General features: G+C 31.1%; 3 protein-coding genes across 7 annotated transcripts; 2 read left to right on the forward strand and 1 right to left on the reverse strand.

Moving 5' to 3' along the window:
- The first annotated feature begins 2,291 nt into the window (after positions 1-2,291).
- Positions 2,292-35,551, forward strand: LOC143247760 (medium-chain acyl-CoA ligase ACSF2, mitochondrial-like). 5 transcript variants are annotated; one of them, XM_076496199.1, is made up of 18 exons: positions 2,292-2,448; positions 4,589-4,772; positions 5,577-5,705; positions 5,985-6,038; positions 9,634-9,752; positions 10,164-10,211; positions 10,455-10,572; positions 10,817-10,912; positions 11,860-12,008; positions 12,333-12,416; positions 13,950-14,041; positions 15,707-15,783; positions 18,162-18,269; positions 18,528-18,676; positions 19,311-19,452; positions 30,031-30,141; positions 31,369-31,501; positions 34,873-35,551. In XM_076496199.1, the coding sequence occupies exons 1-17, from the start codon at positions 2,345-2,347 to the stop codon at positions 31,492-31,494; spliced, it is 1,890 nt and encodes a 629-aa protein (XP_076352314.1). In that variant the 5' UTR covers positions 2,292-2,344; the 3' UTR covers positions 31,495-31,501; positions 34,873-35,551. The 5 variants fall into 5 exon arrangements, with proteins under 5 accessions (XP_076352314.1, XP_076352313.1, XP_076352315.1 ...); XM_076496198.1 differs by lacking the exon at positions 34,873-35,551 and having other exon boundaries at positions 31,369-31,618; XM_076496200.1 differs by lacking the exon at positions 34,873-35,551 and having other exon boundaries at positions 12,336-12,416; positions 31,369-31,618.
- A 21,254-nt stretch (positions 35,552-56,805) lies between these two features.
- Positions 56,806-60,428, forward strand: LOC143247761 (putative acyl-CoA synthetase YngI). Its single transcript, XM_076496203.1, has 2 exons — positions 56,806-57,021; positions 57,710-60,428. The coding sequence occupies exons 1-2, from the start codon at positions 56,893-56,895 to the stop codon at positions 57,779-57,781; spliced, it is 201 nt and encodes a 66-aa protein (XP_076352318.1). The 5' UTR covers positions 56,806-56,892; the 3' UTR covers positions 57,782-60,428.
- Positions 60,429-62,143: 1,715 nt separating this feature from the next.
- LOC143247768 (medium-chain acyl-CoA ligase ACSF2, mitochondrial-like) lies at positions 62,144-71,240 on the reverse strand. The gene is made up of 6 exons (XM_076496221.1): positions 71,171-71,240; positions 69,262-69,338; positions 66,543-66,650; positions 66,128-66,276; positions 64,653-64,763; positions 62,144-62,249 (listed from the first exon to the last, which is right to left on the reverse strand). The coding sequence occupies exons 1-5, from the start codon at positions 71,232-71,234 to the stop codon at positions 64,712-64,714; spliced, it is 450 nt and encodes a 149-aa protein (XP_076352336.1). The 5' UTR covers positions 71,235-71,240; the 3' UTR covers positions 62,144-62,249; positions 64,653-64,711.
- Between the last annotated feature and the right edge of the window lie 849 nt (positions 71,241-72,089).

The raw sequence follows: 72,089 nt of genomic DNA on the forward strand, positions 1-72,089 counted from the left end.
ATGGTTTCTTTATGCTGATCTGTAAGTATCCCACCCAATCCAAAGATCTTTCCTCGTGGCGTCCCATATTACTCTTGAATGTGTTTGCAAAGATTGTTTTCAAGGTCCTGTGTGCCCATGTTATGCTGATCTTACTCTTGGAACTCAAACGTGTGGCGTACAGGGTAGAAGTATCCAACAAAACTCTGTGTTCTAAGTGTCCTGTTCCATTACATCATGGACATGAACATCACTGAAATTTCTGTGTCACTTGATCAGAGAATGACTTTTGATCAAGTCCAACACAGATGTTTTTGGTATGTCTGGAGAGGTTTGGTTTTACTCTAGTTTTGCTCAAACTTTCTATACGTCTTTTTTGAGCTTGCTCTTAGTAAATGGATACTTGATGGCCTCCTTTACCATCTGTCAAGGTGTTCGTCAAGGATGTCCTTTATCTCTTTATATATTGGTGATAGATTGGCTGCTTTCTTATCTCTGTCACTTAGCCTTCATTTGCTGGGTAGAGTGTCCATCAAGTATGTTAATCATGTGAGCCTATTTCTAGAAACTAAACATCCTTGGGTTCAGCGACTATAAATAAGTACTCTCAGGCCAGTGCAGCCTGGCTCAACTATGCTAAGCCTAGCGCTCAGTGGTTGGGCAAGTGGGCCTCATCTGCAGACACTCCATTTGGTTTGGCATGGACTTCCTCTCTAGTCAAATGTTTTGGGATTCGCTTCCTTGCCAGTTTTAAGGCTGCCTGGGAGAGGTAATGCAACGCGTCAGTTGAACAGTTCAAGATTCATTTTTAAACTTAATATTTGGTGTATATATGTTTGGTTTTTTCAGTTTCCATTTTGTAACTTTCATGTTCATTTACATAGCTGTATATATTGTATATGTAATTGTTTGCATAGCTATATATATTGTATATGTCATTGTTTACATAGCTGTATATATTGTATGTGTAATTGTTTACATAGCTGTATATATTGCATATGTAATTGTTTTTATCATTCCATATCGTTGTTGTACATTTCTGTATATACATAGTTTTGTTTCTTGTACTGTTATCGTGTATAATAAATTGGGGCAGGAATTCTAACTTCAAGTTTTATCTTACTTACTCCCCCCCCCCACTGGTAGTACCTTATTTTTTTATATTTTTATGTTTTTCTTTTTTCTTATTCTAAAGTGGAAGAACAGTCATCTTCACACAACTGTTTACAGACAGTGAAGGGTTATATAGATGTGGGACGTTGTGGGCTTGAGCACCCACATCTCGCTCTCCTAATTTTCTTCTGCGACACTAGCGAATTGGAGGTTAAGACTGATAGACGGTGTATCCCCACCGCAATGTGGGTCCTATTTCCTCAATCACCTCCAAAATCTAGGACACATTTTATAATCCCACGTTGTAGCTTATAATCTAGGATTTCCCCGCTTCTTTAATGTGTAATGTATTTTAAAAAAAAATGTTAATGTGTTTTTGTTTATGGCTTGAATATTTTATGGTTATAATATACATACATATTTAACTTTTATTTCTGTTCCATCTGTAATACAGTGAATTAAATCATGTGGACACACCCACAAACCCTTAAAAACAAGTGTATTGTGTCACAACCAAAACAAGTCAAGCAAATAATAAGTTGTACAGGGAAATCTATTTAAAAATACGTGAATATGCCTTGTGTTTCATGAGATGATTATGAACTCGCATAATACGCAATGTTATAAGATGACGTCACAATTAATTTTTAATATTATTTTGCCACATACCGGATGTCTAATAGACTAGTTCATTGAAACGAATTATACATTAGTATGAAACCAGTTCATTGTTTCTCTTCAACTTTATCATAATTTTTTTTTTAATTTTGGTAAATTTGAACACACGAAGGAAGAAATAACTGGAAGAAAAAGATTATGCATTGTAAATAAAGAACATATAAACAGAGATTTATTTAGGTACTCTCACCTGGACATCAGAACTTACTTTAACACCATCTAGCAACAATATATGTAATTATGAATGATCACGAAGTTCCAGCTACGTGACCAGATTATTAAAATAATCGAATTGAAGTTGTTATAATGTATGTGAACTACAACCACCGTAACGTACACGTTCATTTGGAAAACAAACAGTTTATTTTCAAGTGAAGATTACTCTTGTATTTAGTTTACGAAACAAGAAACCAGGTAGGCATGTGTCTTACATTACAATATTCATCGCGTAGTTGAACAGAAACAAATATACAGAAAGAGGCTAGTTTTACGAAGACAACAACGCCCAATGGGATTACGGCAGCTTACGTCATCAGATACGTCACATACGGAACTATAAAGTGACGAAACTTCCATGTTGTTTGCCATTATTTTACGGTTCAAAATGTTTACGTTGCGATATATGACTAAAACTATCATTTCTTCGTTCTCTGGAGCTATAAGGACTCCACTGTACAGGTACGTACGCTGGTCTTGTGTTGTGTAAACATGAATTATTTATATACGTATTAAGGTTACTGATATTATGTTTATATAAATATTGACATTGTGAAGTGTTTGTTTGTTTTTTTTATAGAAATTAACACTTTTAGTGTGCATTATGTTTAGGTAAATATTAATATTTTGACTGTATGTTCTGTTTATATAATTTATCCCGGACGAGTCTTCAATTTATTATATTACGTACTCTACGTATTACTGTTTCAAATAACCAGGAACATGAATTTGAATTTAGAATTTAATTAACACTAATATGTACGAAATTTACGATATTTGTCAGCAAGATTGACACACGCAACAATTTTCTTTTTTAACACAAATATATTTTAATATACAAACAAAAAACAATACAATTTATAATAACGGTTATTACTAATAGTTATTGCAAATGATGGTTGACTATATAGCTTAATATAATTAGGCTAATGAGATAGATAGGTTGAATAGATAGTTTAATATAATTAGGTTAATTAGATAGATAGGTTGAATAGATAGTCTAATATAATTAGGTTAATTAGATGGATAGGTTGAATAGATAGTCTAATATAATTAGGCTAATTAGATGGATAGGTTGAATAGATAGTCTAATATAATTAGGCTAATTAGATGGATAGGTTGAATAGATAGTCTTATATAATTAGGTTAATTAGATAGATAGGTTGAATAGATAGTCTGATATAATTAGGTTAATTAGATGGATAGGTTGAATAGATAGTCTTATATAATTAGGTTAATTAGATAGATAGGTTGAATAGATAGTCTGATATAATTAGGTTAATTAGATGGATAGGTTGAATAGATAGTCTAATATAGTAGGCCAATTAGATGGATAGGTTGAATAGATAGTCTTATATAATTAGGTTAATTAGATAGATAGGTTGAATAGATAGTCTGATATAATTAGGTTAATTAGATAGATAGGTTGAATAGATAGTCTAATATAATTAGGTTAATTAGATGGATAGGTTGAATAGATAGTCTAATATAATTAGGCTAATTAGATGGATAGGTTGAATAGATAGTCTTATATAATTAGGTTAATTAGATAGATAGGTTGAATAGATAGTCTAATATAATTAGGCTAGTTAAATAGATAGGTTGAATAGATAGTCTAATATAATTAGGTTAATTAGATAGTTTAAGATAGTTTAGTTAATTAACTGTTTTCTACCGATGATTATATTTAATATCCTCGTAGAAATTCTAACGTTTGAAATAATTCACTGAAGTTGAATAGTTTGTAATGTTAGAAATTGATAAATGTTTCCAGTCAAATTCTGTAGTTTTCCGATTAATAAGAATTATAACAAAGGCTGTGTTCATATGGATAGTAGTATTCATGTGTAATATTATGATTTTATAATTTTGGTACCATTTATACTGTAAATGTACATCATTACTATATAGATAATGCTTATTAAAATCCAACACTCTGAATTTCACCTAGTGGTCAGTGTGTGCACTGTCCAATATATGATCTACTTAAAGATGCTTTAAGTTGCGAATTTGTTGTGAAGGTGACCTTAATCCTTTTGTTGGGTTCAAAGTTCTTGTGGTGGCGGGGGGTTTGAAGGTTATATAGAGGTTTTTAACCAGTTTACATAGAAGTCGACATTGAGGTTAAAAATTCCAACCGTTAAGAATTTACTTAATAAATATATTACCAGAAACCTTTCTGTGAAATATACTACCACCAACATATCTGTGAAGTGTACGGACTTAGCGCGTGAATATACTACCACCAACATATCTGTGAAGTGTACGGACTTAGCGCGTGAATATACTACCACAAGTATAGTTTTGCTACGGACGTACTATAGACATATGACACCGTAAAGGTAAATTCGGTGGTCATTTTATTTCACCATTGGTAGATATTAAAAACACTTGTTCGCATGTCCAGGTCATGATAGGTTTTAGTTCAGAAGTGTTTACAAGACAGACTATACTCTGATCGTGTCAAACAATATACTTGTCACCATTGCAACGCTACCGAGCTTTAGTTTGTTTACAGCATACCATGTGAATAATTCTTAAAAAATGTTATCTTTTAACGTAATGTTAATATTAAGATCATAATTATCTCTGTTGTTTACAGGCTTTTAGCGACCAATCCAGAAAAGTTTAAAATTAGCTATAACTTTGGTCACGGAGACAGCGTTCTTATCGGATCCACTATTGGTCAAGCTTTAAACAAAGTATCTGACAAAATTGGTAACCAATTAGCTTTTGTTTTCTGTCATCAGGATATCCGTCGCACTTTTCTGGAGATTAATCAAGAAGTAAGTTATTTGGTGACGTATTTATAGAATATTATAAGCCTAACATCCAATTCTATCATACTAAATGTGTTGTTAACGTATTTATAGAATATTATAAGCCTAACATCCAATTCTATCATACTAAATGTGTTGTTAACGTATTTACAGAATATTATAAGCCTAACATCCAACTCTATCATACTAAATTGGTTGTTAATGTATTTACATAATATTGTAATCCTAACATCCAACTCTATGTCATTTTAAATGTGTTGTTAATGTACTTACATTGTATTATAAGCCTAACATCCAATTCTGTCATTCTAAATTTGTTGCTAATGTATATATAGAATATTATAAGCCAAATATCAACCTCTGTCATTCTAAAGGTGTTGTTAATGTATTTACAGAATATTATAAGTCTAACATCTCATTACATGACTTGTAATAAATGTAAATGTGTTGGTCATGTATTTCCGTACTGTACAAAACCTGATATAGGGACTATACTTTTAAATATAATGATTCATCTATAGTTAGATATACTGTAATGTAAATGACATTCTCCATATCTTATTGCAGAACCAAATCTGAAATGTTTGGATAATCCACATACTTTTGGATATCTTGTATATTTTGGTAATCTTTCCTGTCGTATATTTTGATAAAGCAGATAGCTTCATATGTTTGGATAATCTGTATAAGTCTATATAAATTCAGAAGTTTCTTGAAGGTAACATTTATTTAAATAACATTTTCTACATCTGTAAATTCCTAAGACAACTATTCTCGTAATTTGGTAATGTTCCATTGTTTGCACCACAGACAGATCAGCTAGCAGCAAGTTTCTTAGAGCTTGGACTGAGACCTGGAGAACGTCTGGCAATTTGGAGCACCAACTGTTATGAGTGGGTTCTAACTCAGCTGGCTGCAGCTAAAGCTGGACTGGTACTAGTAAGGATATTTGATATTATCTTTAACTAAAGTAATATTTTGAAACATCTCTATCTTCACAAACATGAGATATATGAATTTAAATTTACATCTGAATATAGAGTAAATAAGAGATTATTTTGTAACGTGTACTAATATATGTTAACATATACTCATGGATTTGTTAACATAAACTTACTTTTGTATGTTGTGTGCTTTAATATTAACATCAACATTCGTTATCTCACTACTGATTAATTTTTGTAACATAACTTTTGTGTGTTATGTTTTCTGTTCCAGGTCAATATCAACCCTGCCTTCATGCCTTCTGAACTAGAATACTGCTTTAACTTGGTAAGGTATTACAGTTCGTTTCTTTGGTATAAAACTAGAATATTATTACAGCTGTAGTTAGTAACAATGTTGAATAAAAAAACGGTGATATGTGATAAAATGGCCAAAGAAGATGACATACCATAAAGTTAGGTGATAACTGATCTTTATATAGTAAAACCTCTCTAAGCCGAAAACTGCATAGGGCGGAAACCTAACATAGGGACAGAAATATCAAAATTATCTTTCATATTTCTCCTATAAAAGGCCTTCTATATATAAGGTGGAAAATTATCAATAGGCAAGTGGTTAAAATTCTTAACTTCTATGAAGTGCGCAGTTGAAGGAGGACTGTTTAGTCTTCGAGCGCCCCTGGTGGTTAATATATTAATCTTATTCCTAAACAAATTCCAGAATTGTGTGTGTGGAACCTGCGTAACAGAAAACTATCTTTCATCTATCAACAAGTAGAACATGAGTCAAGGCGGAAAAATGTTTTTGGTTAAATATTAATTTCTTATTTAATTAATAATTTCTTCAAATATTAATAAATTATTGTTTAATTAATAATTTGTTTAAATTATATTCTCGCACATTTTGTTAAGTAAGTATTGGTTAAATATATTCTTTTTTCTACCGTAATTATTTTTACAGCTAAATTAGATTCATGATTCGTAGAAATACATTAATGTCTTAAAGTTCTACTCTTTAAATAATTTCTCTCTTCCCTAATTTTAAAATTTAGGGAAATTTACCTTGGGTAATAGATAAAAGTGAAAATCTGTGCTGTTTCAAAAATGTAAGGAAGAGTCAACTTTGTGTGGAATGGAAAGTGAATAATAAAGTGTGGATGACAAGTGTTATATCAGAGTAATTTTTGAACAAATTAAACATTAGAATGGAACAAGAAAATAGGAATATTCTACTTTTCCTAGATAATACAACTTGTCACCCAAAAGTTCAACATTCAAATGTTCGTTTAGTCTTTTTACCTCCATGTATAACATTAGTTCTGAAGCCACTAGGTAATGGAATTATACAGTGTATATAATTAAAATACAGAAAACTGATGCTTCAGCATATTGCAAACATGGACAACTGTAAGAGAGCATCTCAAGTAATCATGAAAACTGACGTGTTAGATGTAATTGCATTTTGAAGTCATTCAATCAAATGCGTAAAAGATGAATACGTAATAAAGTGCTTTCAAAATTGTGGATTTATTCTTGATAATGGCGGAGATTGTGGAGAAGTTGTTTGTTATGACGCTTTTAGTGAAATCCAAACTCTGATTGATGTAGATGATTCTGTGAATGTGGAAAGTTTTGTGAACGTTGAAAGGAATGTTTTAACAGAAACTGATTTAAAATCTGTAGTAGAATCTCAAGATGGTAACAGTATGAGAGATTCAAAAATGAACAAAATGGAAAAGATAGTGAGGAAATAGAAATTCATACTTCATCGCCAGTGTTAAGTTGTATTAATTCTATCAAATTGTATGTAAAAATGAAGTGGAAAATGAACTTCATGAAAAGGCCGTAGAATTAATGTTCTATTTTAACCGCATGAGAAAGTCCATTAAAAAAAAAACGAAACAGTTCAAATTGGTTTGTTTGTTTTTCAATTTCGCACAAAGCTAACTGTGCTAACTGTCTCTAATTTAGCAGTGTAAGACTAGAGGGAAGGCAGACTAGTCATCACCACCCACCGCCAACTCTTGGGCTACTCTTTTACCAAAGAATAGTGGGATTGACCGTCACATTATAACGCCCTCACGACTGAAAGGGCGAGCATGTTTGGCGCGACCGGGATGCGAACCCACGACCCTCAGATTACGAGTCGCACGCCTTAACACGTTTGGCCATGCCAGGCCGTTGAAATTGGACATTTTCTTCAAATAAATTTGATTAATATTTTGTGAACTTGTATATATATTTTGAATGTCTGATTTTGTTCTTATTCTAATAAATATAACATAAACAGTATAATAATTTTATTCACAAACGTCTTACTTCCCTTGAGTCAAGGAAGTGTAACGTTCCGCTCAAACATTACATATACCGTATATAACATATTTGAAAATGTCTACAGACGTTTCTATAATTTCTGATTATAAATTGATGTTCTGTCAGTAAGCCAGTGTTTCAATTGTTTTATATACAGTAGTGTACAAAATGTTAGGATAAAGTCAAAAATTAGATTTCAGGCTACTTTCATAGAACAAAAGAAGATAAATCACAGGTGAAACATCAATGTTTTATTTATCTTCATATTTAGTACAACAGTGGAAATGTTTGAGTTCAACAAACAGTTAATAGTTTGTATGTCCACCTTTTACTTTAATAACTGCAGACAGACATTGTTGTAACATCTAATTAAAGTGTCCTTTGATATTTTACTACAAATGTCTCTAATACATTCCCATAAAGTTTCTTTGGAAGTAACTTTTGATTTTTTAAGTTTTTGATTTATCAAGTTCCTAATATGGGTTGTGACTGGGACTCTGTGGGGGCAATTGTTTGACTTGAATGACTCCAGCAGCTTCTTTCTTAGCTAAGAGATTTCTACACAGGTTGGATATACGACATTATCTTCTAGGTAGTATAATTCTTTACCAATAATACGCAAACCACTGTGTATACCATGATGGGTCAGTATCTGATGGTCCATTATTTCATCTATTTTCAAATATCTTCTGTTACCTCAACAGAAAAAACACACTGAAACCATTACACTGCCTCCCCCATGCTTCATGGTAGGTGATCTACTGACAATTATCCACGCTTTGTTGGGCTGTGGCATGACAACAAAATTTCATATATGGTTTAAACGCTGTTTTTGTCAAGGTTTTTTAGTGGAGTGCCATTAAATTGGTTTCTTCTAGCATATACTGGTACCATATGCTAGCTTCTTTCTATATTGTTAAGACACCACATTGGGTACCATGACAATTATTTCAGACCCTAAATTTAATCAGTATGTTCATTCAAGCAGAACCCTTATGACATACCCTTGATACAAGTATATGGTAATTATAAATAATGATAAATGTTCTCACCTTGACTCATTCAGTTGTCAACATAAATCAGTGAATCATTACAATAGTTTTTAAATTTACATTCTGTAATAGTATAGAACAATTAACTCCATTAACTGGAGAGAATGACAAAACATTCTCTTGTCCTAACACTTTAGAACAGTACAGTACATATATACATGTCCCATTCTGTGAGCAAGATAATATTTTCACTGTTTTATGTATATATATACTTTCTTTACAACTGAAATAGTAAATAGAAACATTCGATATTCTTTATGATAATTTACTAAGATGAAGGACCTTTCATATATAAAATCAACACCTAAAATACAGTTAAAAGATGAACAAACTGTTCTACCTTTCTAGACCTCTTGTAAAGTACTGATTGATATGATTGACTTAAAGAAAAGAACTTAGGATATATTTGTGTGTTTATATATATATACACTTTGTTTACCAATAAAATACTATATATTAACTTTCTACATTGTTTACAACATTTTACTAAATTAAAGTACGTTTTATGTATAAAATCGAATCACTTGAAGAGATGAACAAACTGTTCTACCTTTCTAGACCTCTTGTAAAGCACTTATTGCAGGAGAATCTTTCAGAAAACAAGATTACTTCCAACAGTTGTGTTCTGTTGTACCAGAGATTATATCATCCAAACCAGGCCAGATTAAAAGTAGCAGGTAAGGTAAAGACATTATAGATTATAATGTTGAAACCAGGCCACATTAAATATAACAGGTAAGTAACAGTAAAATATAGATTATAATGTTAAATCATGCCACATTAAATGTAACAGGTAACTAATAATATAATATAAATTATAATGTTAAACCAGGTCATATTAAATGTAACAGGTAACTGGTAGTCCACATCACTTGTTAAAATATTGTTATAAACAATTTATATTGTTTGAACACATCTCTGTCATACAAACATTGTCTTATTTATTTTGTAGATATTTTTAAATACTGATTATTGGTATATCATGGACTTACATATTATATGAAGTTAGTAATATATTTTATAGTTACTGACATAATAACCATCATATAATATACTGATGTCTATATTCACTGTTTATTCTGCTTCAGATGTCCAGATTTACACACAGTTGTCATGTTGACAAAGAAGGACTTTCCGTAAGTAACCAAATAAGTTGACCACATCATAACTGATTTTAGGATATTCTATACTTCTGTCAGGATGTGAAAATATTTACTTTAAGAGAAAAAAAATGAAATGTTAGAATGAAGATATAAATAACGGTACATAAAATAGATAACAAAACCATATGTCTTTCTTACCGTATTTGTATTTATCTTAATATTACACTTGACAAAATAGTATTCTATTACTAAGTATTAAATTTATTATCAATTTAGCGGAGTTTACAAGTTTGACGATATTCTAAGTGCCGCAGGAAACGAGAAATTGCGACAAGTGAAGGAGCTGGACTCCAAGATTCAGTTTGACGATCCAGTTAACATTCAGTTTACATCGGTAGGAGTTATTGATGGCCATAAAAGATAAGACATCTTTATCAAAAGATAGTGACATCTGTATTTAAATATGTCATGTTGAACCTAATTCAAAGACAATTTTTCATATTATACACCTTTAGAATGGCAAAAAATATATATTAAACTTATCATATTGGCTATTGCAAGAAAGACTTTAAAATAATAAAAAAACAGTTTTGTCTGTTGTCTATGCCTTCAAATTGACGAACATGTGTTCTTTTCAGGGAACAACGGGAAAACCCAAACCAGCAACACTTTCTCATTTTAATGTCATCAACAATGCCGTAGTCTTTACCAACATACTTATAATACCAGGAGTGGTAAGTATTGTTATACCAGAAGTGGTAAGTTTTGTTATACAGGAGTGGTAAGTATTGGTATACCAGTATACTTATAATCCCAGGAGTGGTAAGTATTGTTTTTAAGTACATCTTCACAACCATCTTGTAATACCAGTAGTGGTGAGTATTGTTGTAAACTACACCTTTACAACCATCCTGTTATACCAGGAGTGGTAAGTATTGTTGTAAACTACACCTTCACAACCATCCTGTTATACCAGGATTGGTAAGTATTGTTGTAAACTACACCTTCACAACCATCCTGTTATACCAGTAGTGGTGAGTATTGTTATAAACTACACTTTCACAACCATCTTTTATACCAGGATTGGTAAGTATTGTTGTAAACTACACCTTCCCAATCATCCTGTTATACCAGTAGTGGTGAGTATTGTTGTAAACAACATCTTCACAACCATCCTGTTATACCAGGAGTGGTAAGTGTTTTTATAAACTACGCCTTCAGAACCATCCTGTTATGCCATCAGTGGTAAGTATTGTTGTAAACTACACCTTCACAATCATCCTGTTATACCAGGAGTGGTAAGTATTGTTGTAAACGAGTGTTGTGCAACTGGTATCATCAAGTTTTCAAATCATTATTCTGTTATTAGCTTGCACATTTATCTAATGATAAAATTTTGTAAGTCAAGGGTAAGATATAGTGTTTTTATAATTTACTGTGTAACCTTTAGTTAGTGAAAAGCCAGACAATCATGGTTTACATTCATTCATAAACATATTGTGGTAATAAGGGTATTACCACAATATGTTTATGAATGAAATCTCTGTTTCAACACACTTTAGTTTAAAGTTGTAGATGGTCTTATATAAGAACACCTTAGATGCATAGACTGAACTATCTGACTTTGTTATAGGAAGTCCTTTAGCAGTTACAGTTATATGTGGTTTTGATTTTGTTTCAGAAACCAGTGGATTGTGTTCCCATACCACTATTCCATTCCTTTGGTTATGTTGGCAGTGTTATCGCAACTATTATTCACCAGAAAGTATCTGTGTTTCCTTCGTCTTTTTTTAACCCTGTGGCGACATTGAAAGCTATTGAAACAGAAAGGTAAAGTTCAGAGATAAACTATCTTTTGTTGTTCATATTCAGAGACTGTTATTTGTTAATGATGAAATAACATCCACACGTGTGATTAGTGATGTTATAATAACTTTAACATTGATATTAAAACGTAATAAATACGATTTAAAAAGCGAACTTTGCTCTTCTATGTAAAATATTTTCTCAACCCAAACGAGCCGTTTTTGCATATATATTTCTCTACAAGTGGGTTTTCTTGACATCACTGAAAGCGTAATAAATGTTTACTATGGATGGTTGTTTAAAAGAAATCAAAGTCGAAGTAGACGATATTTTTAATATGTGTTTCAGTAGAATGAATTGGATTCCTGTTTCATCCACTATCTCTACTACAGTACATATATTTCTGTTAGGCCACCAAATACTTTCTTACAAGTAAGTAAGTGGCTAGGTTGATGTCAAAGTTTTTCACCTTTTGTGGGTAACTAATACACTGAATAATTATGATTTACAGCTCAGTTAGGTTTATCTGTTTTAGAAGACAAAGATATTTTGGAATACAAGAGAATTAAAGTTATATTTGTTGAATTATAGAAGTCTAACTTATTAAAATCCTTTCAGTCTATTTTTGTTTTAGGCCATTTGTCTATACATTATAATACAGATGGAATATCTGACTGTTATAATTAGATGGAATATCTGACTGTTATAATTAGATGTTCACTTTTCTAATCTCTATTGTTATACTTTAGATATCTCTCCTTATATACAGCATTGTTATCATAGTTGGTTGAACCGTTGTTTTCAACACTGTTTAACTTTCAACACATCTTCTCACACACTAATAATTGGTATTTTTTACTATGTCTGTATTGCCATAGAAACATATTGTATTTACAAATAACGTGTAGATATTTCTCACATTATAGCAACTGTTGTTCTTTATCCATGAAATCTTTATTCTCCATCTTTATGACATTATAGCAACTGTTGTTCTTTATCCGGACAATCTTTATTCTCCACCTTTATGACGTTATAGCAACTGTTGTTCTTTATTCAGACAATCTTTATTCTCCACCTTTATGACATTATAGCAACTGTTGTTCTTTATCCGGACAATCTTTATTCTCCACCTTTATGGCATTATAGCAACTGTTGTTCTTTATCCGGACAATCTTTATTCTCCACTTTTATGACATTATAGCAACTGTTCTTTATGCATAAAAACTTTATTGACCATTTTTATCACATTACAGCAACTGTTGTTCTTTATCCAGACAATCTTTATTTTCCATCTTTATGACACTATAGCATCTGTTGTTCTTTATCCAGACAATCTTTATTCTCCATATTTATCACATTATAGCAACTGTTGTTCTTTATCCAGAAAATCTTTTTTCTCCATCTTTCTGACATTATATAAACTGTTGTTCTTTTCCAGAAAATCTTCATTCTTCATCTTTTTGACGTTATATCAATTGTTGTTCTTTATCCAGACAATCTTTATTCTCCATCTTTATCACATTATAGCAACTGTTGTTCTTCATCCAGACAATCTTTATTCTCCATATTTATCACAACATTTTCTCTTTTTATTACAGACTTTCAACTCTCATTTTGACAAGCAAAACTTTTACAATTATTTATGTCTTTTGGCTAGACATCAGTGTGACAACACCATTTTTTTATCAATCATTTCTGCCTTCTGGCTTGACGTCAACATGACAACACCATATTTATATCAGTAATTTCTGTCTGCTGGCTAGACATCAACATGACAACACCCTATTTATATCAATAATTTCTGTCTTCTGGCTGGACATCAACATGACAACACCCTATTTATATCAGTAATTTCTGTCTTCTGGCTGGACATCAACATGATAACACTCAATTTATATCAGTAATTTCTGTTTTGTATCATTTTTTATTGAAGCACTATTTTCAGAAGTTGTTATCATATTTTAGATGCACTCTTGTTATGGGAACGCCCACCATGTTTGTTGACATTGTCAATCACCCGGATGTTCAAAAGTTTGATCTCACAACTCTTCAAGGGGGTAAGTGAATGGTTAATAATTTTAGTTGTAATGGATGCTAGATGGCACTGGGGTGTAGCTTTTGATTTTGGAACTGATAAACTTGTGTTTATTGATTACTCATCATTTTAAGTTGTGGATTTTTCACTAAGCATCAGTTTATCACTTGGTATAGATAGTTAGTGGTAGGATGTTATTGATTGGCATCCCACTTGGTATAGATAGTTAGTGGTAGGATGTTATTGATTAGCATCCCACTTGGTATAGATAGTTGGTGGTAGGATGTTATTGATTGGCATCCCACTTGGTATAGATAGTTAGTGGTAGGATGTTATTGATTAGCATCCCACTTGGTATAGATAGTTGGTGGTAGGATGTTATTGATTGGCATCCCACTTGGTATAGATAGTTAGTGGTAGGATGTTATTGATCGGCATCCCACTTGGTATAGATAGTTGGTGGTAGGATGTTATTGATTGGCATCCCACTTGGTATAGATAGTTAGTGGTAGGATGTTATTGATTGGCATCACACTTGGTATAGATAATTAGTGGTAGGATGTTATTGATTGGCATCCCACTTGGTATAGATAGTTAGTGGTAGGATGTTATTGATTGGCATCCCACTTGGTATAGATAGTTGGTGGTAGGATGTTATTGATTGGCATCCCACTTGGTATAGATAGTTGGTGGTAGGATGTTATTGATTGGCATCCCACTTGGTATAGATAGTTATTGGTAGGATGTTATTGATTGGCATCCCACTTGGTATAGATAGTTAGTGGTAGGATGTTATTGATTGGCATCCCACTTGGTATAGATAGTTAGTGGTAGGATGTTCTTGATTGGCATCCCACTTGGTATAGATAGTTAGTGGTAGGATGTTATTGATTGGCATCCCACTTGGTATAGATAGTTGGTGGTAGGATGTTATTGACTGGCATCCCACTTGGTATAGATAGTTGGTGGTAGGATGTTATTGATTGGCATCCCACTTGGTATAGATAGTTGGTGGTAGGATGTTATTGATTGGCATCCCACTTGGTATAGATAGTTAGTGGTAGGATGTTATTGATTGGCATTCCACTTGGTATAGATAGTTGGTGGTAGGATGTTATTGATTGGCATCCACTTGGTATAGATAGTTAGTGGTAGGATGTTATTGATTGGCATCCCACTTGGTATAGATAGTTGGTGGTAGGATGTTATTGATTGGCATCCCACTTGGTATAGATAGTTAGTGGTAGGATGTTATTGATTGGCATCCCACTTGGTATAGATAGTTAGTGGTAGGATGTTATTGATTGGCATCCCACTTGGTATAGATAGTTGGTGGTAGGATGTTCTTGATTGGAATTTTTCCCTCTGTTTTGTAGCTCAAAATGAGATATGTTATTAGGTATTTTTAGTAATTTTACTATTAATAGAAATTCATTTATAATCTTAAAATAAATCTCTTCATGATAAAATCACACAATTCTAGTACATTTGTGTAATCAAAACGTCTTAGCTTTGACACATTTAGTCTTTTAAAGAAACATTTTTCAAGACAAGCTTTCATTGTTTAGAGTAATGTTCAAACTCTCACCATCCTGGATGAAACATTTAACACTTAAACTCATTAATAACATTGTTTTGTAATTGCATACAGATTATTACTTAATTGTAAGAACTGTGTTACTTTCAGTGCTTATCGGAGCGTCCCCATGTCCGGTACAGCTGTGGAAGGATATAGAACAGAAGTTGGGTGTAACAAACCTCATTGTAAGTTTTTAATCTCTTTCACAGTTATGTGAAAACAGCAATTTAGTTATCATTATAAAGTACGTATTATTGAACTCTGATAGGTCATTTATTATATATTTTTTTACAATATTCTATTTTTAAACATTTTCATTTTCACATAAGTAAAGGTAAATGTTAAACAACATTAAAATTTAAAACTGTAACACAAAACAAAATCCAATAACATAAACTAAAGCTCTTTCTTTTCGCTGTGTAATTAGATCATCTCCATTTTAGGATATCTGTCTCTTGAGGTAAAAATTAAAGATAAAACTCAAGACATGATAACGTACAAACACTATAATAATTGGAAGAAAGACGTAAATGTAATTGTATAACATAATAGTCGATATATAAACGAAGGTTATGGTAGAGAAAATATTAAGAAATAATGTTATAACAAGGAAATAAGGGATATGAAACAATATAAAATAATATTAGAAGTGTAAAACAAGGTTATGGTAATCATAAACAATATAAAATAATACTAGAAGTGTAAAACAAGGTTATGGTAATCATAAAACAATAAAAAATAATACTAGAAGTGTAAAACAAGGTTATGGTAATCATAAACAATATAAAATAATACTAGAAGTGTAAAACAAGGTTATGGTAATCATAAAACAATAAAAAATAATACTAGAAGTGTAAAACAAGGTTATGGTAATCATAAAACAATAAAAAATAATACTAGAAGTGTAAAACAAGGTTATGGTAATCATAAAACAATAAAAAATAATACTAGAAGTGTAAAACAAGGTTATGGTAATCATAAACAATATAAAATAATATTAGAAGTGTAAAACAAGGTTATGGTAATCATAAACAATATAAAATAATACTAGAAGTGTAAAACAAGGTTATGGTAATCATAAAACAATAAAAAATAATACTAGAAGTGTAAAACAAAGTTATGGTAATCATAAAACAATAAAAAATAATACTAGAAGTGTAAAACAAGGTTATGGTATCATAAAACAATAAAAAATAATACTAGAAGTGTAAAACAAAGTTATGGTAATCATAAAACAATAAAAAATAACACTAGAAGTGTAAAACAAGGTTATGGTAATCATAAACAATATAAAATAATACTAGAAGTGTAAAACAAGGTTATGGTGATCATAAAACAATAAAAAATAATACTAGAAGTGTAAAACAAGGTTATGGTAATCATAAAACAATAAAAAATAATACTAGAAGTGTAAAACAAGGTTATGGTAATCATAAAACAATAAAAATAATACTAGAAGTGTAAAACAAGGTTATGGTGATCATAAAACAATAAAAAATAGTAGTAGAAGTGTAAAACAAGGTTATTGTAATCATAAAACAATATAAAACAATACATCGATTAAAAATATGAAGACATGAATAATAGCGAACAGTTGTTATTATTTTATTTCATATTCACAAGATAAATAAACAATAGAAAATATTAACCTTCACCAAATTGAATAACATGTTTAAATGTTTTAAAATAAAAGCATCGTTATTCTGTTTTTATTAACAATTTACAATATTTTATTTGATAAAATTGTTTGTTAATTTCTTATATAATTTTATTATTTTACACTTTTAGGTATTTCTTAATTTCTTACCTTGAAGTTAATAGTTAAATTTCAATTCTAAACATCAGTCATAAAGAATAAATTTAACCTTATTCAACAAACATTCTTTGTAGAGATATGAGACAAATTCAAATACTGATCATCTCTCTGGAGTTTCATCACTTCCATATAATATAAAGAAATAATTCATTCTGTAAAATATATTAATGTATTGTATCTGTCACTCGGAGAGGTAAACTGATTAAACCCATTGTATTCTAAAAACCTTCTCAGAATCTTTGTACAAAATATGAACTCCAAGCAGTTGTAGCACCTGGTTTTTGAGTAATTGGAAAATTAGGGCGACATTTAGTATCAACTTGTAACTGGTAGACGTACGATATCAATACTACGAAAATAATGTGGTATTCAAGCCTTTTTCCTTTGAATTTGAGGCCCGGCATGGCCAAGCGTGTTAAGGCGTGCGACTCGTAATCTGAGGGTCGTGGGTTCGCATCCCGGTCGCGCCAAACATGCTCGCCCTTTCAGTCGTGAGGGCGTTATAATGTGACGGTCAATCCCACTATTCTTTGGTAAAAGAGTAGCCCAAGAGTTGGCGGTGGGTGCTGATGACTAGCTGCCTTCCCTCTAGTCTTACACTGCTAAATTAGGGACGGCTAGCACAGATAACCCTCGAGTAGCTTTGTGCGAAATTCCAAAACAAACAAACAAACAAATCCTTTGAATTTGAATGATTTCTAGAAAAACTTTGTCAGAGGAGTTACCATAATCTTTTATTGTCCACAGAATGCATATGGAACAACAGAAAATAGTCCAGGGATCTGTTCAACACGTCCAGATGAGAGACTGGACAAGAAATACCACACAGTTGGAACACCACTTGATCATGTTGAGGTAACTGTAAAATATTACTAAACACGCTAAGGTTTTAGTAAATTTATTATGTTCTATAATCACGTCATAGGTGTGTCATGAACTAAACATGCTGAGATCCTTGTCAGTGGATTGTATACTTTGATCTCATCAAGGTGTACCATAAACTAAACATGTTTAGTGTCATCTGTTCAATCAAATATCAATACATACAAACTGTAGTTCACATGTTCATGATATGTACCTGTTGTATTTTACAATCTGTACATTCGTCCTCAGGTTAAAATAGTGGACAATGATGGACGAATAGTTCCGGTCAACAAAGAAGGAGAACTGTGTACACGTGGCCATATAACGTTCTTGGGATACTGGGGTGACAAGGAACAAACTGGTCAAGTCTTGGATGATGCACGTTGGTATCACACTGGGTAAGACATAAACAACTTGGATTTGTCCACTTCATTCCACTCTGATCCTTCAACTTTCTTCTTGTAACCTGTTCTGTCTGTAACTATTATTACTGTACTGCTAGTACTGGTTAGAAACTGTTGTTGTTACTGACCAGACTATTCTGTTAGTTCTGGCTAGGAACTATTGTTGTTACTGACCAGACTATCCTGTTAGTTCTGGCTAGGAACTATTGTTGTTACTGACCAGACTATCCTGTTAGTACTGGCTAGGAACTGTTCTTATTACTGACCAGACAATACTGTAAATACTGATTAGGAACTGTTTTTGTTATTGGCCAGACAATACTGTTATTACCGGCTAGGAACTGTTGTTGTTACTGACCACACAATATTCTTAATACTGGCTCGGAACTGTTGTTTTTGTAGTACTGTAAATTATCAGGTCATGAAGTAATAACTCTCTCCCTCTGGCAATCAAACTTCTGAATTAAAATATTGAAAATATTGTTTACAACAATACTAATAATCCGATGTTTACAATATAACACAGATATTGCTGTGATGGACGAAGGTGTTATTTAGTTTTTTATGAAAGATAACTAACCGTCAACATTCTATATATTAGTAATCGAATGTTTACAATATAACACAGAGATACTGCTGTGATGGATGAAGATGGCTACATCAGTATTGTTGGTAGAATTAAAGATATGATCATTAGAGGAGGAGAGAACATATATCCTCGGGAGATTGAAGAGTTCCTCCATGGGCATCCAGATGTCGCTGAAGTACAGGTGAGTTTTCCAGAAGAGTGTGTTATTTTCAAATTTTATTTTGTTCATGTAATATTAATATTAAACTATTTATGTCATTGAAGCAATAAAAGTAGTAGGTTTAATAAAAATTAAACCACACAGCATTATTTCTTTTATATCGTTTTAATGAGTATCTTACAAATTTCAAATTAAAGTTGTATAAAAATAGCAATATTTTTGCCTGTCACATGGAGAAGACTTTTCTGTGTGTGTTGCGTGATACCATTGGAATTCATGTTGCATTTCAGGATGATAATATTACCAGCTAAGTAATTCTTTTAGTTTGTGAATTAAAAATCTTAAACCAGAAACAATATTTCAGGTTTATCTCTTGTCCCTGAGTTGAATGTAAGGAAAAACATTAGTAAGAAACAAGTGAGCAATTTAGTGTAATTTTTGTTAAGCCTAATGGATGAAAATTTTCGGTTCTCGTCCACATTGCTGTTTCATCTTTGTATTGACTAATTAACATGTTGATTTCTCATGTATAGGATTAGTTTCAATGTTACGTGTACCATGCTGTTAAACGTAGCATGTTGATCTGTTTGTTTTGAATTTTGCACAAAGCTACTCAAGGGCTATCTGTGCTAGCCGTCCCTAATTTAGCAGTGTAAGACTAGAGGGAAGGCAGCTAGTCATCACCACCCACCGCCAACTCTTGGGCTACTCTTTTACCAACGAATAGTGGGATTGACCGTCACATTATAACGCCCCACGGCTAAAACGGCGAGCATGTTTGGCGCGACGGGGATGCGAACCCGTGACCCTCAGATTACGAGTCGCACGCCTTAACACGCTTAGCCATGCCGGGCCTCATGTTGATCAAATAGTATAGATAGGCTTACCATACGTCCCGGTTTGAGGGGTCTGTTCTGGTGTTCCGTTTGGTTTACTAATTTGTCCTGGTTGACAATGAATTGTCTCGAATGTCCCGGTTTTTGATAAAAGACATAAACTCCAAAGAGGATAAACGGAAAATGTTAAAATCTTCAAAGACTCTAACCTGGTGTTGACAAAACTAATTTTTAAAGTTTCATTTTATTAGTTGATGGGTAGAGGAAGCCATAGTGCTGTAGCATGCAAATTTTCAAAGGTATTGCATCAGACGAAATTCACAGACGGCTCATACGGTACATTCACAAGTATAATGATTCCTCAGTGTACAAGTATAATGACTCATCAGTGTACAAGTATGATGATTCCTCAGTGTACAAGTATCATGATTCATCAGTGTACAAGTATAGTGATTCATCAGTGTACAAGTATATATTGAATTCATGAATTCAATGATTCATACGGTACATTCACAAGTATAATGATTCCTCAGTGTACAAGTATGATGATTCCTCAGTGTACAAGTATCATGATTCCTCAGTGTACAAGTATGATGATTCCTCAGTGTACAAGTATCATGATTCATTAGTGTACAAGTATAGTGATTCATCAGTGTACAAGTATAGTGATTCATCAGTGTACAAGTATAATGATTCATCAGTGTACAAGTATAATGATTCATCAGTGTACAAGTATAATGATTCATCAGTGTACGAGTATAATCACTCATCAGTGTACAAGTATTATGATTCATCAGTGTACAAGTATAGTGATTCATCAGTGTACGAGTATAGTGATTCATCAGTGTACGAGTATAGTGATTCATCAGTGTACGAGTATAGTGATTCCTCAGTGTACAAGTATAGTGATTCATCAGTGTACAAGTACAATGATTCCTCAGTGTACAAGTACAATGATTCATCAGTGTACAAGTATAATAATTCATCAGTTTTTAAGTATAGTGATTCATCAGTGTACAAGTATAATGATTCATCAGTGTACAAGTATAGTGATTCATCAGTGTACGAGTATAGTGATTCATCAGTGTACAAGTACAATGATTCATTAGTGTACAAGTATAGTGATTCATCAGTGTACAAGTACAATGATTCATCAGTGTACAAGTATAATAATTCATCAGTTTACAAGTATAGTGATTCATCAGTGTACAAGTATAATGATTCATCAGTGTACAAGTACAATGATTCTACATTGTTCAAGTATAATGATTCCTCAGTGTACAAGTATAATGATTCACCAGTTTACAAGTATAATGATTCATCAGTGTACAAGTATAGTGATTCATCAGTGTACAAGTATAATGATTCATCAGTTTACAAGTATAATGATTCCTCAGTGTACAAGTATAATGATTCATCAGTGTACCAGTATAATGATTCACCAGTTTACGAGTATAGTGATTCATCAGTGTACGAGTATAATGATTCATCAGTGCACAAGTATAATGATTCATCAGTGTACAAGTTTGATAATTCCTTAGTGTACAAGTATAATGATTCATCACTTTACAAGTATAATAATTCATCAGTGTACAAGTATAATGATTCATCAGTGTACAAGTATAGTGATTCATCAGTGTACAAGTATAATGATTCCTCAGTGTACAAGTACAATGATTCATCAGTGTACAAGTATAGTGATTCATCAGTGTACAAGTATAGTGATTCATCAGTGTACAAGTACAATGATTCATCAGTGTACAAGTATAATGATTCATCAGTGTACAAGTATAATGATTCATCAGTGTACAAGTATAATGATACATCAGTTTACAAGTATAATGATTCATCAGTGTACAAGTATAATGATTCAACAGTGTACAAGTATAATGATTCCTTAGTGTACAAGTACAATGATTCATCAGTGTACAAGTATAATGATTCACCAGTTTACAAGTATAATGATTCATCAGTGTATAAGTATAATGATTCAACAGTGTACAAGTATAATGATTCCTCAGTGTACAAGTATAATGATTCATCAGTGTACAAGTATAATGATTCACCAGTTTACAAGTATAATGATTCACCAGTGTACAGGTATAATGATTCACCAGTTTACAAGTATAATGATTCACCAGTGTACAAGTATAATGATTCACCAGTGTACAAGTATAATGATTCAGCAGTGTACAAGTATAATTATTCATCAGTGTACAAGTATAATGATTCCTCAGTGTACAAGTATAATGATTCATCAGTGTACAAGTATAATGATTCATCAGTGTACAAGTACAATGATTCATCAGTTTACAAGTATAATGATTCCTCAGTGTACAAGTGTAATGATTCATCAGTGTACAAGTGTAATGATTCCTCAGTGTACAAGTGTAATGATTCCTCAGTGTACAAGTGTAATGATTCCTCAGTGTACAAGAACAATGATTCATCAGTGTACAAGTACAGTGATTCATCAGTGTACAAGTATAGTGATTCATCAGTGTACAAGTACAATGATTCCTCAGTGTACAAGTATAATGATTCCTCAGTTTACAAGTATAATAATTCATCAGTTTACAAGTATAGTGATTCATCAGTGTACAAGTATAATGATTCATCAGTGTACAAGTATAATGATTCATCAGTGTACGAGTATAGTGATTCATCAGTGTACAAGTACAATGATTCATTAGTGTACAAGTATAGTGATTCCTCAGTGTACAAGTACAATGATTCCTCAGTGTACAAGTATAATAATTCATCAGTTTACAAGTATAGTGATTCATCAGTGTACAAGTACAATGATTCTACAGTGTACAAGTATAATGATTCATCAGTGTACAAGTATAATGATTCACCAGTTTACAAGTATAATGATTCACCAGTTTACAAGTATAATGATTCATCAGTGTACAAGTATAATTATTCATCAGTGTACAAGTATAATGATTCATCAGTGTACAAGTATAATGATTCATCAGTTTACAAGTATAATGATTCCTCAGTGTACAAGTATAATGATTCATCAGTGTACAAGTGTAATGATTCATCAGTGTACAAGTGTAATGATTCATCAGTGTACAAGTGTAATGATTCATCAGTGTACAAGTGTAGTGATTCATCAGTGTACAAGTGTAGTGATTAATCAGTGTACAGGTATAGTGATTCATCAGTGTACAAGTACAATGATTCATCAGTGTACAAGTATAGTGATTCCTCAGTGTACAAGTACAATGATTCCTCAGTGTACAAGTACAATGATTCATCAGTGTACAAGTATAATAATTCATCAGTTTACAAGTATAGTGATTCATCAGTGTACAAGTAAAGTGATTCATCAGTGTACAAGTACAATGATTCCCTAGTGTACAAGTACAATGATTCCTCAGTGTACAAGTATAATGATTCACCAGTTTACAAGTATAATGATTCATCAGTGTACAAGTATAGTGATTCATCAATGTACAAGTATAATGATTCATCAGTTTACAAGTATAATGATTCCTCAGTGTACAAGTATAATGATTCACCAGTTTACGAGTATAGTGATTCATCAGTGTACAAGTATAGTGATTCATCAGTGTACAAGTACAATGATTCATCAGTGTACAAGTACAATGATTCATCAGTGTACAAGTATAATAATTCATCAGTTTACAAGTATAGTGATTCATCAGTGTACAAGTATAGTGATTCATCAGTTTACAAGTATAATGATTCATCAGTGTACAAGTACAATGATTCCTCAGTGTACAAGTATAATGATTCCTCAGTGTACAAGTATAATGATTCACCAGTTTACAAGTATATTGATTTTTCAGTGTACAAGTATATTGATTTTTCAGTGTACAAGTACAATGATTTTTCAGTGTACAAGTACAATGATTTTTCAGTGTACAAGTACAATGATTCATCAGTGTACAAGTATAGTGATTCATCAGTTTACAAGTACAATGATTCAGCAGTTTACAAGTATGATAATTCCTTAGTGTACAAGTATAATGATTCATCAGTTTACAAGTATAATAATTCATCAGTGTACAAGTATAATGATTCATCAGTGTACAAGTATAGTGATTCATCAGTGTACAAGTGTAATGATTCCTCAGTGTACAAGTACAATGATTCATCAGTGTACAAGTATAGTGATTCATCAGTGTACAAGTATAGTGATTCATCAGTGTACAAGTACAATGATTCCTCAGTGTACAAGTACAATGATTCATCAGTGTACAAGTATAGTGATTCATCAGTTTACAAGTACAATGATTCATCAGTGTACAAGTATAATGATTCATCAGTGTACAAGTACAGTGATTCATCAGTGTACAAGTACAGTGATTCATCAGTGTACAAGTATAGTGATTCATCAGTGTACAAGTATAATGATTCATCAGTTTACAAGTATAATGATTCATCAGTGTACAAGTATAATGATTCATCAGTGTACAAGCATAATGATTCACCAGTTTACAAGTATAATGATTCATCAGTTTACAAGTATAATGATTCATCAGTGTACAAGCATAATGATTCATCAGTGTACAAGCATAATGATTCACCAGTTTACAAGTATAATGATTCACCATTTTACAAGTATAATGATTCATCAGTGTACAAGTATAATGATTCATCAGTGTACAAGTATAATGATTCCTCAGTGTACAAGTATAATGATTCCTCAGTGTACAAGTATAATGATTCATCAGTGTACAAGTACAATTATTCATCAGTTTACAAGTATAATGATTTCTCAGTTTACAAGTATAATGATTTCTCAGTGTACAAATATAATGATTCATCAGTGTACAAGTGTAATGATTCATCAGTGTACAAGTGTAATGATTCATCAGTGTACAAGTACAATGATTCCTCAGTGTACAAGTACAATGATTTCTCAGTGTACAAGTACAATGATTCATCAGTGTACAAGTATAATGATTCATCAGTGTACAAGCATAATGATTCACCAGTTTACAAGTATAATGATTCATCAGTTTACAAGTATAATGATTCATCAGTGTACAAGTATAATGATTCATCAGTGTACAAGCATAATGATTCACCAGTTTACAAGTATAATGATTCACCATTTTACAAGTATAATGATTCATCAGTGTAGAAGTATAATTATTCATCAGTGTACAAGTATAATGATTCCTCAGTGTACAAGTATAATGATTCCTCAGTGTACAAGTATAATGATTCATCAGTGTACAAGTACAATTATTCATCAGTTTACAAGTATAATGATTTCTCAGTGTACAAATATAATGATTCATCAGTGTACAAGTGTAATGATTCATCAGTGTACAAGTGTAATGATTCATCAGTGTACAAGTACAATGATTCCTCAGTGTACAAGTACAATGATTCATCAGTGTACAAGTATAGTGATTCATCAGTTTACAAGTATACTGATTCATCAGTGTACAAGTACAATGATTCATCAGTGTACAAGTACAATGATTCATCAGTGTACAAGTATAGTGATTCATCAGTGTACAAGTACAGTGATTCATCAGTGTACAAGTATAATGATTCATCAGTGTACAAGTATAGTGATTCATCAGTGTACAAGTATAGTGATTCATCAGTGTACAAGTATAATGATTCATCAGTGTACAAGCATAATGATTCACCAGTTTACAAGTATAATGATTCACCATTTTACAAGTATAATGATTCATCAGTGTACAAGTATAATGATTCATCAGTGTACAAGTATAATGATTCCTCAGTGTACAAGTATAATGATTCCTCAGTGTACAAGTAGAATGATTCATCAGTGTACAAGTAGAATGATTCATCAGTGTACAAGTACAATTATTCATCAGTTTACAAGTGTAATGATTCATCAGTGTACAAGTGTAATGATTCCTCAGTGTACAAGTGTAGTGATTCATCAGTGTACAAGTGTAGTGATTCATCAGTGTACAAGTGTAGTGATTCATCAGTGTACAAGTGTAGTGATTCATCAGTGTACAAATATAGTGATTCATCAGTGTACAAGTATAGTGATTCATCAGTGTACAAGTATAGTGATTCATCAGTGTACAAGTATAATGATTCCTCAGTGTACAAGTATAATGATTCCTCAGTGTACAAGTATAATGATTCCTCAGTTTACAAGTATAATGATTCCTCAGTGTACAAGTATAATGATTCCTCAGTTTACAAGTATAAAGATTCCTCAGTGTACAAGTATAAAGATTCCTCAGTGTAGAAGTATAATGATTCATCAGTGTACAAGTGTAGTGATTTATCAGTGTACAAGTGTAGTAATTCATCAGTTTACAAGTATAATGATTCCTCAGTTTACAAGTATAATGATTCCTCAGTTTACAAGTATAATGATTCCTCAGTTTACAAGTATAATGATTCCGCAGTGTACAAGTATAGTGATTCATCAGTGTACAAGTATAGTGATTCATTAGTGTACAAGTATAGTGATTCATCAGTGTACAAGTATAATGATTCCTCAGTGTACAAGTATAATGATTCCTCAGTGTACAAGTATAATGATTCCTCAGTTTACAAGTATAATGATTCCTCAGTGTACAAGTATAATGATTCCTCAGTTTACAAGTATAAAGATTCCTCAGTGTACAAGTATAAAGATTCCTCAGTGTAGAAGTATAATGATTCATCAGTGTACAAGTATAGTGATTTATCAGTGTACAAGTGTAGTGATTCATCAGTTTACAAGTATAATGATTCCTCAGTTTACAAGTATAATGATTCCTCAGTTTACAAGTATAATGATTCCGCAGTGTACAAGTATAATGATTCCTCAGTGGGCTGCTATTAGCGGTACGTGCGTAATAGCAGCTACACAAGAGGCAGCATATGGAAAGCTTTCTTTGAGCATGTGTTTGTGATTTCTTTATTTATTACAGTATTTATTATATTAGTCATAGGTACATGATGAATGATTTTCGTTCTTTTATTTTAGAAGTTAATCCTAGTCATAGTGTCCAAAGCTGGTAATAGAAAGTGCACATTCAACAGTGAATTACAAAAATATGTGGCAAGGAAGACAGAGTGAAATGTTTGCAATGTTCATCTTAGTTCTTTGTTCCATTCACATAGTGACCACTTTGCAATGTTCATCTGAGTTCTCTGTTCCATTCACATGATGACCACTTTGCAATGTTCATCTGAGTTCTTTGTTCCATTCACATGGTGACCACTTTGCAATGTTCATCTGAGTTCTCTGTTCCATTCACATGGTGACCTCTTTGCAATGTTCATCTGAGTTCTCTGTTCCATTCACATTTATGCAGACATAAAACACCACTTAAAAAGTGCTAAACATGCAGATGGTCTTTCAGTAGCTGCTCTAAGTTTAAAAGTTGATGTGTTCTTCAAAAAAACTTGAGCTTGAAGAAAGTGACTTGTTAATAGCTGCAAAAACAAGCAACCTTTTCTTATGACAGTGCGATCCATAACATAAGCTTTAAAACAGATGATTGCTTTTCCAACCTGATAGCAAAGTTATTTGAACCAAAGCTCAGCTCTTTCAGAACGAAGAATGAGGCTATTATTTTAAATGCATTTGTTCCTTTAGCAGCAGAGGAATTGAAGAGAGACTTAGTAGAGGCTCAATTCATTTCACTTACAGCAGATGCTTCAAATAAAAAAGATGCCAAAATCGTACTTATCATGGTACTATATGATTTGCACCATGATTTGCCAGAGGAAAGAGTGAAAGTGAAACTTTTAGACTTTCAGTCGGTTTCTGGAGTGACATCAGAAATTTGGCGAATTGCTCGATGTGTCCACTGTAAAAAAACATGATTTATCAGAACAAATGTTGGTTATTGTAGTGACAAATACAATACAAATTTTGAAGGTGTAGAGGGAAAAGGCGAAAACAATGTATGTAGTCGATTGAAGTTTATTGTGGATGTTGGTTGTGGTGTTCATATTGTACATAACTGTCTCCAAACTGCAGTTGATGTCCTTTCTATTCAAGTGGAAAGCTTGGTGGTCAAAATTTACAAGTATTTCTATATTTACATTGTACGTGTTACACACCTAAAAGAATTCTGTGAGTTTGTAGAAATTGAGTACAAGAAGGTTCTCCAATATGAAAATACGCCATTGGAAATACGTCTTTGTTACCAGCTGTTGAGAAAATTCTCCAGACTTATGAAGGACTGAAGTCTTATTTAAGTTCACAAGAATAGTTCACATTGTTGATAAAATGACTTTTAGAGAGTAAATGTGGAGAAATGTATCTATGGTGTCATCATGGACAACTAGTCTTGTTCAACAAAGTTGTTTTAGCCATGGAGAAAGTAACTCAAGTTATATTGTTGCAGAACTAAAAAGTTGGAAACCAACATGAATGATGCAAAAAAACAACTCAGTGTGCTAGATGGAGAGGGAGGATGCCAGGTAGACTTGATGATTAGGAAGGAAACATACTCAGTGTGCTAGATGAAGAGGGAGGGTGCCAGGTAGACTTGATGATTAGGAAGGAAACATACTCAGTGTGCTAGATGAAGAGGGAGGATGCCAGGTTGACTTGATGATTAGGAAGGAAACATACTCAGTGTGCTAGATGAAGAGGGAGGATGCCAGGTAGACTTGATGATTAGGAAGGAAACATACTCAGTGTGCTGGATGAAGAGGGAGGATGCCAGGTAGACTTGATGATTAGGAAGGAAACATACTCAGTGTGCTAGATGAAGAGGGAGGATGCCAGGTAGACTTGATGATTAGGAAGAAACATACTCAGTGTGCTGGATGAAGAGGAGGATGCCAGGTAGACTTGATGATTAGGAAGGAAACATACTCAGTGTGCTAGATGAAGAGGGAGGATGCCAGGTAGACTTGATGATTAGGAAGGAAACATACTCAGTGTGCTAGATGAAGAGGGAGGATGCCAGGTAGACTTGATGATTAGGAAGGAAACATACTCAGTGTGCTAGATGAAGAGGGAGGATGCCAGGTAGACTTGGTTAGAAAAAAATTTACCTGTTTTTATGATGCTGTCTGTCTTATATTGAGATGTTGGAAAACAGTTTGGCGGTTGGAAATACATTGTTTAGATGAAAAACAGTGTTTTCTTGTGGTCTAACATAGAAGCAGCTGCTGAAAAAATTAATGAAACATTTGGAAATGCTGCAATCAATATTGATGATCTGTTTGATGAAGTTCTTCTTGGTAAGTCAATTTGGTCATCAAAATGTGACGAGTGGAAAGCAAACGAAATAGGTTGTGAAGAAAATTGGATAGAACTTTTCAACCGATTCAAAGATTAAAGTATTACTGTACCTAATCTCAGACAAGTTATGGAGTACACGTTTCGTTTACCACACACTTCAGCCCCTGTTGAAATAGTACTTTCAGTGATGAATAGCATTTGGTCTCAAGAAGGATGTCTAATGAATGAATCAACAATAAAAGGACCGTTGCATTGTAAACTCAATACTGACTTGAGTTTCAGTGAGGTCCTTGTAAAAATAAAAACTAATAAAGATCTTTTGAATAAAGTTCATCCAAATTAAAGAATATGAATAGTCACAAAAAGTGTTCAGTGAAAAATTTTGATGTTTCTTGTCTTGCTGAGTATAAATAAATGTTAGGAATATAAACTATCAGTATTCATTTTTTGTGGCAACATTAAAGTTCAAAGGGAGTAAGAATATGAAAGCACTTCAGTGTCGGTACCTATAATAAAAATTGAAAACTGTCCCGGTTTGAGGCTTGGAAATTATGGTAAACCTAACTGTATACATAATATTTATTTTAGGTTGTTGGAGTTCCAGACCAACGAATGGGAGAAGAAGTTTGTGCTTGGGTGAAACTAAAAGGTGGATCAACGGTAACAGAAACGGAACTTCGGGAATATTGCCATGGAAAAGTAAGTATTGTGTTTATATAACACCAGTTGAATTCGGATTTTGCAATCACTTTAGTTGAGTTTATGTTAACATGTCATCAGTTAGGTAAAGTGCTAATATAACACCAGCTAAACACGGTGTTCATATGACATCAGGTGAATACGTCGTTAACAGCACGCCACATGGGTACAGTGAAAACATCACATCAACTGAGTATGGACAGATAATAATATAGACCATGACACCATCAGTTGCTTCGTGTTTGTTAGGTGGGTTAGGTGAGATTTTACTGGTCTAAAAATGGATTACATTGTGGTTACTAACGTTTCTGATTCTCGTGCGACTTGGATGATGCTCGTCAAGGTTTGTTTACAATAATCCCAGGATGTGGCTCATGGTGATAGTCCTAGTACTACACTGATAAGGAGTTATCTACACTTGATACTTCGGCATCAGTTAGCTGTCACCTCTATAATGTTTCTTAACCACTACAACACAGAAGGGGAAGGTGACCTTTTAGTAACTTTGTTTGTTACCACTAAAATATAACTAGAACCACCAGGTGTGCGACAAGAAGACTAAATGCCTATGTAGCTTGTTAAAGGAAGTGTGGGGATCTCCCCCATGTGATAGATTACTTCACAATGCTAAATCAGTAAAGGATGTGGAGTGAGTTATTTTGTTACTTTATATCCAAGAAAGGGCTGTACTTTCGGCAAACATTGAGTTTAATTTTAAAAAATAATTTTCACATAAAGTTCTAATGTCAACAGTTGTTGTTTTCTTACACTTACTTTTATACACTCTTGTATAGTATGTAACATCTGTAATATGTTATTATAAAACAACCACACAGAAATTGGCAACTGGGATAGATCGAGGTTGTACTTGCATAAATAGATCACCATGTAAAACGTTCATTAAGGGAAATAACATTTAGATTATGTACAAACAGAATAATACATTGAAAACCTAAATATATTGGGAATATGTACCTAAAGATATGTACATTAAATGATCTTCTCACATATGTCTTATTCTGAGCTACAGTAAACATACTAAGTATTGTCTAGAAACGTTTCTACTTATCTGATATTCTTTCGTAACGAACTGTCCCGTTTGATTTGTATTTTCTCATAATATACTTTTATTGTTTGACTTATATTGTTTCGTCATGACTTTTGTCCTCTATTTTTAACAACCTTACAAGTATATCTGTTAAATAATTAATTTTTTTCTTCTTTCAGATCAGCAACTTTAAGATTCCTCGGTACATCGTGTTGGTTGAAGACTTTCCAAAAACGTCGACAGGAAAGATAATGAAATATAAAATAAAAGAAACAATGAGAGAAAAACTTGAGTGTATGAAATGACCAGGTTGTAAGTGTATTATTGTGAAATTTATCATGCCATAAACCTTTGTAATGTTAACCATAATATTCTGTGTGTACTCTTTCTATTATACAGATATGAGTAATAAACAAGTGTTAACGTGTTTCTTTCAGTGGGTCATTTCTAAATAAGAAATCAGTAAATTATTTTTATTTAAATCTGTTAAATATAGTTCTTCAGAAAATATAAAAACTTCTTTGTAATAAATATTCATTTAGAGAGAAGTATAGGGGGCTACAAGACGTACAGTAAACACAATTCATCGTGTTTATCAACATAAGTCTTAGCTAATGAAAACAACAATGCATTCAATTCTGTAGTAGAGTACTGACCGGCATAAATTGTTATGGGCAACATAATAATCAGGAGGCTCGTGTCCAAGATGTGAAACAGAGAAAATATTCGATCTAAATAAAAATAAATATTGTGTATTTTTTTGATTTCGCGCAAAGCTACTCAAGGGTCTATCTGCGCTAGCCGTACTTAATTATTAGTGAAAGGACGAGAGGATTGGCGACTAGCCATCACCACCCACCGCCAACACTTGAACTATTCTTTCATCAACGAATCGTGGGATTGACCGTCATGCTATAACGCCCTCACGGCTGAAAGGGCGAGCATGTTTGGTGCGACGGATATTGGAACCTGCGTGTTTCAGATTGCGAGTCGAACGTCATAACCAACTTGGCCATGACGGGGTAAAATAAATATTAGTGTGGTAAAGAAACATAGAAATTAGATTTGTAAATAAATATAAAATACGACATAAATACATTCACCAAGTGGTTCTTTACTCTTACTTATATCAGTAGAACTACATCAGTTTCATTACTAGTGGTGACAGGATGAATCTATTTATATTTGAAAAGTAACACAAGTTTCACTGAACGTTAGACTGTATATTAAAAATTATATGTCCGGAGTTGTGACTCAACTTATCAACACCACATATAAACAACTAACCATGTTACCATTTTAATACACACACACATATGAATATATATAATATTTGTTGTTGTGTAAATAAAGTTGTAAATCTCATACATTTCACATGATGATGCAGGTTTTTAGTTTAAGTACATATTAAATGTAGAACTGAATCGATAACAGTCAAATTATCATTCATATTGAAATATATTATAAGTTATATTTTCTGACAGACACTGTTTTAACCTTTTACTGATTGTTGTACTATACAGTAATGTTGATAACACTATGTCGTTTATAACGTACATGAAATATCACTTAGTGATTGAAGTGAACAAATAGTAATATGGACATTGTGTTCAGAAGTTGTATGGAAGCTGATCTGGTTTTTTATAAACCATGTTATTTATATTAATAGTTTAGGTACATTGAAATTTTTATAATAAATATTTCATTTAGTTTGTGGTTTTACTTAAATAAATAGGTAATGTAATATCCATAAAAGGCATTATATTAGATTCATACATGTACTGTGTTAGTATTCAAGAAATGTACTCTAACTAAAGTTTCATATGAAATAATGTCCAAAAACGACCAAAGTGTTTTAATGTTATCTTATACAATGATGACATGTTGAGACACCCTAGCAACACACCCTCTGATTCTAGTTGCTGGACACCATTACCCTCAGGTATGTAATATACAACACTGATACCCCCTCACGTATCAGCATATTACAAAATATCCACCTTTTAGTTTCACCCAGCACAAGTTTCTTCTACCATTCGTTGGTCAGGAACAGGTTCAACAACCTATAATAAAAATATCAAAATAAATATTTTGTGTACTGTCAGATCAACGTACCACGTTCAACAGCATGGTACATATAACATTGAAACTAATCCTACAAGTAACAAATTTAACAATAACGTTACTGCAACACTTAAGCTTTTTCCACAATTCAACATTCTGACTTTAATATTATTCACCTAACACTTATGAATAGCCAAAATATCACAAAGGTATCAATATCACAAAACACAATATCAATGATAATAATATCAAATGTTATAGACAAATCTCCAGGGCACTGACTACGTGAAAATAACAGTACGTAGTCACTTAGTTATGAATGTATAATACAAATTATTGTTAACTTTACTTTTTAGTACTATTATTAGGCTTACTAGTTTTAATGCTTCAAATACATTAAAAGTTTAAGGCCGTCATATTTAAAAAGTGTAATACTAGAGGGAAGGCAGCTAGTCATCACCAATCACTGCTAACTCTTTGGCTACTCTTTTTACAAACAAAGTGTCTGATAACCGTCACATTAAAACTTCCTCACGGCTGAAAGGAGCAGAATGTTTGGGGCGAAAGCGATTCGAATCGCGGATTACGAGTCGATAACTTCAATCATCTAGTCATGCTGGTCTCTAAAATTTGAAGAGTACAAGTCTTTCTGAGAAACCTCATCTGAGCTTCAGCGACATCTGGATGACTGAGGAGGAACTCTTCCACTTCCTGAGGATAGATGCTTTCTCCTCCTCTGTTGATCATGTCTTTAAATGTACCAACAATACTGATGTAGCCATCTTCATCCATCACAGCAATATCTCTGTGTCATATTGTATTATCAATATATAGAAATAATTTACATCTTCATCTGTCATGACGATATATTTGAGACATGTTTTAAACGTAGAATAACGTTGTAAGTTACATTTTAAATTTTATAATTTAGATATTGGATTGCAAGTCATCATTCTATCATGACCTAGAAACTTAAACTATCATACAGTGTAAGTGTATTAATATATAAAGTACTAGAGTATAAGTTTTATACTGAGCATGTGTATTATGATGTACGAGATCATTAGTATCATACTTTTCTTGTGTATTATGATATAATGTTCTAGAGTATAAGTATTTTACTATTCTTTGTATTAAAATGTGATGTATTAGAGTATAAGTATTATGATAATATATACTAGAATATAATTATCATGCTGTGTATGTGTATTAATATATAACATGTAATACACTAGAGTATTATTAATATACTGTGTATATGTATTATGATGTAATGTACTAGAATATTACTATCATACTGTGTATGTGTATTATGATGTAATGTACTGGAGTATAACTGTCATGCTGTGTATCTGTATTATTATATGATTTTATATCGTATGACTGCCATATAGTGTAAGTGTATTATGATATAATATTATGGAGTATAAGTACCACACTGTGTATGGGGAATAATAGTTAACGTACTGGAATGTATGTATCAGACTTTGTATGTATATATATCATGATATAATGTACTGTGGTATAACAACCACACTGTATGTGTATACACGGTGTCCCAGAAAAATGTATACACACTTTGAACGATTATAACTCACTCAAACTTTCTTTTTTTAAAGGTGCGTCTGATTTCAAGTAATGGTAGAAGCAAGACTAAGCTTTGTGAAAAGGAAATTCATCGTTAAGTTCTACTGGAAGTGTGAGAATGTAGCTGAAGTGAAATGGAACTGTTCAATTCGTCCATAAAGGGCATTCTGAAGATCGCGGTTGTCCACCAGTCCCACACGAGAAGCAGAACTATTTGAATGTGTCGACCGTTTTCCAAGAATATCAGTTAGGCAAACAGCCCGTGAGACAGGAATTCCAAAATCCATCGCACGTTCATTGGGAAAGTTTTATTCCGGCATTATTCCATACCCTCAATGAAGACGATCCTGACCGGAGAGTTGAATTTTGTGACCTGTGAAATCTGCAAAGGATGCACAGTTTCCAAAGAAGATTTCCCCCATGTTCACCAGACCTCGTACCTTTGGACTCTTTTCATGGGGACACGTCAAAGATAAGGTTTATAGCACAAAGCTACAACAGTCAATGAGCTGAGAGCAGCAGCGAATCAAAGTGCACCCAATACAAAATGAAGTGAAGTTTGCACCGTTATCTGGATCAGAATACCTGCGATAACTCGGATGATTCTACACTTGTCTTCTTAAACTTCGATTATAAAACCTAGTTATATGTTAATAAACGTTGCATTTATAATCATTCAGAGTATGCATACATATTTTGGACACCCTGTATTATAATATAATGTAGTAGAATATAAGTATCATTCTTTTGTATTATGATATAATAATTGGAGAACAAGTACTATACTGCGTGTGTGTGTATTATAATATAATGTAGTAGAATATAAGTATCATTCTTTTGTATTATGATATAATAATTGGAGAACAAGTACTATACTGCGTGTGTGTGTATTATAATATAATGTAGTAGAATATAAGTATCACCCTATTCTTTTGTATTATGATATAATAATTGGAGAACAAGTACTATACTGCGTGTGTGTGTATTATAATATAATGTAGTAGAATATAAGTATCATTCTTTTGTATTATGATATAATAATTGGAGAACAAGTACTATACTGCGTGTGTGTGTATTATAATATAATGTAGTAGAATATAAGTATCATTCTTTTGTATTATGATATAATAATTGGAGAACAAGTACTATACTGCGTGTGTGTGTATTATAATATAATGTAGTAGAATATAAGTATCATTCTTTTTGTATTATGATATAATAATTGGAGAACAAGTACTATACTGCGTGTGTGTGTATTATAATATAATGTAGTAGAATATAAGTATCATTCTTTTGTATTATGATATAATAATTGGAGAACAAGTACTATACTGCGTGTGTGTGTATTATAATATAATGTAGTAGAATATAAGTATCATCCTATTCTTTTGTATTATGATATAATAATTGGAGAACAAGTACTATACTGTGTGTGTGTGTATTATAATATAATGTAGTAGAATATAAGTATCATTCTTTTGTATTATGATATAATAATTGGAGAACAAGTACTATACTGTGTGTGTGTATTATAATATAATGTAGTAGAATATAAGTATCATTCTTTTGTATTATGATATAATAATTGGAGAACAAGTACTATACTGCGTGTGTGTGTATTATAATATAATGTAGTAGAATATAAGTATCATTCTTTTGTATTATGATATAATAATTGAAGAACAAGTACTATACTGCGTGTGTGTGTATCATAATATAATGTAGTAGAATATAAGTATCATTCTTTTGTATTATGATATAATAATTGGAGAACAAGTACTATACTGCGTGTGTGTGTATTATAATATAATGTAGTAGAATATAAGTATCATTCTTTTGTATTATGATATAATAATTGGAGAACAAGTACTATACTGCGTGTGTGTGTATTATAATATAATGTAGTAGAATATAAGTATCATTCTTTTGTATTATGATATAATAATTGGAGAACAAGTACTATACTGCGTGTGTGTGTATTATAATATAATGTAGTAGAATATAAGTATCATTCTTTTGTATTATGATATAATAATTGGAGAACAAGTACTATACTGCGTGTGTGTGTATTATAATATAATGTAGTAGAATATAAGTATCATTCTTTTGTATTATGATATAATAATTGGAGAACAAGTACTATACCTGCGTGTGTGTGTATTATAATATAATGTAGTAGAATATAAGTATCACCCTATTCTTTTGTATTATGATATAATAATTGGAGAACAAGTACTATACTGCGTGTGTGTGTATTATAATATAATGTAGTAGAATATAAGTATCATTCTTTTGTATTATGATATAATAATTGGAGAACAAGTACTATACTGCGTGTGTGTGTATTATAATATAATGTAGTAGAATATAAGTATCATTCTTTTTGTATTATGATATAATAATTGGAGAACAAGTACTATACTGCGTGTGTGTATTATAATATAATGTAGTAGAATATAAGTATCACCCTATTCTTTTGTATTATGATATAATAATTGGAGAACAAGTACTATACTGCGTGTGTGTGTATTATAATATAATGTAGTAGAATATAAGTATCATTCTTTTGTATTATGATATAATAATTGGAGAACAAGTACTATACTGCGTGTGTGTGTATTATAATATAATGTAGTAGAATATAAGTATCATTCTTTTTGTATTATGATATAATAATTGGAGAACAAGTACTATACTGCGTGTGTGTGTATTATAATATAATGTAGTAGAATATAAGTATCATTCTTTTGTATTATGATATAATAATTGGAGAACAAGTACTATACTGCGTGTGTGTGTATTATAATATAATGTAGTAGAATATAAGTATCATTCTTTTGTATTATGATATAATAATTGGAGAACAATTACTATACTGCGTGTGTGTGTATTATAATATAATGTAGTAGAATATAAGTATCATCCTATTCTTTTGTATTATGATATAATAATTGGAGAACAAGTACTATACTGTGTGTGTGTATTATAATATAATGTAGTAGAATATAAGTATCATTCTTTTGTATTATGATATAATAATTGGAGAACAAGTACTATACTGCGTTATTGTGTGTATTATAATATAATGTAGTAGAATATAAGTATCATTCTTTTGTATTATGATATAATAATTGGAGAACAAGTACTATACTGCGTGTGTATTGTGTATTATAATATAATGTAGTAGAATATAAGTATCATTCTTTTGTATTATGATATAATAATTGGAGAACAAGTACTATACTGCGTGTGTGTATCATATAATATAATGTAGTAGAATATAAGTATCATTCTTTTGTATTATGATATAATAATTGGAGAACAAGTACTATACTGCGTGTGTGTGTATTATAATATAATGTAGTAGAATATAAGTATCATTCTTTTGTATTATGATATAATAATTGGAGAACAAGTACTATACTGCGTGTGTGTGTATTATAATATAATGTAGTAGAATATAAGTATCATTCTTTTGTATTATGATATAATAATTGGAGAACAAGTACTATACTGCGTGTGTGTGTATTATAATATAATGTAGTAGAATATAAGTATCATTCTTTTGTATTATGATATAATAATTGGAGAACAAGTACTATACTGCGTGTGTGTGTATTATAATATAATGTAGTAGAATATAAGTATCATTCTTTTGTATTATGATATAATAATTGGAGAACAAGTACTATACTGCGTGTGTGTGTATTATAATATAATGTAGTAGAATATAAGTATCACCCTATTCTTTTGTATTATGATATAATAATTGGAGAACAAGTACTATACTGCTGTGTGTGTGTATTATAATATAATGTAGTAGAATATAAGTATCATTCTTTTGTATTATGATATAATAATTGGAGAACAAAATTACTATACTGCGTGTGTGTGTATTATAATATAATGTAGTAGAATATAAGTATCATTCTTTTGTATTATGATATAATAATTGGAGAACAATTACTATACTGCGTGTGTGTGTATTATAATATAATGTAGTAGAATATAAGTATCATTCTTTTGTATTATGATATAATAATTGGAGAACAAGTACTATACTGCGTGTGTGTGTATTATAATATAATGTAGTAGAATATAAGTATCATTCTTTTTGTATTATGATATAATAATTGGAGAACAAGTACTATACTGCGTGTGTGTGTATTATAATATAATGTAGTAGAATATAAGTATCATTCTTTTGTATTATGATATAATAATTGGAGAACAAGTACTATACTGTGTGTGTGTGTATTATAATATAATGTAGTAGAATATAAGTATCATTCTTTTGTATTATGATATAATAATTGGAGAACAAGTATTATACTGCGTGTGTGTGTATTATAATATAATGTAGTAGAATATAAGTATCATTCTTTTGTATTATGATATAATAATTGGAGAACAAGTACTATACTGCGTGTGTGTGTGTATTATAATATAATGTAGGAGAATATAAGTATCATTCTTTTGTATTATGATATAATAATTGGAGAACAAGTACTATACTGCGTGTGTGTGTATCATAATATAATGTAGTAGAATATAAGTATCATTCTTTTTGTATTATGATATAATAATTGGAGAACAAGTACTATACTGCGTGTGTGTGTATTATAATATAATGTAGTAGAATATAAGTATCATTCTTTTGTATTATGATATAATAATTGGAGAACAAATTACTATACTGCGTGTGTGTGTATTATAATATAATGTAGTAGAATATAAGTATCATTCTTTTTGTATTATGATATAATAATTGGAGAACAAGTACTATACTGCGTGTGTGTGTATTATAATATAATGTAGTAGAATATAAGTATCATTCTTTTTGTATTATGATATAATAATTGGAGAACAAGTACTATACTGCGTGTGTGTGTGTATTATAATATAATGTAGTAGAATATAAGTATCATTCTTTTGTATTATGATATAATAATTGGAGAACAAGTACTATACTGCGTGTGTGTGTATCATAATATAATGTAGTAGAATATAAGTATCATTCTTTTGTATTATGATATAATAATTGGAGAACAAGTACTATACTGCGTGTGTGTGTATTATAATATAATGTAGTAGAATATAAGTATCATTCTTTTGTATTATGATATAATAATTGGAGAACAAGTACTATACTGCGTGTGTGTGTATTATAATATAATGTAGTAGAATATAAGTATCATTCTTTTTGTATTATGATATAATAATTGGAGAACAAGTACTATACTGCGTGTGTGTGTATTATAATATAATGTAGTAGAATATAAGTATCATTCTTTTGTATTATGATATAATAATTGGAGAACAAGTACTATACTGCGTGTGTGTGTATTATAATATAATGTAGTAGAATATAAGTATCATTCTTTTGTATTATGATATAATAATTGGAGAACAAGTACTATACTGCATTATGTGTGTGTATTATAATATAATGTAGTAGAATATAAGTATCATTATTCTTTTTGTATTATGATATAATAATTGGAGAACAAGTACTATACTGCGTGTGTGTGTATTATAATATAATGTAGTAGAATATAAGTATCATTCTTTTGTATTATGATATAATAATTGGAGAACAAGTACTATACTGCGTGTGTGTGTATTATAATATAATGTAGTAGAATATAAGTATCATTCTTTTGTATTATGATATAATAATTGGAGAACAAGTACTATACTGCGTGTGTGTGTATTATAATATAATGTAGTAGAATATAAGTATCATTCTTTTGTATTATGATATAATAATTGGAGAACAAGTACTATACTGCGTGTGTGTGTATTATAATATAATGTAGTAGAATATAAGTATCATTCTTTTGTATTATGATATAATAATTGGAGAACAAGTACTATACTGCGTGTGTGTGTATTATAATATAATGTAGTAGAATATAAGTATCACCCTATTCTTTTGTATTATGATATAATAATTGGAGAACAAGTACTATACTGCGTGTGTGTGTATTATAATATAATGTAGTAGAATATAAGTATCATTCTTTTGTATTATGATATAATAATTGGAGAACAAGTACTATACTGCGTGTGTGTGTATTATAATATAATGTAGTAGAATATAAGTATCATTCTTTTGTATTATGATATAATAATTGGAGAACAAGTACTATACTGCGTGTGTGTGTATTATAATATAATGTAGTAGAATATAAGTATCATTCTTTTGTATTATGATATAATAATTGGAGAACAAGTACTATACTGCGTGTGTGTGTATTATAATATAATGTAGTAGAATATAAGTATCATTCTTTTGTATTATGATATAATAATTGGAGAACAAGTACTATACTGCGTGTGTGTGTATTATAATATAATGTAGTAGAATATAAGTATCATTCTTTTGTATTATGATATAATAATTGGAGAACAAGTACTATACTGCGTGTGTGTGTATTATAATATAATGTAGTAGAATATAAGTATCATTCTTTTGTATTATGATATAATAATTGGAGAACAAGTACTATACTGCGTGTGTGTGTATTATAATATAATGTAGTAGAATATAAGTATCATTCTTTTGTATTATGATATAATAATTGGAGAACAAGTACTATACTGCGTGTGTGTGTATTATAATATAATGTAGTAGAATATAAGTATCATTCTTTTGTATTATGATATAATAATTGGAGAACAAGTACTATACTGCGTGTATGTGTATTATAATATAATGTAGTAGAATATAAGTATCATTCCCTATTCTTTTGTATTATGATATAATAATTGGAGAACAAGTACTATACTGCGTGTGTGTGTATTATAATATAATGTAGTAGAATATAAGTATCATTCTTTTGTATTATGATATAATAATTGGAGAACAAGTACTATACTGCGTGTGTGTGTATTATAATATAATGTAGTAGAATATAAGTATCATTCTTTTGTATTATGATATAATAATTGGAGAACAAGTACTATACTGCGTGTGTGTGTATTATAATATAATGTAGTAGAATATAAGTATCATTCTTTTGTATTATGATATAATAATTGGAGAACAAGTACTATACTGCGTGTGTGTGTATTATAATATAATGTAGTAGAATATAAGTATCATTCTTTTGTATTATGATATAATAATTGGAGAACAAGTACTATACTGCGTGTGTGTGTATTATAATATAATGTAGTAGAATATAAGTATCATTCTTTTTGTATTATGATATAATAATTGGAGAACAAGTACTATACTGCGTGTGTGTGTATTATAATATAATGTAGTAGAATATAAGTATCTATTCTTTTTGTATTATGATATAATAATTGGAGAACAAGTACTATACTGCGTGTGTGTGTATTATAATATAATGTAGTAGAATATAAGTATCATTCTTTTGTATTATGATATAATAATTGGAGAACAAGTACTATACTGCGTGTGTGTGTATTATAATATAATGTAGTAGAATATAAGTATCATTCTTTTTGTATTATGATATAATAATTGGAGAACAAGTACTATACTGCGTGTGTGTGTATTATAATATAATGTAGTAGAATATAAGTATCATTCTTTTTGTATTATGATATAATAATTGGAGAACAAGTACTATACTGCGTGTGTGTGTGTATTATAATATAATGTAGTAGAATATAAGTATCATCCTATTCTTTTGTATTATGATATAATAATTGGAGAACAAGTACTATACTGTGTGTGTGTGTATTATAATATAATGTAGTAGAATATAAGTATCATTCTTTTGTATTATGATATAATAATTGGAGAACAAGTACTATACTGCGTGTGTGTGTATTATAATATAATGTAGTAGAATATAAGTATCATTCTTTTGTATTATGATATAATAATTGGAGAACAAGTACTATACTGCGTGTGTGTGTATTATAATATAATGTAGTAGAATATAAGTATCATTCTTTTGTATTATGATATAATAATTGGAGAACAAGTACTATACTGCGTGTGTGTGTATCATAATATAATGTAGTAGAATATAAGTATCATTCTTTTGTATTATGATATAATAATTGGAGAACAAGTACTATACTGCGTGTGTGTGTATTATAATATAATGTAGTAGAATATAAGTATCATTCTTTTGTATTATGATATAATAATTGGAGAACAAGTACTATACTGCGTGTGTGTGTATTATAATATAATGTAGTAGAATATAAGTATCATTCTTTTGTATTATGATATAATAATTGGAGAACAAGTACTATACTGCGTGTGTGTGTATTATAATATAATGTAGTAGAATATAAGTATCATTCTTTTGTATTATGATATAATAATTGGAGAACAAGTACTATACTGCATGTGTGTGTATTATAATATAATGTAGTAGAATATAAGTATCATTCTTTTGTATTATGATATAATAATTGGAGAACAAGTACTATACTGCGTGTGTGTGTATTATAATATAATGTAGTAGAATATAAGTATCACCCTATTCTTTTGTATTATGATATAATAATTGGAGAACAAGTACTATACTGCGTGTGTGTGTATTATAATATAATGTAGTAGAATATAAGTATCATCCTATTCTTTTGTATTATGATATAATAATTGGAGAACAAGTACTATACTGCGTGTGTGTATTATAATATAATGTAGTAGAATATAAGTATCATTCTTTTGTATTATGATATAATAATTGGAGAACAAGTACTATACTGCGTGTGTGTGTATTATAATATAATGTAGTAGAATATAAGTATCACCCTATTCTTTTGTATTATGATATAATAATTGGAGAACAAGTACTATACTGCGTGTGTGTGTATTATAATATAATGTAGTAGAATATAAGTATCATTCTTTTGTATTATGATATAATAATTGGAGAACAAGTACTATACTGCATGTGTGTGTATTATAATATAATGTAGTAGAATATAAGTATCATTCTTTTGTATTATGATATAATAATTGGAGAACAATTACTATACTGCGTGTGTGTGTATTATAATATAATGTAGTAGAATATAAGTATCACCCTATTCTTTTGTATTATGATATAATAATTGGAGAACAAGTACTATACTGCGTATGTGTGTGTATTATAATATAATGTAGTAGAATATAAGTATCATCCTATTCTTTGTATTATGATATAATAATTGGAGAACAAGTACTATACTGCGTGTGTGTGTATTATAATATAATGTAGTAGAATATAAGTATCATTCTTTGTATTATGATATAATAATTGGAGAACAAGTACTATACTGCGTGTGTGTGTATTATAATATAATGTAGTAGAATATAAGCATCACCCTATTCTTTTGTATTATGATATAATAATTGGAGAACAAGCACTATACTGCGTGTGTGTATTATAACATAATGTAGTAGAATATAAGTATCATTCTTTTGTATTATGATATAATAATTGGAGAACAAGCACTATACTGCGTGTGTGTGTATTATAATATAATGTAGTAGAATATAAGTATCATTCTTTTGTATTATGATATAATAATTGGAGAACAAGTACCATACCGCGTGTGTGTATTATAATATAATGTAGTAGAATATAAGTATCATTCTTTTTGTATTATGATATAATAATTGGAGAACAAGTACCATACTGCGTGTGTGTGTATTATAATATAATGTAGTAGAATATAAGTATCATTCTTTTGTATTATGATATAATAATTGGAGAACAAGTACTATACTGCGTGTGTGTGTATTATAATATAATGTAGTAGAATATAAGTATCATTCTTTGTATTATGATATAATAATTGGAGAACAAGTACTATACCGCGTGTGTGTGTATATTATAATATAATGTAGTAGAATATAAGCATCATTCTTTGTATTATGATATAATAATTGGAGAACAAGTACTATACTGCGTGTGTGTGTATTATAATATAATGTAGTAGAATATAAGCATCATTCTTTTGTATTATGATATAATAATTGGAGAACAAGTACTATACTGCGTGTGTGTGTATTATAATATAATGTAGTAGAATATAAGCATCATCCCATTCTTTTGTATTATGATATAATAATTGGAGAACAAGTACTATACTGCGTGTGTGTGTATTATAATATAATGTAGTAGAATATAAGCATCATTCTTTTGTATTATGATATAATAATTGGAGAACAAGTACTATACCTGCGTGTGTGTGTATTATAATATAATGTAGTAGAATATAAGTATCATCCTATTCTTTTGTATTATGATATAATAATTGGAGAACAAGTACCATACTGTGTGTGTGTGTATTATAATATAATGTAGTAGAATATAAGCATCATTCTTTTTGTATTATGATATAATAATTGGAGAACAAGTACTATACTGCGTGTGTGTGTATTATAATATAATGTAGTAGAATATAAGCATCATTCTTTTGTATTATGATATAATAATTGGAGAACAAGCACTATACCGCGTGTGTGTGTATTATAATATAATGTAGTAGAATATAAGTATCATTCTTTGTATTATGATATAATAATTGAAGAACAAGCACTATACCGCGTGTGTGTGTATCATAATATAATGTAGTAGAATATAAGTATCATTCTTTTGTATTATGATATAATAATTGGAGAACAAGTACTATACTGCGTGTGTGTGTATTATAATATAATGTAGTAGAATATAAAGTATCATTCTTTTGTATTATGATATAATAATTGGAGAACAAGTACTATACCGCGTGTGTGTGTATTATAATATAATGTAGTAGAATATAAGTATCATTCTTTTGTATTATGATATAATAATTGGAGAACAAGTACTATACTGCGTGTGTGTGTATTATAATATAATGTAGTAGAATATAAGTATCATTCTTTTGTATTATGATATAATAATTGGAGAACAAGTACTATACTGCGCAGTGTGTATTATAATATAATGTAGTAGAATATAAGTATCATTCTTTTGTATTATGATATAATAATTGGAGAACAAGTACTATACTGCATGTGTGTGTATTATAATATAATGTAGTAGAATATAAGTATCACCCTATTCTTTGTATTATGATATAATAATTGGAGAACAAGTACTATACTGCGTGTGTGTATTATAATATAATGTAGTAGAATATAAGCATCATTCTTTGTATTATGATATAATAATTGGAGAACAAGTACTATACTGCGTGTGTGTGTATTATAATATAATGTAGTAGAATATAAGCATCATTCTTTTGTATTATGATATAATAATTGGAGAACAAGTACTATACTGCGTGCGTGTGTATTATAATATAATGTAGTAGAATATAAGTATCATTCTTTTGTATTATGATATAATAATTGGAGAACAAGCACTATACTGTGTGTGTGTGTATTATAACATAATGTAGTAGAATATAAGTATCATTCTTTTGTATTATGATATAATAATTGGAGAACAAGTACTATACTGCGTATTGTGTGTGTATTATAATATAATGTAGTAGAATATAAGTATCATCCTATTCTTTTGTATTATGATATAATAATTGGAGAACAAGTACTATACTGCGTGTGTGTGTATTATAATATAATGTAGTAGAATATAAGTATCATTCTTTTGTATTATGATATAATAATTGGAGAACAAGTACTATACCGCGTGTGTGTGTATTATAATATAATGTAGTAGAATATAAGTATCATTCTTTTGTATTATGATATAATAATTGGAGAACAAGTACTATACCGCGTGTGTGTGTATTATAATATAATGTAGTAGAATATAAGCATCATTCTTTGTATTATGATATAATAATTGGAGAACAAGCACTATACTGCATGCATGTGTGTATTATAATATAATGTAGTAGAATATAAGTATCACCCTATTCTTTTTGTATTATGATATAATAATTGGAGAACAAGCACTATACTGCGTGTGTGTGTATTATAATATAATGTAGTAGAATATAAGTATCATTCTTTTGTATTATGATATAATAATTGGAGAACAAGTACTATACTGCGTGTGTGTGTATTATAATATAATGTAGTAGAATATAAGTATCATTCTTTTTTGTATTATGATATAATAATTGGAGAACAAGTACTATACTGCGTGTGTGTGTATTATAATATAATGTAGTAGAATATAAGTATCATTCTTTTGTATTATGATATAATAATTGGAGAACAAGTACTATACTGTGTGTGTGTGTATTATAATATAATGTAGTAGAATATAAGTATCATTCTTTTGTATTATGATATAATAATTGGAGAACAAGTACTATACTGCGTGTGTGTGTATTATAATATAATGTAGTAGAATATAAGTATCATCCCATTCTTTGTATTATGATATAATAATTGGAGAACAAGTACTATACTGTGTGTGTGTGTATTATAATATAATGTAGTAGAATATAAGTATCATTCTTTTTTGTATTATGATATAATAATTGGAGAACAAGTATTATACTGCGTGTGTGTGTATTATAATATAATGTAGTAGAATATAAGTATCATTCTTTTGTATTATGATATAATAATTGGAGAACAAGTACTATACTGCGTGTGTGTGTATTATAATATAATGTAGGAGAATATAAGTATCATTCCTTTGTATTATGATATAATAATTGGAGAACAAGTACTATACTGCGTGTGTGTGTATCATAATATAATGTAGTAGAATATAAGTATCATTCTTTGTATTATGATATAATAATTGGAGAACAAGTACTATACTGCGTGTGTGTGTATTATAATATAATGTAGTAGAATATAAGTATCATTCTTTTGTATTATGATATAATAATTGGAGAACAAGTACTATACTGCGTGTGTGTGTATTATAATATAATGTAGTAGAATATAAGTATCATTCTTTTTGTATTATGATATAATAATTGGAGAACAAGCACTATACTGCGTGTGTGTGTATTATAATATAATGTAGTAGAATATAAGTATCATTCTTTTGTATTATGATATAATAATTGGAGAACAAGTACTATACATGCGCGTGTGTATTATAACATAATGTAGTAGAATATAAGTATCATTCTTTTTGTATTATGATATAATAATTGGAGAACAAGTACTATACTGCGTGTGTGTGTGTATTATAATATAATGTAGTAGAATATAAGTATCATTCTTTTTGTATTATGATATAATAATTGGAGAACAAAGTACTATACTGCGTGTGTGTGTATTATAATATAATGTAGTAGAATATAAGTATCATTCTTTTGTATTATGATATAATAATTGGAGAACAAGTACTATACTGCGTGTGTGTGTATTATAATATAATGTAGTAGAATATAAGTATCATTCTTTTGTATTATGATATAATAATTGGAGAACAAGTACTATACTGCGTGTGTGTATTATAATATAATGTAGTAGAATATAAGCATCATTCTTTTGTATTATGATATAATAATTGGAGAACAAGTACTATACTGCGTGTGTGTGTATTATAATATAATGTAGTAGAATATAAGTATCATTCTTTGTATTATGATATAATAATTGGAGAACAAGTACTATACTGCGTGTGTGTGTATCATAATATAATGTAGTAGAATATAAGTATCACCCTATTCTTTTGTATTATGATATAATAATTGGAGAACAAGTACTATACTGCGTGTGTGTGTATTATAATATAATGTAGTAGAATATAAGTATCATTCTTTTGTATTATGATATAATAATTGGAGAACAAGTACTATACTGCGTGTGTGTGTATTATAATATAATGTAGTAGAATATAAGTATCATTCTTTTTGTATTATGATATAATAATTGGAGAACAAGTACTATACTGCGTGTGTGTGTATTATAATATAATGTAGTAGAATATAAGTATCATTCTTTTGTATTATGATATAATAATTGGAGAACAAGTACTATACTGCGTGTGTGTGTATTATAATATAATGTAGTAGAATATAAGTATCATCCTATTCTTTTGTATTATGATATAATAATTGGAGAACAAGTACTATACTGCGTGTGTGTGTATTATAATATAATGTAGTAGAATATAAGTATCATTCTTTTGTATTATGATATAATAATTGGAGAACAAGTACTATACTGCGTGTGTGTGTATCATAATATAATGTAGTAGAATATAAGTATCATTCTTTTGTATTATGATATAATAATTGGAGAACAAGTACCTATACTGCGTGTGTGTGTATTATAATATAATGTAGTAGAATATAAGTATCATTCTTTTGTATTATGATATAATAATTGGAGAACAAGTACTATACTGCGTGTGTGTGTATTATAATATAATGTAGTAGAATATAAGTATCATTCTTTTGTATTATGATATAATAATTGGAGAACAAGTACTATACTGCGTGTGTGTGTATTATAATATAATGTAGTAGAATATAAGTATCATTCTTTTGTATTATGATATAATAATTGGAGAACAAGTACTATACTGCGTGTGTGTGTATTATAATATAATGTAGTAGAATATAAGTATCACCCTATTCTTTTGTATTATGATATAATAATTGGAGAACAAGTACTATACTGCGTGTGTGTGTATTATAATATAATGTAGTAGAATATAAGTATCATCCTATTCTTTTGTATTATGATATAATAATTGGAGAACAAGTACTATACTGCGTGTGTGTGTATTATAATATAATGTAGTAGAATATAAGTATCATTCTTTTGTATTATAATATAATGTAGTAGAATATAAGTATCATACTGTTTTTGTGTCTTAAATTATAATGTAGTTTGTTTGTTTGTTTTGGATTTCGGCATAAAGCTACTCGAGAGGTATCTGCGCTAGCCGTCCCTAATTTAGCAGTGTAAGACTAGAGGGAAGGCAGCTAGACATCACCACCCACCGCCAACTCTTGGGTTACTCTTTTACCAACGAATAGTGCGATTGACAGTCACATTATAACGCCCACACGGGTGAAAGGGCGAGCATATTTGATACGACTCTTGGCTATACTCTGCCTATAATGTAGTAGATTATAAATATCATGTTGTAGATGTGTTTTATGATATGGTGTACTGGAGAATTAGTATTGTACTGTGTATTTGTATTAATATATAATTCACTAGATTATAATTATCACACTGTACAGGTGTATTGATACAAAATGTTCTACGGTATAATTACCGTACCGTGTATGTGCATTTTAATATAATGTAATACAGTATAAGTATCATACTGTCTATGGATTTTATCATATGCTATAATAGAGTATAACTATTGTACAGTGTATGTGTATTATTGCATAATAAACTCTGATATTATACCATATAGTGTATGTATATTATGATATGATTTTCGAGTATAACTACCATACTATATATGTGTAATAAGTTATAATATACTGGAATGTAAGTATCACACTGTGTAGCTATATCACATGTGATGTAGTGTGGTATATTACACAAAAGGTTTACGTGTTTTATGATATACTATCGTGGAGTATAAGTTCAATTCTGTGTGAATGTATTATGATTTATTGTTGAGGAGTATAAGTTGAATACTGTGTGTGTATTATAATATATTGTAACAGAGTACAAGTATTATACTAAGTATGTGTATTATGTTATAATGTTGTACAGTATATGTGTCATATTATTATTGTGAATTATGATATAAATTATTATACTGAATTATATGTACATAATTATTATGTAGTACATTATGACATAATATACTAGAGTAAAAGATTTATACTAAATATGTGCATTGTGATTTTATGTACCAGAGTTTAAGTATTATAATTAGTATGTTTATTATGATATGTAGTAGGGTATAAGTATTATATTGTGTGTGTGTATTACGATATAATATGCTAGAATATAAATATCATACTATTCCTGTGTATTATGATATAATGTACTGGACGAAATGTATCAATATACATATGCTTAATACGATATAATTTACTAGAATATAACTATCATACTTTTGATATGTATTATGACGTAATGTATTAGAGTGTAGTTTCCATACAGAGTATGTGAATTGTTACATAACGTACTAGAGTGTAAGTAACACACTGTATATGTGTATTATGATATAATGTTTGGATACAGTGATACAGTGTACTACAGTATAATTATTAAACTGTTTTGTGTATTAATATACAATTTATTAGAGTATAAATAATAAACTGAGTATGGATATTGTGATATAATGTAATGTAGCATAAGTAAGATGCTATTTTAGTGTATTATTACAAAATGTACTAGAGTATACGTATTATATTGTCCATGTGTATTATGATATAAAATACTAGAGAGTAAGTATCATACTATTCCTTGGTATTATGATAGAAAGTACTTAAGAATTGCTATTATACTGTGTACGAGTATTATGAAGTAATGTAATAGAATATAAGTATTATACTGAATATGTGTATTATGATATAATGTACTAGAGCAGTGGTGTACAAACCTTTGAGTTAGGAGCCACAAACAGACTTTTCGTAACCGTTGGGGCCACAAAAGTGAAGATTAGTAAATTATCAGGCAACGTTTTGTAGAAGTCAAGCAAACTGTTTTCTCGGTAAATAGCACGCAGTTCATCAGATGCCTGGAGATCAGTAAGTTCGAGCTGATATTCTGCTAACAAGTCATCCACACTGAACGGATCAGCAAAAAGTTTCATCAACAATCTGCATTGGTCAAAGTCATGAAACCATGAGTTGAAGGATTGAATCAAGGTATCTAGCTTTCCAACATAAACTTGTGTATCAATGTCCTGATTCTTCTGTAGCTGTGACTGAAAAGTGGGAAAGTGCACAAAGTTGCCTGATGCTGTTTGCTGCCGGAACAACTGGAACTTTGTCCTGAAAGCTGAGACGTGATTTGCAAGCTGACAGACAAGTCGAATTTTGCCTGCAACTTCAAACTCAGATCATTCAGGTGTTGTATCATGTCGACCAGAAAGGTCAAATCAGCTTGCCATGCTGGATCAGTGATAAAAATCACTTCTGTGTTTTTGTTCTTGCTTCTGAGGAATTATATCACCTCATCAATCAACTCTCAGAATCTTCTGAACATCTTCCCTCGACTCAGCCAGCGTACCTCACAGTGATACACAAGGTCACCATAGTCTGAATCAATTTCTTCAAGAAGACTTTGAAACTGACGGTGATTGAGCCCTCGTAATTTGATGAAATTAATGGTTTTCGTCACTAATGCCATCAGTGCCTGAAAACCAAGTTTTTTACTGCACAGGTTCTGTTAGTGAATAATACAGTGCAACTTCACCAACTGTTTGTTTTGCTTTCCTCGATGCTTCATTAACAGTGCTACCAGCCTGCTACTTTCTTCGGTCATGGCTGGTGCTCCATCAGTTGTCACACTTACCAGTTTCGTGAAATCCAATGAAACACTACTACACAGTCGTACTGTCTCCTCGAATAGAGCAGACCCAGTTGTCTGACCTTTCGGCATGTAATCCATGTCGATTAGTTCCTCTGTGATACCAAACGATGACGACACACCACGAACAAAAACTAGTTGCTGTGCTGTTGAACTGACGTCAGTCGACTCGTCTGCTGCTAAAGAGAAGTAGACAAAGTTGGCTGCTTTATTTGTAAGCTGCCTTGTCAAGTCTGCTGAGAGGTGTGAAATTCTTCGGTGAACTGTCATACGATTCAAAGCCACCGTCTGTAGCTTGCAAACTGCTTCTGGACATAACTTTTCCGATGCAGTAATCATGCATTGCTTGACAAAATCACCATCAGTGAACGGTCGGCCAGATTTCGCTATCATCAACGAAATATCGTAACTGACCTCACCTGCTGTACCTAAATCTGCTGACTGCTTTGAGAAAATGTTCTGCTGGTGATTCAGCGACCGCTGCAGAGATTCAATTCGAGCTTCGTTCATTACCGATAACGTTGTGGAAATCTTTATGCTTCGACTCATAATGACATTTTATATTGGATACCTTCGTCACTGCTACTGTCGAATGATACAGCAGACAAATCACGTTCTTCTGTTGTTGAACAAAATAGTATTGCGCAGTCCAATTTTCATAAAATTGCCGGTTTTCGTCGTCAACTTTTTTTTACGATTAGCTGCCAATTTTGTTACGAAATAATATCAAAATAGGGCTCGTAAGTAAATCTCGAAGAACAATTGGAACACGTGAGGTTTCGTAATTACGGAAATATTACGCCATTGCACCAATGGTTAAATGCCTATGCATTAACGAGATTTGTTTATTAAATTTTCTTTATTGCTCGACTCAAATATGTAATCATTCAGTGTCTAATCTATATGCAAAAACGGCTCGTTTGGGTTGAGAAAATATTTTACATAGAAGAGCGAACAACGTTTCGACCTTCTTCGGTCATCGTCAGGTTCACAAAGAAAGAGGTAACTGACCGGAAGCTGACCACATGTTTGAAAGGGGTTGTGTAACTGAGTGTCGGAATGTAGAGGGCGGTGTTAGATGTTTGAATATATAATTTTATTTATTTTATTATATTAATATAAGTATAAAGGCGTTCCTTTATATTGGTTTATCTTGGGGTTAAGTTGTTGTATAAGTAAGGCTTCTTTAATTTTGCGTTTGTATATGTTTGTTTCTTTATTTAGTATTTGAGTGTTTTCTATGGTTATGTTGTGTTTATTTGACTTGCAGTGTTCGAAAACGTGTGAAGGTGACTTTTTATGTTCTTTGAATCTGGTTTCCATTTTTCTACTTGTTTCTCCAATATAGAAGTCGTGGCAGTTATCACATTGTATTTTATAAATAATGTTAGTGTGGTGTTTGTCAGTGTAGTTTTTACATAGTATAGACCTCAGTTTTGTGCCTGGTTTTTGAATAAATTTGGTATTAACTGGAATGTCATATTTTGTTACTAGTTTTTGCCAAATGTTGGTTATTTGTCTGCTGATGTCTGGAATATATAGTATATATAGTATGTTCGCTCTTCCATGTAAATTAATTTCTCAACCCAAACGAGCAGTTTTGCATATAAATTTCTCAACAAGTGGGTTTCTCGACATCACTGTTTTTAAGAATGTTTAACCTTTAACACAGTCACACACTCTTTATTTTCCACTATGTCTACTATTATCATGAATATAGAATATACTTACAAACAACATCTATTATTATTTTTGTCGTCATGGTAACTGTTCTTTTTTCTTCACACAATATTTATTCACCTTCATTACATCAACAATTTGTCTTCATGTTTAAATAGAATAACCAACATTGAAGGTTTTTATTACAGACGTTCAACTCTCTTTTACAGAATCCAAATTCATATCAGTCATTCTTGAGTTCTAGCAATACGCTAACGTGACAACACATATTTTTTATCCATATTCTTTTATTCTTATCACGAGTGTTCTTCTCGTTTCTCCAATGTATGTATCGTTCCAGGAACACGGAATTTCATAGATGACGTTTTTCAAATTTTCATTGGTTGGTCGCTGTTTGTTTTTTACCAGAATGGACCTTAACGTATTGTAGGATTTCCACAGACTTGTAGGTTGAATTTCTTGGCTGTACATTTGAGTTTTCACTGAAATGTTGCAGGTATGGTTGGTAAATTGTGGTAGTGGTGGTAACATTCTGATATTTTCTTTCTGTCGTGGTCTTCAGGGAGATTTGATGAAGGATGAGGTGCAATCATTCTGTTTAAAACTCTCGCGACAAGAACATAAAGATAGAACAAGACTCATGAAAACACAAAAATCAGCCATTGCATTGTACGTGACGTCAATTGGACATAGAATAAACTGGGATAAAACTGGAATCACTGACCCAGATAAATTCTGGAAGACAAGAAAAATCAAAGAATCATTTCATATTAACACTATGAAACCTTCACCAAAGAGAGATTCCGGATTACAGGTGAGTAGTCTGTGCCTGCAATAGGTTGAAGGTACAGGAATTCTTTCCTGCAATCAGAAACACAGATAATCTAACCCACCACGCTATCCACAATCCACCAAGGCACAATAAAACACCGACAACACCTACATAAACACTGATTTGAAAACGAAAAGCGGAAGTCTTTCGAAACGTCATCCTCTACACTTATGTCTTCACAAGAGGCAAAGTTTCATCAAGATTATGGTAATCATGAAACTATATGAAATAATACTGAAAGAGTAAAACAAATTCATTATAATTATGAAACCATATAAAATAAAACTTCAAGAGTAAAACAAAGCTCTGGGAATCATGAAACACTATAAAATAATATTGGAACAATAGAACAAAGTTACGGTAATGATGAAACACTATAAAATAATACATCAATTAAAAACACAAATACATGTAGAATAATGAACGTTCAGATTTTTCTATTGTTATTATTTTATTTCATATTCACAAGATAAACAAACAATAAAAAATATTAACCTTCACTAAAGTGTACAACATGTTTAAATGTTTTAAAATAAAAGCATCGTTATTCTATTTTTATTAACAATTTACAATATTTTATTTGCTAAAATTGTTTGTTAATTTTTTATATAATTTATATTATTTTACACTTTTAGGTATTTCTTGATTTTTTATCTTGAAGTTAATAATTAAATTTCTATTCTAAACATCAGTTATAAAGAATAAATTTAACCTAATTCAACAAACATTCTTTGTAGAGATATGAGACAAATTCAAACACTGATCATCTCTCTGGAGTTTCATCAGTTCCATATAATATAAAGAAATAATTTATTATGTAAAATACATTACTGTATTGTATCTGCCACTAAAAAAAAGGTAAACTGATTAAACCCACCGTATTCTAAGGACCTTCTCAGAATCTTCGTACAAACTTGTTCTGATATGAACTTCAAGTAGTTGTAGCACCTGGTTTTTGACTAGTTAGAACATTAGGGCTACGTTTAGTGTTACTTTGTAACTAATAGATATATGGTATCAGTAATCAGTGATGTAGAATTTCAACCATTTCTTGGAAAACTTCGTCATAGGAATCACCACTATCTTTCCTTCCCCACAGAATGTATACGGAACAACAGAAAATAGTCCGGCAAGTTGTTCAACACGTCCAGGAGAAAGACCGGAAAAGAAATACCACACAGTTGGAACACCACTTGACCATGTTGAGGTAAGTGTAGGATATTAGAGCACATGCTGTAGTTGTAATGAATATATTAGGTAATATCATGTAAGATGTACCACAAATTATACAAAGTAAGGTTGTAGTTAGTGTATTATGTACATTAACCATGTGAAGTGTACCATAAATTATACAAAGTAAGGTTGTAGTTAGTGTATTATGTACATTAACCATGCAAGGTGTACCATAGTAAGAGTTTACATGTTCATGCTAAACGTGTGTTGTACTTTTACAATCTTTAAATATGTTCTCAGCTTAAAATAGTGAACATTGATGGACGAATAGTTCCGGTCAACAAAGAAGGAGAACTTTGTACACGTGATCGTTAATCGTTCTTGGAATACTGGGGTGACAAGGAACAAACTGGTCAAGTTTTTTGATGATGCACGTTGGTATCACACTGGGTAAGATATAAATAACTAGGATTTGTCCACTTCATGTCCACTCTGATCCTTCAACTTTCTTCTTGTAACTGTTATTATCGGCTAGGAAGGTTTTTCGATTGTTTTCTAAAAGAGAACATCTTGTCCGCGTTCGGAATTCATTTATTAATCCGGTTAAGTTTGCTCAAAGATACGGTTCCTGATGAGCCTAACTGCACAAATACAGTTCAACATAAATTTCAGGTCTAATAGTACATACGAATAACTCACTTATAAACATATATGAATAACGTTAGGGTTAGTCGATCGTTACAAGACAAATAAACTGAGTAATTGAAATACAGACAAATAGACATCATAACAATCACTATCTAACTAACTGAGTGACACTGAACTAACTCTGTTCTCTTATTCTGTTGTAGTACTTTAAGTTTCTAGGTCATGATATAAAGAAGACCTTGAACGTGACGATGACCGAATAAGGTCGAAACGTTGTTCGCTCTTCTATGTAAAATATTTTCTCAACCCAAACGAGCCGTTTTTGCATATAAATGACACAGAAATATTGCTGTGATGGATGAAGATGGCTACATCAGTATTGTTGGTACATTTAAAGACATGATCAACAGAGGAGGAGAATGCATCTATCCTCAGGAAGTGGAAGAGTTCCTACTCAGTCATCCAGATGTCGTTGAAGATCAGGTGAGATTTCTCAGATGGGCTTGTACTCTTCAAATTTTAGAGTCCGACATTACTAGATGGTTGAAGTTACCGACTTGTAATCCGCGATTCGAATCGCTTTCGCCCCAAACATTCTGCTCCTTTCAGCCGTGAGGACGTTATAATGTGACAGATATCCGACTCTTTGTTGGTAAAAAGAGTAGCCAAAGAGTTGGCAGTGATTGATGATGACTAGCTGTCTTACCTCTAGTATTACCTCTTTCGCAAAATTCAAATTTTGTTTTTGGTCATTTAACATGACGGCCTTAATCTTTTAATGTATTTGAAGCATTAAAACAAGTAAGCCTAATAATAATACTAAAAAGTAATGTTAACAATAATTTGTATTATACATTCATAACTAAGTGACTATGTACTGTTATTTTCACGTAGTCAGTGCCCTGGAGATTTTCTATAGCATCTGATATTATTATTATTGATATTGTATTTTGTGATATTGATACCGTTTGGGATATCTATAAGTGTTACGTGAATCATGTTATTTAAAGTCAGAATGTTGAATTGTGAGAAAAGTTTAAGAGTTGCACTAACATGTTTGTTAAATTTGTTACTTAAAGGACTAGTTTCGAAGTTACATGTACCATGCTGTTAAACGTTGTACGTTGGTTTCATAGTACATATAATATTTATTTTAATATTTTTATTTCAGGTTGTTGGAGTTCCAGACCAACGAATTGGAGAAGCTTGTGCTTGGGTGAAACTAAAAGGTGGATCAGTGTAACAGAAACGGAACTTCGAGAATATTGCAAGGTGAATGTTAGTATTGTATTAATAAGTATCAAATTGATCACTTTCAGTCCATTGTTTTCAACATTCTAATTAAGAAATAGAATCACTATTCGTTTATATCACACTGGGATTCCTGTTCGTCCATTTTTAGAATTGGATCGTGTTAGTGTGTAATCTGTCCGTTGTCAGAAGCCCGGGTAGTCCTCTTGAATGTCATGATTGCTGATAGTTTAAGATATTTTTATTACGTGAGGTCGAAATTATCAAAATTAAATATATCTGATAGAGTTGATGAGAAACAGTGAACTAGTTTCAGATTAAATCCTACGTATTAGTAAATAGACATATATATGTCCATTAGACGTCGGATATTTGTTAATATAATATCAAAGATTAACTATCAGCTCACCTTACTAACATGCTTAGTAGAACAACTTATTTTATGGACATACACACTAAAAGACATCAGTTAGCAAACTGTTTTGTACTATGTTATTACGTGAGGGGAAATAAGTGTTTTATATTAAATACTTGAGGGTAATGGTGTCCATGAATTAGAATCAGAGGGTGTGTTGTTAGGGTGTTTCAACAAGTTATCATTGTTTATATTGTTCTTTACCTTACCTTCTACTTTAATCTGACCTGGATTCAACATTATAATGTATTTTGTTTTTTACCTTACATTTTACTTTTAATTTGGTCTGGTTTCAACATTCTGAGATGTTTTACTTTATGTTACCCGCTACATGTAATCTGACCAGGTTTAAACATTATAATCTATATTGTCTTTACCTTACCTGCTACTTTTAATCTGGCCTGGTTTGGATGATATAATCTCTGGTACAACAGAACACAACTGTTGGAAGTAATCTTGTTTTCTGAAAGACTCTCCTGCAATCAGTGCTTTACAAGAGGTATAGAAAGGTAGAACAGTTTGTTCATGTCTTCAAGTGTTTCGATTTTATACATAAAACGTACTTTAATTTAGTAAAATGTTGAAAACAATGTAGAAAGTTAATATATAGTATTTTATTAGTAAACAAAGTGTATATTTATAAACACACAAATATATCCTGAGTTTTCTTTTAATCAACCATATGAATCGTGATATACACACAAAAAGAGTTCATGATGATCCGTTCACGTATATTTTTGTTTTAATCAAATAAAAACTGGATATATATAGCTACTGTTTCTAGTATGTGCTTCACATGACACTTTAAGATTGCAAAAGTTTCCCATTATGGTATCGTGAATTCTGCTGTGTGGTCAAATGAAGTGAATAGTATGCTGACTTTATTATTTAATTAAAATATTGTTATTTCTCTTTACGATATAAATCAAGGCGAATCAAAATTTGTCGATACCAAATATATTTTTGTAAAGTTATTTTATAGGTGATTCCAGCGAGTACACGGAAGAAAGTAAAAGATGTGGCTCAGTTAAGTCTATTTAGTTGAGGGAGTGCATGCAAATGTTGGGACAAATCACAAAGATTTTTCACTGAAGGGAGGTTAGTTGGTAAGTATATACCTGTAGTGAAATAAAAAAGATATGGGAGAGCCACATACGATAAGCTTCAGATGTTTGAAAACATGTTCAAATATTACACACACGTTTTTATTGTTACATGTACATTCTGGTACATAAATATTAATAAATACATATATGTAGTTTTTAAACTGTTAATCTGTATTAGTTTTAATAATTGTAAAGTACATATATATATTCCAAAAGTTTTCAAAATTCTGACTGATTATTGTTTTAACTATATTGAGTGTATTTAACACGGTCATGAACTACGGAAACATCTTAGAAAAATATGCAAATTAACATTAACATTAAATAAGACTGCCAAAAATAAAAAATGTAAAAACAGATATTTTTAATTATATTTATTTATCCTAGTAAATATCTGGTCATAACATGGAGGAAAATATGTAAAACAATAATATTAAATATATTTTAATCAGATACCACCTTACAAAATTGTAGTCTTGTCATAATATTTTTCTGACACAAACAGACCTTGATCAAACTATTTACTGCTAGTAGAGATTGTGTAAGTTTCCATCTTGGTTGTGAGTAGTTGAACTTTCGGTTGACATGTTGTCAAGGCTGTACGAATTATCTCCGTCAGGTGTTGATTTGTCAGGATGGAACGATGTTTCATCTTCACAAACTTCATTACAAAGTACAGTGATTCACAGCAGCATAAGACACAAAGGTTTACCTTCTTGTAATGACTGAGTAACACATTACAGATAAGACACAAAGGTTTACCTTCTGTAATGGCGAAAGCAAAATGCTCTTTCTCTCTGGCTTGAAGCTTTTGTTTTTATCTTCATACTTTCGTTTCTCACAATTTGATGACGCCATATTACTTCACTAAATTTTCGCAGACACTTCTAAAAAATTAAAGTGAAAGGAAACAATAAACTCCCACTTGCACAACGCAACCAAACTCTACAGCGCCCACTTGCACAACACAACCAAACTCTACAGTGCCCACTATCACAACAACACTTCGCTAAGTTTACCGCCCGCAACACAGTCACACTTTTTCCTGACTTTTTCACATGTCTGTATATACCACAACGTACTGATGCAGGTATTAAATAACCTTTATCTATTGATTAATGACGTCCATGTACGCTGTGAAATATAATTAAAACCTATTAACATAATATTACATCTAAATATTGATATCCATGTAATTCAACGCTTCTTTTAAGACTTTAAAACAATTATAAAAGAATTGATACATGGGAATTTTTCATATGTATAAATACACAGATACACTTGGAATTATGTTATCCGTATTGGTATTTGAACAACACAACATACTATATAAGTGTTTATATTTGTATAAAAACACACAGGAAGTGTTGGTATCTGTATAACAAAATATACAATAAAAGTGTCATTATCTGTATAAACACAATAGACACCGGAAGTGTTGGTATCTACATAACACAACAAAAAACAGAAGTGTTAATATTTATATAAACACAACACACACTCGAATAACTAATATCTATCTGAATAAAATAAAAACTTAAAATGTTAGTATCTGCAAGGGATAACATACAATAAAAGTATCAATATCTATATAAGCACAACACACATTAGAAACGTTAATACGTATATAATCATGTCTACACAGCAGATCACCTCTGTACTAACCTGCAGTGTGCAGTCCTTAAAGCTCCAGAGAACGTAGAAATGATATTATATTTACGTAATGTCGAAGTTACGGCACGTTAATAAATTTCTGTTTACACATTATTTATAATTCATAATCCTTTCGATTTAGTTCTGTCCTACTTTTTGTGTTTAAATTTATCAAAATTAAATATATCTGACTGAGCTGATGAGAAACAGTGACTGGTTTGATATAAAATCCTATGTAGTAGTAAACATATATTCATATATATGTCCATTAGACGTCGGATATTTGTTAATATAACATCAAATATTAACTTTCACCTCATCTTACTAACATGCTTACTAGAACAACTTATTTTATGAACATACACACTAAAAGACGTCAGTTAGCAAACTGTTTTGTAATATGCTGATACGTGAGGGGGCATAAGTGTTATATATTAAATACCTGAGAGTAATGGTGTCCAGAAACTAGAATCAGAGGGTGTGTTGCTAGGGTGTCTTAATATGTCATCATTGTATAAGATAACATTAAAACATTTTGGTAATTTGTGGACATTATTTCATATGGAACTTTAGTTAGAGTACATTTCTTGAATACTGTCCACAAATGAATTATTCACGTTTCTAACACGGTATATGTATGAATCTAATATAATTCCTTTTATGTAAGTAAAACCACAAACTAAATGAGATATTTACTATCAAAATTTCGATGTACCTAAACTATTAATATAAATATCATGGTTTATAAAACACCAGATCAGCTTCCATACAACTTCTGTACACAATGTCAATATTACAATAACAATTAATGCCGGTCAGTACTCCACTATAGAAATGACTGCAATGTTGTTTTCATTAGCTGACACTAATGTTGATAAACACGATGAATTATGTTTACTGTACGTCTTGTAGCCCTCTATACTTCTCTCCAAATGAATATTTATTACAAAGAAGTTTTTATATTTTCTGAAGAACTATATTTAACAGATTTAAATAAAAATAATCTATTGATTTTTTATTTAGATGTGACTCACTGAAAGAAACACGTTAACACTTGTTTATTACTCATATCTGTATAATAGAAACAGTACAGAATATTATGGTTAACATTACAAATGTTTATGTTATGGTAAGTTTCATGATAATACATTTACAACCTGGTCATTTCATACACCTTAGGTTTTTCTCATTGTTTCTTTTATTTTATATTTCACTATTTTTCCTGTCGACGTTTTTGGAAAGTCTTCAACCAACACGATGTACCGAGGAATTTTAAAGTTACTGATCTGAAAGAAGAAACAATATTCATTATTTAACAGATATACTTGTAAGGTTGTTAAAAATAGAGGACAAAAGTCATGACGAAACAATATAAGTCAAACAATAAAAGTCTACGATGAGAAAATACAAATCAAACGTGACAGTTCATGACGAAAGAACATAAGATAAGTAGAAACGTTTCTAGACAATACTTAGTATGTTTACTGTAGCTCAGAATAAGACATGTGTGAGAAGATCATTATACGTACATATTTTTTTTTTAAATCTTGTAGTCCAGGAAGCTTTTTGTTGAATACCAGAACTCATCAATTTTAGTTCTATTGGTTCCTAATATCTTTAGGTGCTTCAAATTATTATTCTGTTTGTACATAATCTAAATGTTATTTCCCTTAATGAACGTTTTACCTCGATGTCTATTTGTACAACCTCAATCTATCCCAGTTGCCAATTTCTGTGTGGTTGTTTTATAATAACATATTACAGATGTTACATGACAAACAAGAGTGTATAAAAGTAAGCTTGATAAAACAACAACTGTTGACATTTAGAACTTTATGTGAAAATTATTTAAAAAAATTAAACTCAGTGTTTGCCGAAAGTACGGCTCTTTCTTGGATATAAAGTAACAAAATAATCAATCCACATCCTTTACTGATTTAGCATTGTAAAGTAGTCTATCCCATGAGGGAAATCCCCACAGTCGCTTTAACGAGCTACATAGGTATTTAGCCTCAGACCTGGTGGTTCTAGTTATATACTCCTCAAAAAAAGAAACGCAAAAGGCAAAATTTGAGACCAATTGTTAACAAGTTTATTCCGGGTAGTTCTGTATGACATGCGTGAAACTTTGCACATTCACTGCTGAACATCCAAAGTCTGAAAAGGTGAAGTCCACGCTCACTAGGTGAAGTTTAACATCACTCAACTTCAATAACGAGTATTTCCCCCCGTGAGCATCAATAACTGCTTTGCATCTCCTGCCCATGGAAGCGTTGAGATGAAGAATCACATCCTGTGGAATGGCTGTCCACTCAGCCTGCAAAGCTACTGCAAGCTGAGGTAGAGTACGCGATTGAGGTTGTCGCCGTCGCAGACGTCGGTCCAACTCTTCCCAAGGATGTTCGATGGGGTTTAAATCTGGTGATCTGGAGGGCCAGGTAAGAACGTTGATGTTGTGGTGTCTCAAGAAGACAGTGGTGAGTCGGGTTGTGTGAGGACGGGCGTTGTCATGTTGAAAAACGTCGTTGTCGTTCACCATGATGGGTTGCACATGGGGCCTAAGAATCTCGTAGGGGGTTGCGTACGGTCTGATCGGATATCCTACGCAGCCCTGCTATGGTTGAGGCAGTAGACGTTGCAGTGGTGGTCCTATCCCGAAGGTGACGTAACCGGATGTACCGATCTTGTGCGGGCGTGGTCACACGAGGTCTGCCAGATCGTGGACGGTCACACGTTGATCCATGTTGTTGGTGACGATTTCATAGCCTTGTGATGGTGCTTGGGTGGACATTCACAGCTCTGGCAACATGTGATCGAGATTTGCCTGCCTTAAACAACCAATGGCGTTGTTGCGTTGTACTTCAGTCAGTTTTGGAGTAACTGTATTGCGTGTCGGTGGCTTAACGCTGAGCTATGAAAACCGAGAACCCGTCACTTTTATAGGGAATTTGCACATGTTGCACTTGCAGAACATGCAGATCTCTCAAACAAATGTATTGGACACGAATGCGTTTTGGCGAAAAATCCGATGTTTTCCTCCGTTTTCAAAGTGCACAACTTTTATTGTCATTTAGGTCTGACAATCAGTGCCTTAACATGTGTAACATCACATACTCTGAGCTTGTAACGTTATTACATATATTTCTCTTTAAAATAACAAAATATCCCTTTTGCGTTTGTTTTTTTGAAGAGTATATTTTAGTGCTAACAAAAAATTTACTAAAAGGTCACCTTCCCCTTCTGTGTTGTAGTGGTTAAGAAACATTATAGAGGTGACAGCTAACTGATGTCCAAGTATCAAGTGTAGATAACTCCTTATCAGTGTAGTACTAGGACTATCACCATGAGCCACATCCTGGGATTATTGTAAACAAACCTTGACGAGCATCATCCAAGTCGCACTAGAACCATGAACTTTAGTAATCGCAGTGTAATCCATTTTTAGACCAGTAAAATCTCACCTAACCCACTTAACGAACACTTATGGTATCATGGTCTGTATTATTATCTGTCCATACTGCACCCATGTGGCGTGCTGTTTACGACGTACTCACCTGATGTCATATGAACACCGTGTTCAGCTGGTGTTATATTAGCACTTTACCTAACTGATGATATATTAACATAAACTCAACTAAAGTGGTTAAAAAATCCGAATTCAACTGGTGTTATATCAACACAATACTTACTTTTCCCTTGCAATATTCCCGAAGTTCCGTTTCTGTTACCGTTGATCCACCTTTTAGTTTCACCCAAGCACAAGCTTCTTCTCCCATTCGTTGGTCTGGAACTCCAACAACCTAAAATAAATATATTAAAATAAATATTATGTATACTGTCAGATTAACGTGCAACGTTTTATAGCATGGTACACGTTACATTGAATCTAGTCCTATAAAGTAACAAATTTAACAGTAACGTTAATGCAACTCTTAAACGTTTTCCACAATTCAACATTCTGAGTTTAATAACGTAATTCACGTAACACTTATCAATACCGAAAACGACACAAAGGACGGTATTAATATCACAAAATACAATATCAATGATAATAATATCAGATGATATAGAAAATCTCCAGGGCTTTGACTACGTGAAAATAACAGTACATAGTTATGAATGTATAATACAAATTATTGTTAACTGTACTTTTTTACTATTATTATTAGGCTTACCAGTTTTAATGCTTCAAACACATGAAAAGTTTCAGGTCGTCATATTTAAAAAGTGTAATACTAGAGGGAAGGCAGCTAGTCATCACCAATCACTGCCAACTCTTTGGCTACTCTTTTTACCAAGAAAGTGTCAGATAACCGTCACATTATAACTTCCTCACGGCTGAAAGGAGCAGAATGTTTGGGGCGAAAGCGATTCGAATCGCGGATTACGAGTCGATAACTTCAATCATCTAGTCATGCTGGTCTCTAAAATTTGAAGAGTACAAGTCTTTCTGAGAAATCTCATCTGAGCTTCAGCGACATCTGGAAGACTGAGGAGGAACTCTTCCACTTCCTGAGGATAGATGCATTCTCCTCCTCTGTTGATCATGTCTTTAAATGTACCAACAATACTGAAGTAGCCATCTTCATCCATCACAGCAATATCTCTGTGTCATATTGTATTATTAATATATAGAAACAATTAACACCCTCATCTGTCATGACGATATATTTGAGACATATATTTTAAACATAGAATTATTTATACCGTTGTAAGTTACATTTTAAATTTTATAATTTAGATATTGGATTGGAAGTCATCATTCTATCATTAGTACAGAGTTAGTTCAGTGTCACTCAGTAGTTAGATAATGATTGTTATGGTGTTTATTTGTCGACATTTCAATTACTCGGTATATTTGTCTTATAGCGATCGACTAACACTAACGTTATTCATATATGTTTATAAGTGAGTTATTTGTACAAACTATTAGACCTGAAATTTATGTTGAAATGTATTTGTGAAGCTTGGCCTATCAGAAAACTTATCTTTGAGCAAACTTAACAGGATAAATAAATGAATTCCGGACGCGGACAAGATGTTCTCTTTAGAAAACAATCCAAAAACCAGTAACAGTTCCTAGCCGGCAATAACAGATACAAGAAGAAAGTTGAAGGATCAGAGTGGACATGAAGTGGACAAATCCTAGTTATTTATATCTTACCCAGTGTGATACCAACGTGCATTATCAAAGACTTGAACAGTTAGTTCCTTGTCACCCCAGTATCCCAAGAACGATAAATGATCACGTGTACACAGTTCTCCTTCTTTGTTGACGGAAATTATTCGTCCATCATTGTCCACTATTTTAACCTGAGAACAAATTTAAAGTTTGTAAAAATATAACACACCTTTACCATGAACATGTGAACTCTTACTATGGTACACCTTGCATGGTTAATGTTCATAATACACTAACTACAACCTTACTGTATAAAATTTATGGTACACCTTACATGGTTAATGTACATAATACACTAACTACAATCTTACTTTATATAATTTGTGGTACATCTTATATGATATTACCTAATATATTCATTACAACTATAGCATGTGCTCTGATATCCTTCACTTACCTCAACATGGTCAAGTGGTGTTCGAACTGTGTGGTTTTTCTTTTCCGGTGTTTCTCCTGGACGTGTTGAACAACTTGCCGGTCTATTTTCTGTTGTTCCGTATACATTCTGTGGGGAAGAAAAGATAGTGGTGATTCCTATGACGAAGTTTTCCAAGAAATGGTTGAAATTCTACATCACTGATTACTGATACCATATATCTATTAGTTACAAGGTAACACTAAATGTAGCGTTAATTTTCCAATTACTCAAAAAACCAGGTGCTACAACTGCTTGAAGTTCATATCAGAACAAGTTTGTACGAAGATTCTGAGAAGGTCCTTTGAAAACAATGGGTTTAATCAGTTTACCTTTCCTAGTGACAGATACAATACATTAATGTATTTTACTGAATGAATAATTTCTTTAAATTATATGGAACTGATGAAACTCTAGAAAGACGATCAGTGTTTGAACTTGTCTCATATCTCTACAAAGAATGTTTGTTTAATTAGGTTAAATTTATTCTTTTGGAACATCTGACTGATGTTTAGAATAGAAATTTAATTATTAACTTCAAGGTAAGAAATCAAGAAATACCTAAAAGTGTAAAATAATAAATTTATTTTAACAAACAATTTTAGCAAATAAAATATTGTAAATTGTTAATAAAAATAGAATAACGATGCTTTTATTTTAAAACATTTAAACATGTTGTTCACTTTAGTGAAGGTTAATATTTTCTATTGTTTGTTTATCTTGTGAATATGAAATAAAATAATAACGATAGAAAAATCTGAACGTTCGTTATTCTACATGTATTTGTGTTTTTAATCAATGTATTATTTTACAGTGTTTCATGATTGCCATAACTTTGTTCTATTGTTCCAGTAATATTTTAATTTATTTCATGATTACAATAGTCTTGTTTTACTCTTCCAGTATTATTTTATATTGCTTCATGATTACCTGTTTTGCCCTTCAAGTATTATTTTATAATGTTTTATGACTACCAAAACCTTTTCCAGTGTTAATTAATAATGTTTCATGAATACCATATATTTGTTTTACTCTTCCAGTATTATATTATAATCTTTCTTGATTAACGTAACTTTATTTTAATATTCCAGTATTATTTTATATTATTTTATGAATACCGTATCCTCGTTTCACTTTTCTTGTATTATTTTATATTATTTTATGATTACCGTATCCTAGTTTCACTCTTCCTGTATTATTTTATACAATTTCATAATTACCATAACTGTGTTTTATTATTTAAATATTACTTTATATAGTTTCATGAGTTCCATAACTTTGTTTTATCTTCCACTATTATTTTATATAGTTTCATGATTACCATAACTTTGCTTTACTCTTTCATGATTATTTGATATTGTTTCATGATATTGATTTTTATATTTACTATAACTTTATTTTAGTCTCTCAGTACTATTTTATATTACTTACCTTCACCTTTTGTACTTTTTTCGAGTATTGTATCTTATAATTTCAGGCTTACCTTCACCATGATTTACTCTTACAATACTATTTTACTTTTAATTAATAATTATCATAAATTTGTCCTACTCTTTCAAGGTTATTTTAACATTTCATGGTATCATGGTTACAATAACACTGTTTACTTTCTCAGTATATTTTGATATTGTTTTTCTTCCAATATTACTTAATAATTTGTCATGATTACCATAACCATGATTTACTTTGACTATTATTTTATAATGTTTAATGATTACTATAACTTTGTTTTACAGGAAGAGTCCTGTAATATTTTATATAATTTCATTATCACCATATCCTGTCTTACCCTTTCAGTATCATTTCATATTATTTCATGATTACCATAACTTTTCCCTCTTACAGTACTATTTAAATTTTTAATGATTGTCATAACTTTTTTTTACTCTTCCAGTATTTTTATTTATATAGTTTCATGATTACCATAACCTTCTTTTACTCTTTCAGTATTATTTTTTTTATTTTTTCATAATTACCATAACTTTGTTTTACTCTTCTTGTAATATTTTATATAGTTTTCTGATTACCATAATTGTTTTTATTTTCCAATATTATTTTGTATAGTTTCATGATAACCATAATCTTGGCTTACCCTTCCAATGTTAGTTTATATAATATTATGATTACATAACCATGTTTTACTTTTCAAGTATTATTTTTCATGATTGCCAATAGTGGTATTATTTTTTTATTGTTTCACGATTACCATATTTTTGTTTTACTCTTGCAGTATCATTTTATACAATTTCAAATCCCTTATTTCCTTCTTATAAATTATTTCTTTACGTTTTCTCTACCATGACATTTATAGCTACATTTTCGTTTTTCTTCCAATAATTATAGTGCTTGTAATTTTTCATATATTTACCATTAGAGACGGACATCGTAAAATGAACATGGTCTAATCGCACAGTAGAGAGAAATGAACTTTAGTTTATGTTGTTGGGGTTTGTTTCATGTTTTAGTTTTAATTTTTGATACAAAGCGATGTTTAACACATTTATTCGTTTTGTAATTCTATTTTTAAACTTTTGTGTTTATTAATAATGAATAACAATAACCATTGTTGTCTTAACAGAGTTCTGTTAAATAAATTGTTTATTTTAACATTCTAAACGTAACTGAATTAACCATTCTATAAATATTTTCCATCAGTAAGTAAACTGTAAAACAATGGACTCTTAATTGTTTATAAACTTACAATGAGGTTTGTTACACCTAACTTCTGTTCTATATCCTTCCACAGCTCTACGGAACATGGAAACTCTCCAATAAGTGCTGAAAGTAAAACAGTTGTCACAAGTAAGTAATAATCTGTATGTAATTACGAAATTATGTGATCATAGAGTTTAATTGTTTATTAAAGGATGGTAAAACTAAAGCAATAAATAAGCTATGGGAAATGTTTACTTTATCTCACACAAGTTTTCAAGAAAGGAATAAGTCGAAACTTTGTAGTATCCATTTCAAAACTATGTGTAAGGATACAAGTAAGAAGGTAGCCGAATTACCAAATTCATCTGCAACTAATGAACAAGTGGTTTTAGTTTTGTTATTTATGCTCAAGGAATTTTGATATTTTATTACACGATATTTAACAACTTGATTGTAACAGAGAATATTATGACAAATTACATTAAAACTGATTATAAGAATGAATCTTCGTCTCAGACTCCGACTTTTTAGTTTAACTGTAAACTTCCTAGAGTTAGTGCTCCACTGGCACTCGTCAATTTAATATAAACAATTGTGGGTGGTAGTGATAGTCAAAGTTCCAAAGGGTAGCGTAGAGCACACTAAGAGAATGTGAGAACAATAGTCCAGAGTCAAGCATCACGAAAACACTTTTCTGCCAGATCTGGTTAAAACAATGAAAAGATTAACAGCTATAGCACATCTCCATGCACATGTCATTGTGATGTTAAAAAACAAAACACTAAATTATCTTTATGAGAAGAAGGTTTCCTAACCTCCGTGGATCCTGTTCTGAGTTGCGTGGGTAGGTCTCTTTCAACAGAGAGAGAGATTACAGCGAATTAGAGCGTGATGAATAATCGTGCTATAGCTTGGGATCGAAGAAAATAGCCCCGAGCAGAACAAAAAAAGCCGAAGACGAAGGAAGTGAAGCCACACAGTCACTGGAAAAGATGGGGAATGAGATTAAGGCATATTGTTAACTTCCTAGCAATAAGAGACAAATCACCCTTCACATGTTTGTCAAACGACTCTGTTAAAACACAGAAGGATCTGTAATGACACCCACTGAAGCAGTGAAACATTGTGCAGCATCATGTCCTACATGGACTTGGTGATACTCACGCTTCAGGTAAGAAATGTTCTTAAACGTTTTAAAATGATGCATCTCATTTTTTTAGCCATGCTGAGGAAGAACGAAAGTATGAGAGATGGGAACCACTAGGGTTAACATAGTGTGATTCCAGATTGCACTCGTAGCATCATAGTCAGAGAGGCTTAAGGAAGTGTGGCTGAACATTAGAATCCAGATTACCTGATTGGACAGAGGCAAGTGGACACGGCGATGTAAATTTTAAAATTAATACATTGGTGAAGTAGCATTATTCTGTCCTTCTGAGATACATCACACAGCAGAAACACATTAGCTGAAGATACCTGCCAGGAATGAATCTTTGTCTCAATAATTACTCCTTGGTAGCAAAGTAGCATGGGTGCAACATCAATGTGTATATCCGAAATGGCTTTAGAAGTCAGAAGAAGTTAACTGTGGTTTGGGGTAGATGTTTCAACCAAGATGTTCCTACAACGTAGTATCTTGACAGAACCAACAAACCTCCTCCCCATCCCTGTTGGATGGAAAAGGAAGACATTTATACCAAAGATTTGTCTGACAAATAGTGGAGTTCTGAATGTGGTGGTGATTTTGTAATAGGGCTGTGTATATGCTGTCGTTTACCAATTAGCTGTTTTTATATTATTTTATTTGTTATCAAAAGTTAGGAAATCAATAATATGGAGAGAAAGATTCAGTACCCACTGTTCGGACCAGATACGAATCCTACTCGCCAGCTGCTTATTCCTCTCCAGTATATTACTAATAAAATTAAATTACAACACAATAACTTTTCACTTACCCGCTTGAAGACTGGTTAGATTAAACTTATCAACATCCGGGTGATTAACAATGTCAACAAACATGGTGGACGTTCCCCAATAAGAGTGCATCTAAAAGTATGATGAAAGCCTCTGTTAAAAGCGTTTTAATGAAAAACCCAAGAAGAGAAAAATGATTTATAGACATAAGTGTTTGTATATTGACGTTTGGACAGAAAAACAGAAATTATTGATAGAAAATAGATGTTGTCATGTTGACGTTCAGCCAAAACTCAAGAATGTCTGATACGAATTTGCTTTCTGTAAAAGAGAGTTGAACGTCTGTAGTAAAACCTTTTATGTTGGTTATTCTATTTTAAACACGAAGACAAATTGTTGATGTAATGAAGGTGAATAAATATTGTGTGCAGAAAAAACAACAGTTACTATGACAACAAAAATAATAATAGATGTTATTTGTATCAACATTACTGTATAAAGTACAACAATCAGTAAAAGGTTCAAATATTGTCTGGCAGAAAATATAACTTATAATATATTTCAATATGAATGATAATTTGACTGTTATCGATTCAGTTCTACATTTAATATGTACTTAAACTAAAAAACCTGAATCATCATGTGAAATGTATGAGATTTACAATTTTATTTACACAACAACAAATATTATTTTTATTCATATGTGTGTGTGTATTAAAATGGTAACATGGTTAGTTGTTTCTATGTGGTGTTGATAAGTTGAGTCACAACTCCGGACATATAATTTTTAATATACAGTCTAACGTTCAGTGAAACTTGTGTTACTTTTCAAATATAAATAGATTCATCCTGTCACCACTAGTACTGAAACTGATGTAGTTCTACTGATATAAGTAAGAGTAAAGAACCACTTAGTGAATGTATTTATGTCGTATTTTATATTTATTTACAAATCTAATT

This window comes from Tachypleus tridentatus, chromosome 3 (genome assembly GCF_004210375.1).
Source record: "Tachypleus tridentatus isolate NWPU-2018 chromosome 3, ASM421037v1, whole genome shotgun sequence".
Classification (NCBI taxonomy): domain Eukaryota; kingdom Metazoa; phylum Arthropoda; class Merostomata; order Xiphosura; family Limulidae; genus Tachypleus; species Tachypleus tridentatus.

Coding starts and splice junctions, on each gene's coding strand:
- LOC143247760 (XM_076496199.1), top strand. CDS start 2,345: ATGTTGTTTGCCATTATTTTACGGTTCAAAATGTTTACGTTGCGATAT. Junction 12,417..13,949: donor CACCAAATACTTTCTTACAA/GTAAGTAAGTGG, acceptor ATCATATTTTAG/ATGCACTCTTGTTATGGGAA. Junction 18,270..18,527: donor CACCACTTGATCATGTTGAG/GTAACTGTAAAA, acceptor ATTCGTCCTCAG/GTTAAAATAGTGGACAATGA.
- LOC143247761 (XM_076496203.1), top strand. CDS start 56,893: ATGGATGAAGATGGCTACATCAGTATTGTTGGTACATTTAAAGACATG. Junction 57,022..57,709: donor CAGATGTCGTTGAAGATCAG/GTGAGATTTCTC, acceptor TTTTTATTTCAG/GTTGTTGGAGTTCCAGACCA.
- LOC143247768 (XM_076496221.1), bottom strand. CDS start 71,234: ATGTTTGTTGACATTGTTAATCACCCGGATGTTGATAAGTTTAATCTA. Junction 66,651..69,261: donor TAGGTGTAACAAACCTCATT/GTAAGTTTATAA, acceptor TCTTCCCCACAG/AATGTATACGGAACAACAGA. Junction 66,277..66,542: donor CACCACTTGACCATGTTGAG/GTAAGTGAAGGA, acceptor ATTTGTTCTCAG/GTTAAAATAGTGGACAATGA.